The following is a 72,089-nucleotide window of genomic DNA, read 5'->3' on the forward strand; positions in this document are numbered from 1 at the left end:
AAGTGATCCAAGCAGAACCTGATGAGTCCATATAAAACTTGGAAAACATCCAATAAAATCCACCAAAACAAACTGATCAACTAACCCATGATAGAATTTATCTTAGGCTTAAGAAATTAAGCACGAACCACACTTAAACAAGTGCAAAATAAATTATCATGGAAAAGTGTCAAAGGTGTAACACACTTTGAACGCAAATTATAGCCATCAAAAGAAATTAAGGAACATGTCCAAAAAGAATGGCTAAACAATGGTAAAAAATCATGAAAACATCGTTCAGAATTAATCCAAACAAAAATATCTACTAATATGAGGTATAATCGTATTAATAATATGCGAATAACCCGCATCTATCGAATGTCAGTACGAGAAAACGTACTTCAACATTAAATAACCCTCGAAAATATTAAATTCTCGAGAAAAAGAATTATCATGATTTTTTTTCTAATTTTTTCTAATTCTATAGGGCCTCAAAATACAATAATTTTGAATTCCACCAAACCTATCTTATAGCATTCCAAACCTATGTTTTTTCAAAAAAAAATTAGCAATTAATTTGACCAAAATCCCATTGATATTTTAAAAATACCAATTTTTAAGATTTTTAAAAATAATTTCTAGAATATTTTCAATTTTTCCTTAGAATCCCATCATTCATGAAATTTTCGATTCCGCCCAACAATTCTCAAATCCAATGAAAAATTATAATTTTAATGGATTTTTTAAATTTTTAAGTAAAAAAAACATTTTTAAAGGAATTTGAATGGTCACGGGCGCTCGAATGGACACACCACATGCCAAACACCAACCCCACATTTTTTCAAAATTTAAAATAACCTTGTCTAATTTTCCACTAATTTTTAGAAAATTTTTAAAATTTTTAATTTACCCCAAACGTATTTAGAATACGAACGGTCAAAAAATTTCGGAATCCCAACGGTTTTCCCGGAATACGAAAAGCCAATAGTTTCGAGAAAATGAAAAGACCAAAAAAAAAAACGAAATGTGAAAGGTCAAAAGTTTCCGGAATCCTTAATCATAAATATGATTATTATTAATAAAAAATATAAATTTTTAAGAGGTGGTTTATACACGAGAGAGAAAAATAGAAGAAAATTCAGAATTGAGAGACAAAGAGGGTCCCACGTACACGGGAGAGCATTCAATGCATCAACATGCTGCCCCCTACTGCATTTTAGCAAATAATCGGCAGAAATTTGATCGCATACCCACGGAAAAATCCGTAAAAATGTATTAAAAATATATTTTTAATTATAAAAATACTCTAAAAAATTAGAAAAAATTTCCTAAAAATTCTAGAAATTTAGGGAATCTATTCTACCAAAAATATCCACAGTAAAATATGTAGTATTTTTGTGAAAATTCCCGTTAATGCTTATTTTAAACCACAAAAATAGGAAAAAATAGCATTAAACTCACGGAATTCTCTCGTAACGTCGATTCGTCCATTGAATAGTAGTAACACGCATTCCAATCGCCATATCGACAATCCATGTGCAAATCATCAACACAAATCAACAAAATAATATTTTTATTAGTAAATATTAAAATTTACTTAAAAAATACCAAAAATTATAATAAAAAAGAAAAATCAACAACAATTAACTAAAGATTGCTCTGATACCACTGTTAAAACCCTAAGATCTCTCTAGATAATTGTTATGCAAAAACATGCATAAATCAGGCATAAACTCATCCACCCGACCACCCCCGAGCCCAAGGGATGCACACGTGAATTATAATGAAATACATCATACCTCTACCTTGATGTCCCATACCATCAAGAGGTATAACTCCAATTCAATAGCATGTAGCTATAGTGTGAAATGGTAGGTGAATAGATATGATCCTCTACACAAGAGACCATAGCCTAAGCCTCCAAGCCCCCAAGCCTCCCTTGAGTGTGCCCCATGCCCCTATTATATAGGAGGGCCCTCAAGTGACTCGACTCTCCATTTCCCATGTGTGACCCTTGGATGCTTGACCCTAACCTTAACCCTTAAGGTTAGTCCTAACCCATGCTCCCATGCTCACAAGCTCACAAGCCTAATGTGGGTTAGCCTCCTAGTATATGCACACATAATGTGCATATAACAGGGTGGGAGACTGAAAGGGAGGGAGAGAGAGGGCAGCTCGTTCTCTCCTAGACTCTCTCCTAGACTGCACAATAACCAGCATGGCCATTTAACCCCATGACTGATATCACAAATGCCCTTTGATTGGGAGAAGGACAGTGGAGGATATAGAGATGGATATAGCCCACACCACACTCTCTCTCCTAGAGGGAGTGAGAGAGGGAAAGGGAGGGAAGAGGGTGGGAAAAGGAGAGAGAGGGTGGTGTGGGTTAGGCTAGGCTGGGCTGGACTAGTGGTGGCAATAGTTAGAGAGAGATTGTTCAAGCAGAGAGAGAGAAGACAGCCAAGAAAAGCTCCCTCCACCAAGCTCGCTCGGTGACCATCCCCGCTAGGCGGATGTCCATTCAATGAGGCTTGTGCAGGCGTCAAGGGTCATGATTTATGCCATGAGTCAAGGCTTGCGAGGCGGGTGTCAATGCTTGTGCATGCTTCAAGGGTCATGACACGAGTATGGGAAGGAAAGTGGGGAACACATTGTTAAGCTAATTGATCTGAAGTTATTGAAGTTGCAAGACAAGGGGAGAAGGCAAAAGTGGAAAGGATAACATTTTTAAAAACCTAATTCTTGTCAAATCTCTTGGAGTGCCTAATAGTAAACCACATGAATTGAATCCCATGCAATGTCTACCTAAGTGTTATACCAGTATCAGGTAAAATCCAATTGATTTCTTACTAAATCTTGAAACGTTGGCAATAATGTATGAAAGGTGGACTTTACCTATCCGAAACTGAATTAAAAGAACTCTCTCTCTCTCTCTCTCTCCCTCGTAGACCTTGCCACTATAATAAGGTTGAAATCTACAAGCTCACATCATGATGAGTTATGAGAAACTCGTAGTAATTTGACTTGCATCACGACTCACCGTGGTCTGGATGTGCATCCATTGTACCGGAAGCTTGTTGAAGTCCCAAGCTCATTTCAAGTGGCATTTGATCATGTTCTCCATAGAAGCTTTGTCACCTTTACTGTTGCAAACCACTCCTTTCACTTTTCTCCTTGTGTGGGCTGTTTCCAATCAACAACAGGCAGATTGATTGGACATACCCGAAAGCATACCTCACAAGCGATACAATTGTCGAATTCAAAATGGATTGTTGAAAGAGAGAGAACAGATAGCAAACCACTCCTTTCAGTTTTCTCCTTGGGTGGGCTCTTTCCCTTCTTTTTAGAGAAGAGGTATGGTTGAAAGAGAGAGAACAGATATGGTTGATCACTTGCAGTGCAACTCTTGTTTTGACAAAGCATGCTAATTTTTACTTGGAAACTTTTTATTATTTTAATTTTATTTATTTTTTTTGTTTGCAACGTTGGGCCCAGGCATTTTTTTTAATTGAAGTAAATAGGTCTTTCCTAACAAACAATTTGTAGGTTAAACCCTGCTGCGTTTCGTTGGTGCTAAACCATGGAGCTTAGACCCAGGAAGGGCCGCTTCACGCAACCACCGACCACTCCTAGCAGCGTGAAGCCTTCTCCCAGACCCCCTGCACCATTGTCCTCCCGCAAAAAGCCTGCTCTTCCTGCCGCTCCCACCCATGTCTCCTCTGACGATGAAGACGAAGAAGACCAGAAGGCGATCGACGATGGAACGGCCAAGACGCAAGGTAACCAGGGAATTGCAACAGAAAATCATGACTTTGATACCCCCCTTTCAAGCATCGCAAGGGAGAGCAGACTGCGAAGCTCAACTCTGAAGGTAGCGCCATCAGATGCCAAGAAGAAAGTTAAAGGAACACCATCTGTCAAGAAGAAAGTAGATGAGATCGAATCTACCGTTGCAGCACTGCAGAACTCTACATATGTTGCAGACAATGGTTTGGATGAAGTTTCTACTGGGAATGATACTATTGAGGAAGCTACCCCAGGCAACGTTGCTAGGATTAGGAATGGGGTTTCTTCTTCGGAAAAGTCTGTGTCGGCTGAAGTTTTCACAGAAAATGTTTCTAGGGATAGCATTGAGGTTGCTGCAGAGAAGACTGTGTCGGATGAAAATGCTACAGGAAATGTTTCCAGGGTTAGCTATGAGGTTTCTTCAGAGAGGATTATGGTGGCAGAGGTTCGTAGGGCTAGCATTAAGGGTAAGAAAGTGCAATCTAGCAAAAAGAAAAGTGCAAAGAAGAGAGAAGGAACTAATGGGAAGCTTTTTGAAGAGACTGAAAACAGTGCAGTGGTCTCTGAAGTCACAGACCCTAAGTTGGACCAAATTGGTGATGATCAAGAGCGTAATGCATCAGCTGGTGTATCTCCTGCACATATTAATGATCATAAGGGCACAGGATTTGCAAATCAAGTTCAAGCAAGCCAAAGCTTAGTGTCACCTATACAATCGGAGGATAAAACAGCTCAAGCTTTGAATGCCATGGAAGTGAATGGGGTTGAAGTTCTTACAGGGAATGTTTCTCGGGTTACCGATGAAGTGGCTTCAGGGAAACATGTGCAGGCTGTAGCTTCTAATGTGAGCACTAAGGGCAGGAAGGCTCAATCAAATAAGAAGGACAAGAAGAAGAGAGATGAAATTAATCGGAAGCTTTTTGAAGACACCTACCAAGATTATGAAGACACAGAGCTTGAGGATCAAGTTAGGCTCGCTAAGGTGGATGCCACTGAATGTAAAGATGCAAGCATTCCAAATGGAGTTCAAGAAAGTAAAAGCCTTATGTCGCAGTTGCAATTAGGCATGGCAGCAGCTCCAAGGGAGGGAGATGGGAGAGACCACGGAATTGCTCACCATGGAGAGTCTGAACAAAGGGTGAGCAGGAGTGAAGGACAGGGTGGTAGCTCACTTCGTGGAAGTCTTAAGGAAAGGGAGGCAGTTGAACTGGAAACACAAGAATGCGAAGAAGACAGATTTGATAGGTTCTATGCAGGTATTGGAGGGAAGGCTACTATAAACCAGACAGTTCAAGCTGAAGCATCAGGTGGAAAGGCAGCTTCTAGGCATGTAAAAGATGAAGACATCAGCAATGAGCAAGATGACACTAGAGAGGATAACCATGAAGCTGCAAAAGGCTATTTTGAAGAGAATGTTGTTTTTAGCAATGAGGAAGATAGTGGTGATGGTGGTAACGATGATGACGACGCCAGCAGTGACATCGATGATGACGATGAAGAAGAGATGGCAAAGCTTTTTGTCAGGTCCATGAAGACACATTTGCAGCAGACTTCTGAGTTGAGGTAAGAAATTTTGCTCTAGGGTTGCAGAAATTATTCTTAGATTATTGCAACAACACTGCTGACTTCTACTGAACGAAAACATTGGTCTAGAGCAAAAGAGTGCCTCTTATGTTATATTTTTTCGGGCAAGAAAGAGACTTCTGTTAAGTATGAAGTATCAATACAAAATCATGGCCAGACGCGGGAAATCCTTATGCAAAGTGTAACGTAATCGCAGTCAGTCGGGGACTCGGTGACGCCAAGAGAGTCCAATGGGAGTTGAAGAGACGAAGATTCCATGATCTCACTCCCTCATGATGAAAACACGCTTTGCTTGTGCTGATCTTGAAGGTCCCTAGACCACTTTGTTTCTTGCTGGGATGATTTCCGCAAGGCGGTCTTGAAGCGATTTGTTCCTATGGACTATTACCACAAGCTAAAGTGGAAATGGGAGCGCTTTGTCCGGAAGCAGGGTGAGCAGGTAATCAACTACTTGGCACATTTTTGGAAGCTTCTACTCATGCTTCCAAGTACTGAACAGTCGGAGCAAGTTGAGGGTTTTCTGGATGGTTTGAAACCGTCCCTGTATGTAGGGCAGATGTTCGTGCACATAGCTCCCATGAACTTTTGAATGTGGTTTGTCTTGCTATGATCCTGGAGATGTGGGAGAGTCTGACGCCTGGGATTGAGGAGAAAGTGTAACTTGGTTGAACACAATGCTAATCAATACACTTAAATACACTAAGATTTGAAGGACACTTGCTCAAATACAAGAAGTAAATTGCTGAATTGACAAGAGGCACACAATGAGCCGGAACGGCCGACCCCTCCCTTGAGTAAATTGTATTACTATTGGAGAAATTCAATACATAGCTTCACGGGCATCCATTGCCAAATCCTCCATGCCAATGCATATGAAATTCAGCATTTAGAAAACAATGGTATGTCGATGTAGATCACCAAGGAGCTGCCTTGATGCCCGGCCTGACTTCAGTGCCCATATTCTCTACCATTGGCTCTATGTTCTACCAAGCAAGGTAGCAACATCTTCAAGAGCACATAGGACAAGAGAAATACTACACAGGGCGGCTAAACAAGGAGTCCTGCCCTTCTACTGAGTAAGTAATGACAACACATTGTCCAATTAGCTTACCAGTCTTCATAGAAGTTGTTGCAAGCGGAAGCCTTCGCGTTGGAAGCTTTAGAAGTGTTGATATCTTCGATTTGCCGCAATCCTTCGCGACAAAAGTCTTCAAGAGGATGAAGGGAACCTTGGGAAAGCTTCCCCTATGGTTCAACTTGAGAAAGGAAGGCTGAAATTAGGGTTTTCAGCAAAAAGACCAGAAATTACAGCAAAACTGAGAGCTGTTTTGCTGAATTTCAGTCATTGGGAGTGAGTAGGAGAGTGATTAGCACTTGGAAACACTCTTGGAGGCTTGGAAAACACCCTAGCAAGTTGGGTATGGCTATGGAGAGCTTGGAAATGGAGAGAAATGGTGGAAAAACAGAGTTTTCAGCCTCCAAAAATCCTCATGAAGAGAAAACACGAATTTCTCTTAATAAGTAAGTGAATTGGGGTCCAATCAGGTGAAGGGACATGGGGAGATGCCCATTTATGAGTAAAAGGGGAGGATCAGGTCCTGAACATTGAGTCTTGTCCGCCTCGGGACTTCAGTGAGTGTGAACTTGGAAGAGGTCATAATTTATAAGTGACTTTTGGGCGCCCAAACTTTAATGAAATGGGAACGCACTCACTTATAAATATTGGCTAAGTCCTAAGGGCTATTTGAGCCTAGATCGGGAAATACTTACCACCTGTTCACATGCCACACAACCATGTCAGCAGACAGTTTCACACGCATGGTTCACGGGCGGGCGTCCCCTTACCCGAAACTACACATAGGTCATGCAGGCATGAAAACAGCATGCAATTTCATTTGCAGGCAAGCACATAAAGATGCTATGCAATGCAGCATTGGCATGAGCAATTTCCGTTCATGAAACCATATAAGACCAGGCGTTTCCAGGCAAGTATATGCAATACCAGACCCAGTGGAAAGCCAATCCTCCAGGCGTTTCCGGGCATGTACACAAAGGCACAAGTCCCAGCGGAAAGCCAAGTCCTCCAGGCGTTTCCGGGCATGTACACAAAGGCACAAGTCCCAGCGGAAAGCCAAGTTCTCCAGATATTCCGGGCATGATAACATCAAGTTCCAGCGGAATATCATATCCAACTATACAGCATGACACGTGTCAATCACCTGCATAGGCATATTCCATAAGCCATGGACACCAATCCAATATGTACATAGTGTGAAAGCAAGAGTGAACCATTTGGGTGGCCAAATGGTGACATTCCCCCCCGCTTCTAAACAGTTGTCCGCAACTGAAATGCATCCAAATATGTCTGAAGCACATGCGGGCAATCTTTGAAGAACTCTTCATCTACCCATTTAGCATCAATGGGAAGATAGTTCTTAAACTTCACAAGGTAACGCCTCACAACTTTGCCTGCAGCAAGCTTGCATTCCTTGTGATACACAATCTGCTCTGGTTGCAAGATCTCCTCAAGCTCATCCACTTGTGGTGGATCCTCAATGACCATTTCACTGGGCTCCGGCCCTACATACTTTCGAAGGAGACTCACATGAAAAGCATTGTGTATGTGCCAATGACTAGGTAATGCCAATCTGAAAGCCACTTCATTGATCTTCTCGATCACTCGAAAAGGTCCATAGTACCTGGTTGCAAGCTTAGGATATGCACCCTCTTTGCCAGGCCTCTTTGCAAGTCTTGCTTTCTCAAATTTCAGCAGTACCCAATCATTCTCTTTAACATCCAATTGCCTTCTATGCTTGTCGGCAGCCTTTTTATGCTTGTCTTGTGACCTTGCAATGGCTGTCCGCACCTGAGCAAAAGCAATATCCAAGTCTCTTACATACTCATCAGCTGCAAATATCTCATCCTTTGTGCGAAGGATGGGTGGCAAAACCACCTTACCATAAACAATCTCAAACGGGGCCTTTCCCGTAGATGCATGCACCGTGTTGTTGTATGCAAATTCCACAAGCGGTAAGTACTTCTCCCAAGAAGACTTCTGATCCGCCACATAACATTTCAAGAGATCCAACACGGCTGAATTTGCAGCCCTTGTGCAAGATATATTTTAACCATATGCTCAGCTTTGATGGTCTTTTTGACCGGCAAGAAATGAGCTTGCTTGCTAAACCTGTCCACAATTGTCCAAATTGCATCATTACCCTGTTGGGTACGTGGCAAGTCCATAATGAAATCCATTGTAATACTTTCCCATGGCTGCGTGGGAATAGGCAATGGCTGAAGCAAACCTGGTGCCTTTTGCCTATCAAATTTGACCTTTTGACAGGTGATACATGCACGTACATGTGCCTCTATGTCCTTCCGCATACCTGGCCAAAAGAAATACCGCTCAATCATGTGCGTAGTAGGCATTATGCCTCTATGACCAGCATATGGAGGAGCATGGCACTCATCCAAAACCTTTTGCCTCATGTCAGAGACCACACATAGGCAATTATCTTTCATGAGATAACCCTCTTTGATCACATATGAGGCATGTGCATGACCAGCCATCAAATCAGCCCAAATAGTGGCAAAGTCAGCATCCGTATGATACAAATCACGCATGGTAGACAAGTCCCCATGAGAGGCAACCGAGATAGCTGCTACATACGGCTTTCGTGACAATGCATCGGCCACTACATTCTTCTTTTCCGGGGTGTGCAAGATCTGAAAATGAAACATAGAGAGGAAATTGGCCATCCTCATATGCTTCTCTGACAATTTAGTTTGAGTAAGAAAATATCTCAAACTCTGGTGATCTGTCTTCACAGTGAAATCAGCCCCAAGAAGGTAATGTTTCCATATAGTAAGTGCATGAATTACAGCCAAGAGCTCTTTCTCATAAATGCCAAGAGATAGCTCTGCATCATGCAATCTACGACTCTTATAAGCCACGGCATGTCCCTCTTGATTAAGGACAGCCCCTATGCAATTTCCAGATGCATCACATTCCACACAAAAAGGCTTTTGCAAATCTGGAACGATCAACACTGGACCATGAGTAGTTGCATCTTTCAATTTGAGGAATGCATCTCTCTCTACATTAGTCCATTTGAACACGGCCTTCTTCTTTGTCAAATCATGTAAAGGAGAAGCAATCCATGCAAAGTGCCGAATGAACCTGCGGTAGTAAGAGCATAATCCAAGAAAACTGCGGATCTCATGCACCGAACTCAATTCGGGCCAATTCCGAATTGCATCAATCTTTGCAGGATCCATCCGCACTCCATTTTTGGACACAATATGCCCAAGATAATGTATCTCTGACAAGAAGAACTCACTCTTCTTTGCATTTATGAAGAGTTTATGCTTATGGAGCTCTTCAAAAACAATAGCCAAATGAGCTTTATGCTCTTCTTCGGTCTTCGAGAAGACTAGGATGTCATCAAAGAAGACACCTGTAAATTTCCTGTACCCACGGAATATGCGATCCATCATTCTATTGAATGTAGCCGGGGCATTTGTAAGACCAAAAGGCATAACAAGATACTCATAAAGCCCAAATGCTGTCCTGAAAGCAGTTTTGTGTACATCCTGAGGGACTACACGCACTTGATGATATCCACTCTTGAGATCAATTCGGCTAAAGCATGCCGATCCATCCAACTTGTCAAGGATGTCGTCTATGCATGGAATCGGAAACCGATTCTTGATGGTAAGCTTATTCAAAGCTCTATAATCCACACACATACGAAAGGATCCATCCTTCTTTTGAACCAAGAGGACGGGTGAACAGTATGGGGAAGAGCTTGGCTGAACCAAACCCTTCTCAAGAAGCTCATTCACTTGCTTCATGATCTCCTCTTTTTGGGATGCACTTACACGATAGGCTAGCCTATTAGGTGGTGAGCTATCCGGCACAAGATCAATGCGATGATCTTCCGGTCGTACAGGTGGTAACTCATTTGGTAACTCATCAGCAAAACAATCATTGTGCTCTTGCAAAAATTTCAGCCTATCATTACAAAGAGTGTTTACATGTACATTAGTTTTCTCAATATGATCTCGTACAAAAATCAAGTACGCAAAAACACTCTTTTTCATTACTTTCTTAATTTGTACATGAGATACAAGGGGAATGGTATCACCCTCTTCACCAGCATCAATTACATATTCTCGGCCTTTATGTATGAAGGTGATCCTGTTAGTCTTGTAAGCCTTGCACGGATCAATACGTGTATGCCAAGGCTTTCCAAGCAATACATCACAGCCATTCAAAGGCGCCACAAGAAAATCCTCATGATCCACATAGCCTTGAATGTGTATGCGCAACTTGCCAAAAATAGGCATGACCTGCACTTCTCTACCAACAAAGGCAGCCCCTGCTTCAATTTGAGGACCCATGTCCTCCACTTCAATACCCAAAGCAGTTGCCATCTGAGTGGATATGAAATTCTCTGATGCACAATCATCAAACATGAACAAAGCGGGCTGATCTTTGAGTTGTCCCCAAGCTTTGCATACAACCCTATCTTTGCTATCATGTGAAGTGTTGCCCTGCACATCCGGAACCATATGCACATTAGGCTTCGGTACATTAGCATTTTCAGCTTTGTTCTTCCTATTTGGGCATGCTCGTGCCATGTGCTCAGTGCTGCCACAAGTAAAGCATTTGCCTTCACGCATATATTGCTCCTTCTTCTCAGCACTAAGACCAAAGTTTGCCGGCTTATAAGGGCGCTTTTTAGCAAACTTATTTTCAGCTTTTGGACCTGATTTGGCTTGGTTTTGGTCCCTTTTAGGTGGCTGTCCATCATTTTGCAGGTTTTGGACAGCCCTCTCTTTGCCTTGAAATGAGGGTTTAGCCTTATTGGATTGACTCAATTTGAGTTCCAATTGCTTGGTGGCGGTGGCGGCTGCGATTAGTTGGTGTAAGGTATGACCAGGATACATTTGTAATCCCGCTTTGTACACGGGTTGCAATTTGAGCCTAGATCGGGAAATACTTACCACCTGTTCACATGCCCCACAACCATGTCAGCAGACAGTTTCACACGCATGGTTCACGGGCGGGCGTCCCCTTACCCGGAACTACACATAGGTCATGCAGGCATGAAAACAGCATGCAATTTCATTTGCAGGCAAGCACATAAAGATGCTATGCAATGCAGCATTGGCATGAGCAATTTCCGTTCATGAAACCATATAAGACCAGGCGTTTCCAGGCAAGTATATGCAATACCAAACCCAGTGGAAAGCCAATCCTCCAGGCGTTTCCGGGCATGTACACAAAGGCACAAGTCCCAGCGGAAAGCCAAGTCCTCCAGGCGTTTCCGGGCATGTACACAAAGGCACAAGTCCCAGCGGAAAGCCAAGTTCTCCAGATATTCCGGGCATGATAACATCAAGTCCCAGCGGAATATCATATCCAACTATACAGCATGACACGTGTCAATCACCTGCATAGGCATATTCCATAAGCCATGGACACCAATCCAATATGTACATAGTGTGAAAGCAAGAGTGAACCATTTGGGTGGCCAAATGGTGATAGAAAGTCTAGCAGCAAAAGTGCAAGGAGATTCCTAATGAGAGAGCTGTTAAGGCCATGAAGGATATTAACAGTTCTAGTGGGGGAGTGTTGTAGACACGACTCTCTGAGGAGTTGTTCCGAGTGAAGCGATTGGCTGGTCAATGTTTCTCAAGTGACTCCACCTAGAACATTACGAAGGATTGTCCGAGGACGTTGGAGGAGCTGTCCAAGGAGGCGGCTTCTTCAAAACTGCACGATGAGCCTGGAGGAGACGCTTATGTGCGTGTCACAACGTTTTTCATTTCTTGGGTTGAGCACACACCGGGTAAGGGCAGGAATCCAGCCTTTTCCAGCTCCTAGCATCCTTTTACACCCAGAAAATAGTATTAAGCAAGGAGGAACCTCAGTGCTGCTTTTTTAAGTGAAGGTACCTCCAAAAGTGGAACAGAAGGCAAGTTTACTGCTGAGTTCCTGGTCTGGACTGCACAGAGAGCATTTTGAGGTATTGTTAGCCAAAGCTTTATCGTTATGCCTCATTCTCATATGAGTAAAGCAATTAGTCCGTGATCGGGCAAGTGGGAAAGAGTAGTATTGGAAAGTGATATGCTGCACTGATCATTTGGCCTTTCCAAGACAGTGTCATCAAATGTCTCTAGAAATGATACCCATATTCAAAAACTTGCCTCACCAGCAAGTTGATATTACAAGGCTGTAGTAAATACTAAAAAATGGATCAAGTTAGTCCCAATAAAAGTTTGCAGTACAAGTGGCTGACTATATTTGTGCCATTTAGGGGTCGAACTTGCAGTGGTGTTACCTGACCGATGATGATGTAGAGACTTATATTTCACTAAATTTTGGTTGAGGTTTACGTCTACCATAAAGAATTTCTGTTACTAATGAAACTAACCATAATTGCATGAGAACTCCGTTTATATTGATAAAAACACATTTTTGTGTTTTTATGAAGTTTTCACGTTTTAATGATGTTTTTCCCATATTAAATCACAATGGCTACTAAATGCTTACAAATGCCCATTGGCAAGCCGTTTTCATACATTCATTATAAGGTTGAGCTCATTTGAGGTATGCATTTACTGACATGGCATGTTTTGATGGCATGGTGTGGTGTTTTTATCTGTTCACATCTTAAAAAAGTCAGTTTTTGTGTTGATGTGGCATTTTTTTACGTTTACATTTGCAAACAAAAAATCGTTTTCATGTGTTTGCATTGGCTGCCGTTGCATTCACGTCTTTATGTTTTGATTGATAACTCTGAAATTTACACCAAACTGCCTCGTTCGGTTTACAGTATTCCTAACATGCTTGCTGCTTCAAGTCAAGTGTGACTAATGGGCTTCACTTTTTCTCCCCCCTCCTATGGATGCAGTGTAGTAAGCATGCAAAAAGGAATGCAGGAAAAACCGGATGGGTTAGAAGAGGAAGAAAATCTCTCTAAAAAACCTGCAGTCAAGGGTTTTCAACTTGTCAGTGGCAGCAGCTCCAGGTCTCTCCTTCATCATGTGCTTTGTCTCTTGAACACTTGATTCTTTACATATCTAGGTTTATTCCTGATCACTTTTTGCAAATTATTATGTATACCATTCAAGGTTCAGGTGGCTTTTTTCCAGGTCAACCAGTTATGGACTCACGTGGTCTCCTGAGACGGGACTACCTATGTCTAAAACCTTTAGTGCACAAACAAGAAACCCTACTGGCATCATGAAGATCACAAAGGGGATGCCTGATACCATTTGGCGGAAAGATGGAAAACTTCAAGATGGACTATTTGTATCTCCCATGGACCCAGTCAAGCTTAATAAGTTGACCAGAAAGCAGAAAGATGATACAGCAGGGGCAAAATGGTATGTTTCACGTTATGTTTTGAAGTGCTTAGCTTTTTTGGTGGGCCCTTGCCAAAGTGGCTGCTGTACCACGCTGCTGTCAGAATACGCAGCGGAGATGATGACCAGATCTGGGAACACAAGAACAAAAACGCAGGCAGAAAAACAGCACAAGAGAGAGATGTAGGCGTGTAACTCTGCTCTGATATACACAAGAAGATCCCGAGAAATGATACAAATATGGTATGGGGCTGCGGGCCTATATATATGCCCCTGGGAGAGCAGTCGGCCAGCATAGGAAGTGCCCACGACTGCTGAAAAATGCCCACGACTGCATAAACGCAATCGGCCAGCAGAAAAGTGCCCACGACTGAACAAGTACAGTTGGCCAGCAGTCCAGTAGCCCACGACTGAGAAACATGCAGTCGGCCAGCACTGGAGTGCTCCTGGCATCCTCTGGCAACCCTCCCAACCACTGGAAAAATGGAAAAAAATAGGGGAAAAATACGGGGAGTGAGGAAAAATGATAAAACACCTGATAAGGGCGGGCACACCCACAACAAAGGCCCTGGTGTATACAAATAGACAGGAGATGACTTCTAACAATCCCTCTCAGCTCCTGGCTGTGAAACCAACCACTAGGAGCTGGGGTGCCGCTCGAGCAAATCCTGAGAGAGCGACTTCGTGAAGAGGTCCACCATACTGTCCTCCGTCGAACAGAACTCTAGCAAGATGTCATCAGCAATGATCTGTTCACGAACAAAGTGCCTCTGGATGACCATGGGTTCCTCCAGTGGAAGCCCAAACCTGCAATGTAACCTCCTGCTGCTCCGTAAAACTGCTCCTGGGCCATAAGTAGATCCCCTCGTGTCCGAATCTCCTCCCCAAACTGAGTCACTCCAGACGTGGTGTCACCAATTGGCCGACCATTTGGTCCATTCCCACATTTTTGCGTCTCGTTCACTTGAGGCCAGGCCAGTGTCTCGTGTGAAGAGGCCAGTATTTTTGCTGACATGGACGGGAGCCAGACTGGTGCCACCCGTGTGTTAGCAGGATGGTGTCGTATGGACGGGAGCCAGATCAGTGCCACCCGTGTATGACCTGGACTGTGTTCGATCCATGGGACTGTCACGCCATGGAAGAGCCAGTATTCGTGCCGTGTTTTACCTATGGGACTGTCACACCTAGGGAAACTCGTGCCTGGAACTGTGTCTTACCTATGGGACTGTCACTCCATAGGAAGACCAGGTTTTTATGTTTTATGTCGAGCCAGTTTTGTGCCGACAAATATTTTGTACATGTTCCATGAACGGGAGATATGTCCATGTTACTTTTGCACATGCACACATATTTTGCATGTTTGAAACTGTTTTCGCATGACATGTATTCGTGTGTTTGCCTGCCTGACGTGTTACTTACTGAGCGGGGACGCCTGCCAGTGAGTGGTGAAGTGTGCCCTGTATTCTGACAAGTTTCAGTGCATGTGAACAGGTGGTAAGTATGTCGCACATGTTTGTTTTAATGTTTTAAATTCTAACCCTTTATTTTTATAAGGTTAGGGGTTCACATTCATTTAAAAGTGGGCACCCCCTTTGGGCACCCACTTTGGGGCCAAGGTGGGGAGCCTCACTTTTAAGTGAGTGTGGGGGTGGGCATGGTCACCAACCCCCACTAGTCCCCTTCATGCATGCGTAGGTAGGACTAAGGTTAACTACACTTCAGTTTTTATTAAAAGAGAGGGCCCTCTTCAAGCGTGGCATGGATCGCTTCTCTCTTACGTGAAGAACCAGGCGGCTATCATCCATCGCTTCTCCTCTACACGGCTGAAGTTCACCTTGTTGCTGCTGTACGGCTGCTCCTCCATATAGGCGGCTGCCTTCCCTGCAGACTGGCTGCTACTGGCGACAGTCTCTCCCTCTCTCCAGTCGGCTGGCTGCTGCGAACCACCCTCTACAGGCTGGCTGCGCCTGACTCCCCAAGGCGGCTGAATTAACTACTGTGCCCGCCTTCCCTACAGGCTGGCTGCAGCCACTTCAACTGTGCGCTGGTGTTAACTGCCGGCTGCGCCTGACTCTCTACAGGCGACCCTCTGCTGTTGGCTGAAACTACTCTACAGGCAGCTGTTTACTCCACGTTGCACTCTTCCAGGTGACTGGCTGTACTATACACCTGGCGGCTGCTTCACCATCCATACAAGAGGCTGCCATCTCTTCCTTTTACCACTGCTGCGCATACACCCTTCAAGGCGGCTGCTGTGTACCTGCTTACAACGTACAACCTCTGGCGGCTCAAGTTGTACTTAACCACAGCAGGCAGCTGTGCCCTTTGTGGTGGAACTTGTTTGGAGGTTCACCACGTGGCTACTCTTTCTCCAACAAAGGTGGTTTCAAAGACTACACAAACACTACAAGTTTTGGTCTTCTATCAACCATCTACAAGTAAGTGATTTTCAGATTTGAGTAAAGCATTTAATGTTTAAATCTGGTAAGAGATTCGTCCCGCTCGGCCTACACCCGTTCGGTGCCGGGTTGTCCAAGCTATATGGGCGAACCTCGGTCCAAAGGTGCTGAGATCGGGAGAGCCAGGCGTTAGTACGAGAGCGCCTGTCTGTGCGTGGTCTCGGAACACCAGTGTGGTGCTCTCCGCGGAGTCCAGTGAAAGCACAGGACCGTAGTGATTGGACCACACTAGTGGTCGTTCTGCTCCAAGTTTTTCTACATCGAAATTCGAGTTATTTGTTTAATACTGTTTTCATATGTACATGGACATGATCTGGTTCTCAGAACCCGTGGAGCATTGTATTCTTTAAATACTCCCAATAAATATATCATATATTGAGGGGGGGGTCGGCCCGTTCCGGCCCCAGTGCTGGTGTCCATCTTTCCATTTCTGTCATTTAAATTTCAAGTTGTTTTAAGTTGTCCATTTCATATTTGTGGTTTTAAAGTTGTGCTATTAAACGTGTAGGTGTCCAATTGAGTCTTTCCCACTTGACGGGATCGGTTTCATTGGTATCAGAGCACGGTTGTTTCCCTCTTCCTAGTGGGGAAACGAATCTGTGTATTGGACATCCCGCTTTTAGCAAACTTTGAACACAATGGACAGCCAAGGCAACCCTTTGGAAGTACCAAATTCGAGGGGTCCCTCTAGTGCTTCTCGTGGGTCTGATGCCCTGCGAGGTAGACACAAGCCTCTTGAAAGGGTTCTGGATAGTGAATCCAAAGGTCAACTGTCTCCAGGAAAGCCCGGGGGGATGTCACCAATTGGCCGACCATTTGGTCCATTCCCACATTTTTGCGTCTCGTTCACTTGAGGCCAGGCCAGTGTCTCGTGTGAAGAGGCCAGTATTTTTGCTGACATGGACGGGAGCCAGACTGGTGCCACCCGTGTGTTAGCAGGATGGTGTCGTATGGACGGGAGCCAGATCAGTGCCACCCGTGTATGACCTGGACTGTGTTCGATCCATGGGACTGTCACGCCATGGAAGAGCCAGTATTCGTGCCGTGTTTTACCTATGGGACTGTCACACCTAGGGAAACTCGTGCCTGGAACTGTGTCTTACCTATGGGACTGTCACTCCATAGGAAGACCAGGTTTTTATGTTTTATGTCGAGCCAGTTTTGTGCCGACAAATATTTTGTACATGTTCCATGAACGGGAGATATGTCCATGTTACTTTTGCACATGCACACATATTTTGCATGTTTGAAACTGTTTTCGCATGACATGTATTCGTGTGTTTGCCTGCCTGACGTGTTACTTACTGAGCGGGGACGCCTGCCAGTGAGTCGTGAAGTGTGCCCTGTATTCTGACAAGTTTCAGTGCATGTGAACAGGTGGTAAGTATGTCGCACATGTTTGTTTTAATGTTTTAAATTCTAACCCTTTATTTTTATAAGGTTAGGGGTTCACATTCATTTAAAAGTGGGCACCCCCTTTGGGCACCCACTTTGGGGCCAAGGTGGGGAGCCTCACTTTTAAGTGAGTGTGGGGGTGGGCATGGTCACCAACCCCCACTAGTCCCCTTCATGCATGCGTAGGTAGGACTAAGGTTAACTACACTTCAGTTTTTATTAAAAGAGAGGGCCCTCTTCAAGCGTGGCATGGATCGCTTCTCTCTTACGTGAAGAACCAGGCGGCTATCATCCATCGCTTCTCCTCTACACGGCTGAAGTTCACCTTGTTGCTGCTGTACGGCTGCTCCTCCATATAGGCGGCTGCCTTCCCTGCAGACTGGCTGCTACTGGCGACAGTCTCTCCCTCTCTCCAGTCGGCTGGCTGCTGCGAACCACCCTCTACAGGCTGGCTGCGCCTGACTCCCCAAGGCGGCTGAATTAACTACTGTGCCCGCCTTCCCTACAGGCTGGCTGCAGCCACTTCAACTGTGCGCTGGTGTTAACTGCCGGCTGCGCCTGACTCTCTACAGGCGACCCTCTGCTGTTGGCTGAAACTACTCTACAGGCAGCTGTTTACTCCACGTTGCACTCTTCCAGGTGACTGGCTGTACTATACACCTGGCGGCTGCTTCACCATCCATACAAGAGGCTGCCATCTCTTCCTTTTACCACTGCTGCGCATACACCCTTCAAGGCGGCTGCTGTGTACCTGCTTACAACGTACAACCTCTGGCGGCTCAAGTTGTACTTAACCACAGCAGGCAGCTGTGCCCTTTGTGGTGGAACTTGTTTGGAGGTTCACCACGTGGCTACTCTTTCTCCAACAAAGGTGGTTTCAAAGACTACACAAACACTACAAGTTTTGGTCTTCTATCAACCATCTACAAGTAAGTGATTTTCAGATTTGAGTAAAGCATTTAATGTTTAAATCTGGTAAGAGATTCGTCCCGCTCGGCCTACACCCGTTCGGTGCCGGGTTGTCCAAGCTATATGGGCGAACCTCGGTCCAAAGGTGCTGAGATCGGGAGAGCCAGGCGTTAGTACGAGAGCGCCTGTCTGTGCGTGGTCTCGGAACACCAGTGTGGTGCTCTCCGCGGAGTCCAGTGAAAGCACAGGACCGTAGTGATTGGACCACACTAGTGGTCGTTCTGCTCCAAGTTTTTCTACATCGAAATTCGAGTTATTTGTTTAATACTGTTTTCATATGTACATGGACATGATCTGGTTCTCAGAACCCGTGGAGCATTGTATTCTTTAAATACTCCCAATAAATATATCATATATTGAGGGGGGGGTCGGCCCGTTCCGGCCCCAGTGCTGGTGTCCATCTTTCCATTTCTGTCATTTAAATTTCAAGTTGTTTTAAGTTGTCCATTTCATATTTGTGGTTTTAAAGTTGTGCTATTAAACGTGTAGGTGTCCAATTGAGTCTTTCCCACTTGACGGGATCGGTTTCATTGGTATCAGAGCACGGTTGTTTCCCTCTTCCTAGTGGGGAAACGAATCTGTGTATTGGACATCCCGCTTTTAGCAAACTTTGAACACAATGGACAGCCAAGGCAACCCTTTGGAAGTACCAAATTCGAGGGGTCCCTCTAGTGCTTCTCGTGGGTCTGATGCCCTGCGAGGTAGACACAAGCCTCTTGAAAGGGTTCTGGATAGTGAATCCAAAGGTCAACTGTCTCCAGGAAAGCCCGGGGGGATGTCACCAATTGGCCGACCATTTGGTCCATTCCCACATTTTTGCGTCTCGTTCACTTGAGGCCAGGCCAGTGTCTCGTGTGAAGAGGCCAGTATTTTTGCTGACATGGACGGGAGCCAGACTGGTGCCACCCGTGTGTTAGCAGGATGGTGTCGTATGGACGGGAGCCAGATCAGTGCCACCCGTGTATGACCTGGACTGTGTTCGATCCATGGGACTGTCACGCCATGGAAGAGCCAGTATTCGTGCCGTGTTTTACCTATGGGACTGTCACACCTAGGGAAACTCGTGCCTGGAACTGTGTCTTACCTATGGGACTGTCACTCCATAGGAAGACCAGGTTTTTATGTTTTATGTCGAGCCAGTTTTGTGCCGACAAATATTTTGTACATGTTCCATGAACGGGAGATATGTCCATGTTACTTTTGCACATGCACACATATTTTGCATGTTTGAAACTGTTTTCGCATGACATGTATTCGTGTGTTTGCCTGCCTGACGTGTTACTTACTGAGCGGGGACGCCTGCCAGTGAGTCGTGAAGTGTGCCCTGTATTCTGACAAGTTTCAGTGCATGTGAACAGGTGGTAAGTATGTCGCACATGTTTGTTTTAATGTTTTAAATTCTAACCCTTTATTTTTATAAGGTTAGGGGTTCACATTCATTTAAAAGTGGGCACCCCCTTTGGGCACCCACTTTGGGGCCAAGGTGGGGAGCCTCACTTTTAAGTGAGTGTGGGGGTGGGCATGGTCACCAACCCCCACTAGTCCCCTTCATGCATGCGTAGGTAGGACTAAGGTTAACTACACTTCAGTTTTTATTAAAAGAGAGGGCCCTCTTCAAGCGTGGCATGGATCGCTTCTCTCTTACGTGAAGAACCAGGCGGCTATCATCCATCGCTTCTCCTCTACACGGCTGAAGTTCACCTTGTTGCTGCTGTACGGCTGCTCCTCCATATAGGCGGCTGCCTTCCCTGCAGACTGGCTGCTACTGGCGACAGTCTCTCCCTCTCTCCAGTCGGCTGGCTGCTGCGAACCACCCTCTACAGGCTGGCTGCGCCTGACTCCCCAAGGCGGCTGAATTAACTACTGTGCCCGCCTTCCCTACAGGCTGGCTGCAGCCACTTCAACTGTGCGCTGGTGTTAACTGCCGGCTGCGCCTGACTCTCTACAGGCGACCCTCTGCTGTTGGCTGAAACTACTCTACAGGCAGCTGTTTACTCCACGTTGCACTCTTCCAGGTGACTGGCTGTACTATACACCTGGCGGCTGCTTCACCATCCATACAAGAGGCTGCCATCTCTTCCTTTTACCACTGCTGCGCATACACCCTTCAAGGCGGCTGCTGTGTACCTGCTTACAACGTACAACCTCTGGCGGCTCAAGTTGTACTTAACCACAGCAGGCAGCTGTGCCCTTTGTGGTGGAACTTGTTTGGAGGTTCACCACGTGGCTACTCTTTCTCCAACAAAGGTGGTTTCAAAGACTACACAAACACTACAAGTTTTGGTCTTCTATCAACCATCTACAAGTAAGTGATTTTCAGATTTGAGTAAAGCATTTAATGTTTAAATCTGGTAAGAGATTCGTCCCGCTCGGCCTACACCCGTTCGGTGCCGGGTTGTCCAAGCTATATGGGCGAACCTCGGTCCAAAGGTGCTGAGATCGGGAGAGCCAGGCGTTAGTACGAGAGCGCCTGTCTGTGCGTGGTCTCGGAACACCAGTGTGGTGCTCTCCGCGGAGTCCAGTGAAAGCACAGGACCGTAGTGATTGGACCACACTAGTGGTCGTTCTGCTCCAAGTTTTTCTACATCGAAATTCGAGTTATTTGTTTAATACTGTTTTCATATGTACATGGACATGATCTGGTTCTCAGAACCCGTGGAGCATTGTATTCTTTAAATACTCCCAATAAATATATCATATATTGAGGGGGGGGTCGGCCCGTTCCGGCCCCAGTGCTGGTGTCCATCTTTCCATTTCTGTCATTTAAATTTCAAGTTGTTTTAAGTTGTCCATTTCATATTTGTGGTTTTAAAGTTGTGCTATTAAACGTGTAGGTGTCCAATTGAGTCTTTCCCACTTGACGGGATCGGTTTCATTGGTATCAGAGCACGGTTGTTTCCCTCTTCCTAGTGGGGAAACGAATCTGTGTATTGGACATCCCGCTTTTAGCAAACTTTGAACACAATGGACAGCCAAGGCAACCCTTTGGAAGTACCAAATTCGAGGGGTCCCTCTAGTGCTTCTCGTGGGTCTGATGCCCTGCGAGGTAGACACAAGCCTCTTGAAAGGGTTCTGGATAGTGAATCCAAAGGTCAACTGTCTCCAGGAAAGCCCGGGGGGATGTCACCAATTGGCCGACCATTTGGTCCATTCCCACATTTTTGCGTCTCGTTCACTTGAGGCCAGGCCAGTGTCTCGTGTGAAGAGGCCAGTATTTTTGCTGACATGGACGGGAGCCAGACTGGTGCCACCCGTGTGTTAGCAGGATGGTGTCGTATGGACGGGAGCCAGATCAGTGCCACCCGTGTATGACCTGGACTGTGTTCGATCCATGGGACTGTCACGCCATGGAAGAGCCAGTATTCGTGCCGTGTTTTACCTATGGGACTGTCACACCTAGGGAAACTCGTGCCTGGAACTGTGTCTTACCTATGGGACTGTCACTCCATAGGAAGACCAGGTTTTTATGTTTTATGTCGAGCCAGTTTTGTGCCGACAAATATTTTGTACATGTTCCATGAACGGGAGATATGTCCATGTTACTTTTGCACATGCACACATATTTTGCATGTTTGAAACTGTTTTCGCATGACATGTATTCGTGTGTTTGCCTGCCTGACGTGTTACTTACTGAGCGGGGACGCCTGCCAGTGAGTCGTGAAGTGTGCCCTGTATTCTGACAAGTTTCAGTGCATGTGAACAGGTGGTAAGTATGTCGCACATGTTTGTTTTAATGTTTTAAATTCTAACCCTTTATTTTTATAAGGTTAGGGGTTCACATTCATTTAAAAGTGGGCACCCCCTTTGGGCACCCACTTTGGGGCCAAGGTGGGGAGCCTCACTTTTAAGTGAGTGTGGGGGTGGGCATGGTCACCAACCCCCACTAGTCCCCTTCATGCATGCGTAGGTAGGACTAAGGTTAACTACACTTCAGTTTTTATTAAAAGAGAGGGCCCTCTTCAAGCGTGGCATGGATCGCTTCTCTCTTACGTGAAGAACCAGGCGGCTATCATCCATCGCTTCTCCTCTACACGGCTGAAGTTCACCTTGTTGCTGCTGTACGGCTGCTCCTCCATATAGGCGGCTGCCTTCCCTGCAGACTGGCTGCTACTGGCGACAGTCTCTCCCTCTCTCCAGTCGGCTGGCTGCTGCGAACCACCCTCTACAGGCTGGCTGCGCCTGACTCCCCAAGGCGGCTGAATTAACTACTGTGCCCGCCTTCCCTACAGGCTGGCTGCAGCCACTTCAACTGTGCGCTGGTGTTAACTGCCGGCTGCGCCTGACTCTCTACAGGCGACCCTCTGCTGTTGGCTGAAACTACTCTACAGGCAGCTGTTTACTCCACGTTGCACTCTTCCAGGTGACTGGCTGTACTATACACCTGGCGGCTGCTTCACCATCCATACAAGAGGCTGCCATCTCTTCCTTTTACCACTGCTGCGCATACACCCTTCAAGGCGGCTGCTGTGTACCTGCTTACAACGTACAACCTCTGGCGGCTCAAGTTGTACTTAACCACAGCAGGCAGCTGTGCCCTTTGTGGTGGAACTTGTTTGGAGGTTCACCACGTGGCTACTCTTTCTCCAACAAAGGTGGTTTCAAAGACTACACAAACACTACAAGTTTTGGTCTTCTATCAACCATCTACAAGTAAGTGATTTTCAGATTTGAGTAAAGCATTTAATGTTTAAATCTGGTAAGAGATTCGTCCCGCTCGGCCTACACCCGTTCGGTGCCGGGTTGTCCAAGCTATATGGGCGAACCTCGGTCCAAAGGTGCTGAGATCGGGAGAGCCAGGCGTTAGTACGAGAGCGCCTGTCTGTGCGTGGTCTCGGAACACCAGTGTGGTGCTCTCCGCGGAGTCCAGTGAAAGCACAGGACCGTAGTGATTGGACCACACTAGTGGTCGTTCTGCTCCAAGTTTTTCTACATCGAAATTCGAGTTATTTGTTTAATACTGTTTTCATATGTACATGGACATGATCTGGTTCTCAGAACCCGTGGAGCATTGTATTCTTTAAATACTCCCAATAAATATATCATATATTGAGGGGGGGGTCGGCCCGTTCCGGCCCCAGTGCTGGTGTCCATCTTTCCATTTCTGTCATTTAAATTTCAAGTTGTTTTAAGTTGTCCATTTCATATTTGTGGTTTTAAAGTTGTGCTATTAAACGTGTAGGTGTCCAATTGAGTCTTTCCCACTTGACGGGATCGGTTTCATTGGTATCAGAGCACGGTTGTTTCCCTCTTCCTAGTGGGGAAACGAATCTGTGTATTGGACATCCCGCTTTTAGCAAACTTTGAACACAATGGACAGCCAAGGCAACCCTTTGGAAGTACCAAATTCGAGGGGTCCCTCTAGTGCTTCTCGTGGGTCTGATGCCCTGCGAGGTAGACACAAGCCTCTTGAAAGGGTTCTGGATAGTGAATCCAAAGGTCAACTGTCTCCAGGAAAGCCCGGGGGGATGTCACCAATTGGCCGACCATTTGGTCCATTCCCACATTTTTGCGTCTCGTTCACTTGAGGCCAGGCCAGTGTCTCGTGTGAAGAGGCCAGTATTTTTGCTGACATGGACGGGAGCCAGACTGGTGCCACCCGTGTGTTAGCAGGATGGTGTCGTATGGACGGGAGCCAGATCAGTGCCACCCGTGTATGACCTGGACTGTGTTCGATCCATGGGACTGTCACGCCATGGAAGAGCCAGTATTCGTGCCGTGTTTTACCTATGGGACTGTCACACCTAGGGAAACTCGTGCCTGGAACTGTGTCTTACCTATGGGACTGTCACTCCATAGGAAGACCAGGTTTTTATGTTTTATGTCGAGCCAGTTTTGTGCCGACAAATATTTTGTACATGTTCCATGAACGGGAGATATGTCCATGTTACTTTTGCACATGCACACATATTTTGCATGTTTGAAACTGTTTTCGCATGACATGTATTCGTGTGTTTGCCTGCCTGACGTGTTACTTACTGAGCGGGGACGCCTGCCAGTGAGTCGTGAAGTGTGCCCTGTATTCTGACAAGTTTCAGTGCATGTGAACAGGTGGTAAGTATGTCGCACATGTTTGTTTTAATGTTTTAAATTCTAACCCTTTATTTTTATAAGGTTAGGGGTTCACATTCATTTAAAAGTGGGCACCCCCTTTGGGCACCCACTTTGGGGCCAAGGTGGGGAGCCTCACTTTTAAGTGAGTGTGGGGGTGGGCATGGTCACCAACCCCCACTAGTCCCCTTCATGCATGCGTAGGTAGGACTAAGGTTAACTACACTTCAGTTTTTATTAAAAGAGAGGGCCCTCTTCAAGCGTGGCATGGATCGCTTCTCTCTTACGTGAAGAACCAGGCGGCTATCATCCATCGCTTCTCCTCTACACGGCTGAAGTTCACCTTGTTGCTGCTGTACGGCTGCTCCTCCATATAGGCGGCTGCCTTCCCTGCAGACTGGCTGCTACTGGCGACAGTCTCTCCCTCTCTCCAGTCGGCTGGCTGCTGCGAACCACCCTCTACAGGCTGGCTGCGCCTGACTCCCCAAGGCGGCTGAATTAACTACTGTGCCCGCCTTCCCTACAGGCTGGCTGCAGCCACTTCAACTGTGCGCTGGTGTTAACTGCCGGCTGCGCCTGACTCTCTACAGGCGACCCTCTGCTGTTGGCTGAAACTACTCTACAGGCAGCTGTTTACTCCACGTTGCACTCTTCCAGGTGACTGGCTGTACTATACACCTGGCGGCTGCTTCACCATCCATACAAGAGGCTGCCATCTCTTCCTTTTACCACTGCTGCGCATACACCCTTCAAGGCGGCTGCTGTGTACCTGCTTACAACGTACAACCTCTGGCGGCTCAAGTTGTACTTAACCACAGCAGGCAGCTGTGCCCTTTGTGGTGGAACTTGTTTGGAGGTTCACCACGTGGCTACTCTTTCTCCAACAAAGGTGGTTTCAAAGACTACACAAACACTACAAGTTTTGGTCTTCTATCAACCATCTACAAGTAAGTGATTTTCAGATTTGAGTAAAGCATTTAATGTTTAAATCTGGTAAGAGATTCGTCCCGCTCGGCCTACACCCGTTCGGTGCCGGGTTGTCCAAGCTATATGGGCGAACCTCGGTCCAAAGGTGCTGAGATCGGGAGAGCCAGGCGTTAGTACGAGAGCGCCTGTCTGTGCGTGGTCTCGGAACACCAGTGTGGTGCTCTCCGCGGAGTCCAGTGAAAGCACAGGACCGTAGTGATTGGACCACACTAGTGGTCGTTCTGCTCCAAGTTTTTCTACATCGAAATTCGAGTTATTTGTTTAATACTGTTTTCATATGTACATGGACATGATCTGGTTCTCAGAACCCGTGGAGCATTGTATTCTTTAAATACTCCCAATAAATATATCATATATTGAGGGGGGGGTCGGCCCGTTCCGGCCCCAGTGCTGGTGTCCATCTTTCCATTTCTGTCATTTAAATTTCAAGTTGTTTTAAGTTGTCCATTTCATATTTGTGGTTTTAAAGTTGTGCTATTAAACGTGTAGGTGTCCAATTGAGTCTTTCCCACTTGACGGGATCGGTTTCATTGGTATCAGAGCACGGTTGTTTCCCTCTTCCTAGTGGGGAAACGAATCTGTGTATTGGACATCCCGCTTTTAGCAAACTTTGAACACAATGGACAGCCAAGGCAACCCTTTGGAAGTACCAAATTCGAGGGGTCCCTCTAGTGCTTCTCGTGGGTCTGATGCCCTGCGAGGTAGACACAAGCCTCTTGAAAGGGTTCTGGATAGTGAATCCAAAGGTCAACTGTCTCCAGGAAAGCCCGGGGGGATGTCACCAATTGGCCGACCATTTGGTCCATTCCCACATTTTTGCGTCTCGTTCACTTGAGGCCAGGCCAGTGTCTCGTGTGAAGAGGCCAGTATTTTTGCTGACATGGACGGGAGCCAGACTGGTGCCACCCGTGTGTTAGCAGGATGGTGTCGTATGGACGGGAGCCAGATCAGTGCCACCCGTGTATGACCTGGACTGTGTTCGATCCATGGGACTGTCACGCCATGGAAGAGCCAGTATTCGTGCCGTGTTTTACCTATGGGACTGTCACACCTAGGGAAACTCGTGCCTGGAACTGTGTCTTACCTATGGGACTGTCACTCCATAGGAAGACCAGGTTTTTATGTTTTATGTCGAGCCAGTTTTGTGCCGACAAATATTTTGTACATGTTCCATGAACGGGAGATATGTCCATGTTACTTTTGCACATGCACACATATTTTGCATGTTTGAAACTGTTTTCGCATGACATGTATTCGTGTGTTTGCCTGCCTGACGTGTTACTTACTGAGCGGGGACGCCTGCCAGTGAGTCGTGAAGTGTGCCCTGTATTCTGACAAGTTTCAGTGCATGTGAACAGGTGGTAAGTATGTCGCACATGTTTGTTTTAATGTTTTAAATTCTAACCCTTTATTTTTATAAGGTTAGGGGTTCACATTCATTTAAAAGTGGGCACCCCCTTTGGGCACCCACTTTGGGGCCAAGGTGGGGAGCCTCACTTTTAAGTGAGTGTGGGGGTGGGCATGGTCACCAACCCCCACTAGTCCCCTTCATGCATGCGTAGGTAGGACTAAGGTTAACTACACTTCAGTTTTTATTAAAAGAGAGGGCCCTCTTCAAGCGTGGCATGGATCGCTTCTCTCTTACGTGAAGAACCAGGCGGCTATCATCCATCGCTTCTCCTCTACACGGCTGAAGTTCACCTTGTTGCTGCTGTACGGCTGCTCCTCCATATAGGCGGCTGCCTTCCCTGCAGACTGGCTGCTACTGGCGACAGTCTCTCCCTCTCTCCAGTCGGCTGGCTGCTGCGAACCACCCTCTACAGGCTGGCTGCGCCTGACTCCCCAAGGCGGCTGAATTAACTACTGTGCCCGCCTTCCCTACAGGCTGGCTGCAGCCACTTCAACTGTGCGCTGGTGTTAACTGCCGGCTGCGCCTGACTCTCTACAGGCGACCCTCTGCTGTTGGCTGAAACTACTCTACAGGCAGCTGTTTACTCCACGTTGCACTCTTCCAGGTGACTGGCTGTACTATACACCTGGCGGCTGCTTCACCATCCATACAAGAGGCTGCCATCTCTTCCTTTTACCACTGCTGCGCATACACCCTTCAAGGCGGCTGCTGTGTACCTGCTTACAACGTACAACCTCTGGCGGCTCAAGTTGTACTTAACCACAGCAGGCAGCTGTGCCCTTTGTGGTGGAACTTGTTTGGAGGTTCACCACGTGGCTACTCTTTCTCCAACAAAGGTGGTTTCAAAGACTACACAAACACTACAAGTTTTGGTCTTCTATCAACCATCTACAAGTAAGTGATTTTCAGATTTGAGTAAAGCATTTAATGTTTAAATCTGGTAAGAGATTCGTCCCGCTCGGCCTACACCCGTTCGGTGCCGGGTTGTCCAAGCTATATGGGCGAACCTCGGTCCAAAGGTGCTGAGATCGGGAGAGCCAGGCGTTAGTACGAGAGCGCCTGTCTGTGCGTGGTCTCGGAACACCAGTGTGGTGCTCTCCGCGGAGTCCAGTGAAAGCACAGGACCGTAGTGATTGGACCACACTAGTGGTCGTTCTGCTCCAAGTTTTTCTACATCGAAATTCGAGTTATTTGTTTAATACTGTTTTCATATGTACATGGACATGATCTGGTTCTCAGAACCCGTGGAGCATTGTATTCTTTAAATACTCCCAATAAATATATCATATATTGAGGGGGGGGTCGGCCCGTTCCGGCCCCAGTGCTGGTGTCCATCTTTCCATTTCTGTCATTTAAATTTCAAGTTGTTTTAAGTTGTCCATTTCATATTTGTGGTTTTAAAGTTGTGCTATTAAACGTGTAGGTGTCCAATTGAGTCTTTCCCACTTGACGGGATCGGTTTCATTGGTATCAGAGCACGGTTGTTTCCCTCTTCCTAGTGGGGAAACGAATCTGTGTATTGGACATCCCGCTTTTAGCAAACTTTGAACACAATGGACAGCCAAGGCAACCCTTTGGAAGTACCAAATTCGAGGGGTCCCTCTAGTGCTTCTCGTGGGTCTGATGCCCTGCGAGGTAGACACAAGCCTCTTGAAAGGGTTCTGGATAGTGAATCCAAAGGTCAACTGTCTCCAGGAAAGCCCGGGGGGATGTCACCAATTGGCCGACCATTTGGTCCATTCCCACATTTTTGCGTCTCGTTCACTTGAGGCCAGGCCAGTGTCTCGTGTGAAGAGGCCAGTATTTTTGCTGACATGGACGGGAGCCAGACTGGTGCCACCCGTGTGTTAGCAGGATGGTGTCGTATGGACGGGAGCCAGATCAGTGCCACCCGTGTATGACCTGGACTGTGTTCGATCCATGGGACTGTCACGCCATGGAAGAGCCAGTATTCGTGCCGTGTTTTACCTATGGGACTGTCACACCTAGGGAAACTCGTGCCTGGAACTGTGTCTTACCTATGGGACTGTCACTCCATAGGAAGACCAGGTTTTTATGTTTTATGTCGAGCCAGTTTTGTGCCGACAAATATTTTGTACATGTTCCATGAACGGGAGATATGTCCATGTTACTTTTGCACATGCACACATATTTTGCATGTTTGAAACTGTTTTCGCATGACATGTATTCGTGTGTTTGCCTGCCTGACGTGTTACTTACTGAGCGGGGACGCCTGCCAGTGAGTCGTGAAGTGTGCCCTGTATTCTGACAAGTTTCAGTGCATGTGAACAGGTGGTAAGTATGTCGCACATGTTTGTTTTAATGTTTTAAATTCTAACCCTTTATTTTTATAAGGTTAGGGGTTCACATTCATTTAAAAGTGGGCACCCCCTTTGGGCACCCACTTTGGGGCCAAGGTGGGGAGCCTCACTTTTAAGTGAGTGTGGGGGTGGGCATGGTCACCAACCCCCACTAGTCCCCTTCATGCATGCGTAGGTAGGACTAAGGTTAACTACACTTCAGTTTTTATTAAAAGAGAGGGCCCTCTTCAAGCGTGGCATGGATCGCTTCTCTCTTACGTGAAGAACCAGGCGGCTATCATCCATCGCTTCTCCTCTACACGGCTGAAGTTCACCTTGTTGCTGCTGTACGGCTGCTCCTCCATATAGGCGGCTGCCTTCCCTGCAGACTGGCTGCTACTGGCGACAGTCTCTCCCTCTCTCCAGTCGGCTGGCTGCTGCGAACCACCCTCTACAGGCTGGCTGCGCCTGACTCCCCAAGGCGGCTGAATTAACTACTGTGCCCGCCTTCCCTACAGGCTGGCTGCAGCCACTTCAACTGTGCGCTGGTGTTAACTGCCGGCTGCGCCTGACTCTCTACAGGCGACCCTCTGCTGTTGGCTGAAACTACTCTACAGGCAGCTGTTTACTCCACGTTGCACTCTTCCAGGTGACTGGCTGTACTATACACCTGGCGGCTGCTTCACCATCCATACAAGAGGCTGCCATCTCTTCCTTTTACCACTGCTGCGCATACACCCTTCAAGGCGGCTGCTGTGTACCTGCTTACAACGTACAACCTCTGGCGGCTCAAGTTGTACTTAACCACAGCAGGCAGCTGTGCCCTTTGTGGTGGAACTTGTTTGGAGGTTCACCACGTGGCTACTCTTTCTCCAACAAAGGTGGTTTCAAAGACTACACAAACACTACAAGTTTTGGTCTTCTATCAACCATCTACAAGTAAGTGATTTTCAGATTTGAGTAAAGCATTTAATGTTTAAATCTGGTAAGAGATTCGTCCCGCTCGGCCTACACCCGTTCGGTGCCGGGTTGTCCAAGCTATATGGGCGAACCTCGGTCCAAAGGTGCTGAGATCGGGAGAGCCAGGCGTTGGTACGAGAGCGCCTGTCTGTGCGTGGTCTCGGAACACCAGTGTGGTGCTCTCCGCGGAGTCCAGTGAAAGCACAGGACCGTAGTGATTGGACCACACTAGTGGTCGTTCTGCTCCAAGTTTTTCTACATCGAAATTCGAGTTATTTGTTTAATACTGTTTTCATATGTACATGGACATGATCTGGTTCTCAGAACCCGTGGAGCATTGTATTCTTTAAATACTCCCAATAAATATATCATATATTGAGGGGGGGGTCGGCCCGTTCCGGCCCCAGTGCTGGTGTCCATCTTTCCATTTCTGTCATTTAAATTTCAAGTTGTTTTAAGTTGTCCATTTCATATTTGTGGTTTTAAAGTTGTGCTATTAAACGTGTAGGTGTCCAATTGAGTCTTTCCCACTTGACGGGATCGGTTTCACGTGGAGTCGGACTCCATCCAACAATCCCCCTCCTGTGTACAAGAGTCCATGATCCTTCGCATGCCGCAGAAACCACAGGAAACGCAATCCTGCCTCCCAAAGAGTCATCCGCAACCATGAGCTCAACCGCCTCATCAAGAAGCTCCCGTCCAATCTGGTGTCCATCAACCAGATCAATGAACCATACAGCTTCTGAGTCAAAAGAGACATCAAACTGCTCACAAGGATCAACACCTGTTGCGGTGCACAAATAAGTCCTGGAAACCTGATGAAACCTGTTAACCACCCCCTCTGAATCCGGAACCACAAAGCCTGGAGAAACCACCTCCTTCTGCAAGTAAGCACCTGCCACCTGCCTGGCTTTCCGAAAGGTCCCTGTGGAAAGAACATCCTCAACTACTGGAAGTTCTATGTCCCGAACACTATGAGACATCAGAGCATAAGTGACCTGTTCAGCTTCCTCTGACTCACGAACACAAGAACTACCAACATCAGTACTGGAAAGTTCCTGCCAACTGCTGCCATCTACTGGCAAGCTATCCACCACCTGGTCTCGGAAAGCCCGCACCCGCACCTGCAGCGTATCCACACTTGAGTAGCCATTACCAGACTGCTACTCATCACAATCCTGAGGACCTGGGAGAGAGAGTGCTGAAAGCCTGTAAACTCCATTCTCCACTCCGTCTTCCCAAACCACTTGGCCTGTTGCTTTGTCCCGGAGAGCAATAAAATGCTCATCAAACTCCACCCGTACGCCAGTCTTGCAAACCTGATGCACTGACAACAGATGAAAACCAAGTGCCGGAACATACAACACCTGGGAGGAATGCTTCCCCCCTCTGCCATCGGGAACTATCTCCATCTTGCCCTCACTGTGAACTGGGATAGTGGACGTATCCCCAGTAAGAATATGACCAAAAAGCCTGCAGAGATCCTGTAAACCGAAACGGGAAGCAGTCATGTGCCTGGAAGCACCACTATCGAGAATCCACTCCCGAGTATCCGTTGCGGAGAGTCATCCAATCTCCTCCTTGCCTGAAGAAAATGAAGCATCGGTGTCCATCACCTCCAGGTGCACAAAAGCCGGAGTCTTCATGATTGCTGCTGAGGAATCTTCACCCTTCTCGGTCTTCCGCTTGGGACATTGCCTCCAATAGTGGCCTTTCTCGTCACAATCATTACAGGTCCTCTCTGCCTTCAGTTTCTCGCGGTTAGCGTCGGACTTCTTCTCAGAAGACTTCTCCGATGAAGCCTTCCCTTTGCCCGAGTTACGGCCTTTCGACCGTTGGCCAGTAAAGGCCTCCGAACCTCCACCTTGAGGAGGGTTCGTGAATCGTTCCTCTTGGTCCAGGACCATGGGCACAAGCTCCTCCCACGTGATGGTGCTGAGCTTGCCACTGGTAATCAAAGACGAGTAAAATGCTGAGTACGAAGAGGGCAAATGTGACAGCAACGTGATGGCCATGTCCTCTGACGATATCTCCTTCCCAGCCTGAAGAACTTCCTGCTGAAGAGCCTGCAGCTTGTTAATATGCTCCCGCATCGTCGACGACTTTGCAGGGCTCATAACCCGCATCTGTACTTCCAAGGAAATCCTCTTCATGGGCGATACCCTGTTGTAAAGTGAGGCCAAATGCTGCCATATTCCTCTGGCCAGCGTCATATGCTTTACATGGTTGATTACCTATGGTGTGCAGTTGAGAAAGATAAACGAACGGACCCTGGCGTTGACACGATCCCATATCTGTGTCTGTGCCTCCTGGTCCTTCCGGATCGACGGTAACTCCCCTTCCTCTACTTCCGGTCGTGGAACACCAACAACGACGAAATCGGCGAGGTCGTAAGACTCCAGAACGGATTCCATCATCACCTTCCATATGCCATAGTTGCTCCCGTCCAACTGACGGTCCACCGGGAACGTGGGGAGTGTCGGGATCTTCACATGTCTCTCGGCCATCTCAAACAGATCTGCCATAGCGGGGATGTACTCTGAAAAGGGTGGGTGGGTGGGAACAAAGAAGAACTAAAACGTGCAAGTGGCTGTCCAGCAAATCAGCCCGCCTTCCTCTTGCTTCTCCTCTTCCCGATCAGCCCAAAACAGTCCACCAATCAGCCACAAAACAGTCCCCCTCTTGCTCACACAAATCCCAAGACCTATCTAGAGCCTAGGGCTCTGATACCATGTCAGAATACGCAGCGGAGATGATGACCAGATCTGGGAACACAAGAACAAAAACGCAGGCAGAAAAACAGCACAAGAGAGAGAGAGATGTAGGCGTGTAACTCTGCTCTGATATACACAAGAAGATCCCGAGAAATGATACAAATATGGTATGGGGCTGGGGGCCTATATATATGCCCCTGGGAGAGCAGTCGGCCAGCATAGGAAGTGCCCACGACTGCTGAAAAATGTCCACGACTGCATAAATGCAGTCGGCCAGCAGAAAAGTGCCCACGACTAAACAAGTACAGTCGGCCAGCAGTCCAGTAGCCCACGACTGAGAAACATGCAGTCGGCCAGCACTGGAGTGCTCCTGGCATCCTCTGGCAACCCTCCCAACCACTGGAAAAATGGGAAAAAATAGGGGAAAAATACGGGGAGTGAGGAAAAATGATAAAACACCTGATAAGGGCGGGCACACCCACAACAAAGGCCTTGGTGTATACAAATAGACAGGAGATGACTTCTAACAGCTGCCCAGGAGGGAGCATGAGTTTGAACCCGAACGCCTAGCTACACGCATACGCACACGTGTATGTAAACACATGCATGCATGTACACTAATGTAAATATGTATACACACACATACATAACACACACACACACATGTATTTTTATATATGTGTGTGTGTGTCTATGTGTAGAAGGCTTAGCTCTGATAGATGGACAAAATGCAAAGATGTGGTGCTTATTTTGGGCATTTTAATCTTCTAAGATAGATGCTTATGTGCAGCATTTCAGTACCTGTTGGACTAACACTTCTTCACTAATGATAACAGGTTTAACCTATCTGCTCCAACAATTACTCCCGACATCAAGAAGGAGCTCCAGCTTTTGAAGGTGCTTTAGTGTTTGATACTTACCTTGAATGGAAACGACCAAGGTTTTATGAAGGGAATTTTTTGTTTGACTTGGGGACAACTCCTTTGTGCAGCTTCGTGGTGTTGTAGATCCAAAGAGGCATTATAAAGCTGAAGATTCCAAAGGACTGCCAAAGTATTTCCAAGTAAGGCATGATCATTTTGTTGACACTAAGGGTCACTGAGTGCTCTGGGTGATCATAAGTTCGGGAATGGTCTGTCTGGTGTTTATGAAGTCTGTGCATGTTGTGGTAATTAGTGGTGTGTGGATTGCTTCATAATCATGCCTCCTGCTGCTTCCTTGACCATGGATTCTGGCAATCTTAGAGTAATCAATCCTCACACTTCGCCGTGCATGTCCTTGGCCTCAAAGCTGTCTTGCCGCTTTCCTCCCAAACAAGGCTTTAAGTTTGGGCCTACCTTATTTATGACGGGACTTCTTTGAGGGTACCCCTAAATCATGCTATCATTGCCAACCCTTGCTTTGCTGTGCTCAGAAGATCTGATAGTCTTGTGGTTTTATAGGTGGGAACCGTGGTTGGAGGTCCAGCAGATTTTTATTCAGGAAGATTGACAAAGAAGGAACAAAAGGGTTCACTTGCTGACGAACTCCTGTCAGATTCTTCACTTTCTGCCTACAGGTTTGTGTTTTCAACCACAGACCCTGTTCATAGTGGCTGTGCCTTGGGTGTGGTTAGAAATTTAATCAATTGTGTGCCTTTGTATCATCAGGAAGCGAAAATACATAGAGATTCAAGATCAGAAGCAAGCAGGAGGAAAGGCCTTCTGGAAGAAAAAGAAAAGCAGACGAACACCATCATGGGCTAGGATATAATAAGCATCCTCAGTTAGCTTGTTCCTAACATTCTCATCCTCGTGGTTTTGTATTTTTTAAAGACCTAGTCATTGCCAGCGTGCCAATGACCGGCTTTGTAGATTGTTTAGAGGCTGAACCCCTTGATTAAAACTTGTGATTTAAGCCTGCATACAAGCTGGAAGAGGGTAAGCTCAGACAATAGCTTGGTGAGAATCAGCTGAGAGTCAAGCTCGTGGTTACCTGTAGCACAAGGTTTGCCTCTTGATTTTGATAAGCTATAGGCTGGACCTGCCCTTGTAGTAGGTATCAAGCATTGGTTTCAAGTATTAAATGCTTTGTATCAAAAACGCTGGTTTGTAGGCTGCAGGTTCCACACATTATTTTAAATGTACTTTTCGGGACTTCTCTTTAGCTAGGCAGCTTTTTACCTCTGTGGTAAAAGCTACAATTTGAGTTTTGTAGATTCTAGTCCTGAGTAACAATAGCAGTTAAACATCGGATTCAACATTTATGTTCTTAGCTAGGGAGCTTTTTACTTCTGTGGTAAAAGCTACAGTTTGTGTTCGATAGGTTCTTGTCCTTTAGAGTAACAATAGCAGTTAAACATCAGATTATCGTTGTCTTGAGTGTTTGCTCAACATGTAATCCTATGTGCAAGTAAGCTCATAAACTCACATGGAGGTTGTAGGCAGAGTGGACCATGAGTCTCCCCTTGGCTCTCAGCAGCAACACCATTGTCGACATTTGTTTCCCACCTGGTCACTTCTTCACAGTTGATAATGCAGTGCAGAGTCCATATGTTGCGAAAGCAATGACAGTAGCTTGAGAAGTATCTAGGGACAAAATGAGCAAGATTAGAGAAGCCTGCCCACACCGATCAACGTGCTCAACAGGTTGAGCAGCAAACTGAGATGTTAAACAACTACAGCATGGCTTTGGGAAGAAGCGTCAGAGTGTTGACACCACAACGTGCAACTAGAGGCGTTGACACCGCACAACTCAATGCTGAGAAGAGGATTACGATAGAGTCAATGCTAGATGTGATTGTAGAGTTGCAGCTGTTGTTGCCTGTGGAACTCTGTGCCCGGCTTACTTTAATGCACTTGGAAAGTTTCCTATGAGTAGATTACAAGAAAGATCTTCAGACCTCCAATGATGCCAACCATCACCACAGTTAGAACGGGGTGGTTCTGAAACACCAAACAGAACATGGCTACAAAAGAGAAGATGTCTTTAAAGACAATAGACACCTCAGCGGTCATTAAGGTCACAAATTTGGACACATGAAGGATAGTGTCAAGCAAAAGTGTGACGAGAAATACAAGGCAACACTAGTATTGTTATTGAAGAGTGTTATATAAGAACCAAAGATGAGGAGCATTGGATAAATATGAAGTGTTTGCGCTTGTCTCTTGTACAAGGTGCAGAGCCCTGCCAGTCCCATTCAGTTGGCTATTGAGGGTGCCAAAGTACCGGTTTCAGATCACCACCATGGCATGTGGTATGCTGGCTAGCTCGCTTGTGGTTATCACCACCTTCTGTGACATACATGCAAATACGCTAATGTGCCGATCACAGACATGCTTGCACACGCCAATGCACCAATACACAAATGATAAATATTTTTTTGCATAAATGTCGGAGCAGAGGCACTGGCTTTGTGGTGGTTTGAATGGGCTCTTGTGGTGCATCACAGGAGCTCAATAATTAACATGAGGTGCCATTAAGAAGAGCAGGTTTCTCATATCAACATATTGATATTGGAGAAAAGAAGTGTAAAGTCATTCTTTCAAGAAAAAAGAGCCATTTTGAGTTCCAAGCGATGTCACTTGGTTTAACAAGTGCACTGACATGCTTTAGAACCTTGAAGGGTGAATATATATTCATGTTTTTGGATGAAAGCTTGTAATTCATTTCAACACTTGAGGATTGTAATGTAGGTCCTCAACAGCCCATTGAGCGAATGCCTGGATGAAGAAGAGTAAGACCCAAGTGCACAATTGGAGAAGTTACATTATATACAGAAGTTAACTTATATACAAGACCTAATGTATTCACTCACACTTAAAAGTGTGGTCAATCGGGCGTCCATGGCTCATACATAGTCTATAGCTTATACAATACTTAATCTCATAATACGTTCATGAAGTGCATCATTAGGGAAATTAGGCTAGCTTGCTACTGGAGGGAGAATTGCCACAAATCCGTCGGATGGATGCTCCTTCAAGTTAAAAATATGTACATCCTTTTGGTCTAGCCGTCTTTGCTCTTTGATGTAGAATATTAGTTGCAATATATTTGATAATCCCAAAATGGACTCACATTCTCCTTCTTGATGTTGATATCATTCTTGTGTTTGTGTCGAAGACTTTGTTATGGGGAGGATAGAGAAGCAGTGTTGTTGCTCATGACAGTAAGTGAATGTTAAATGGCCATTGTTCCTTTGGATCTAATGGAGAAGGATGGTTAGTAATGCAAAAGTTAGTGATAGGTGGAAAATCCTAAATGGAGTGGGGTCCTTTGTAAGTGATTGCATTTTTTCATTCATTTTTGTAAGTTTCTTTGTGTGTATTTTTTCTCTTTTTTCTTTTTGGGTAATCACAAGTAAGGTTATAAGCTACAGGGATTTCAAGGCTTGTTACAATGGTAGTGGGGAGTTTGGAGGAATGTAGACACAATCATTAGAAAAAAAGTGATAGAATCACAAGCCGTCATTTGATACATTTAAGCAACACTCGAGTAATTTAGATATTAGCTTCTTGGTTGCCTGCCTTTCATGTGGTAGGATGAATGTCAAATGAGCTTAAGGAGGAGGACATGTCTTTGCATTAGCTATAACGATTTAGAGCTTTGTAGATTGTTGACTTTGATCTACTCTTATTTGGGAAGGTTCTTCTGACACTCTATCCTTTTTTCAGGTAGACGGTTCTTCTAGCTCCCTTGTTATTTTCACCTCCTTGTTGAGCACCAAGTTCTTATGTCTACCCTTCCTTTTTGTTAGGACAATGTCATGTTCTTATGTCTATGACTAAGCTTTCATAGATTTCAAGTTGTGCCATTATGCGTACGAATGACTTTGTTATAGAAGTGAACATTGAAGCTTTGAATGACCTTTTATATATTGAGGCTGCAAGCAAGGTTACCTATTGCTTGCCTTTGTCAATTTTACTGCAAGAAGGTTCTTGTAGCTTCTTTGTTTTTGGGAGAGGGTTCTTGTGGTGTACTTGTTGCTTCTTTGGTCTCTCCACACCATTGGTGAGTTTGGTGCACTCCTTGTAATTGAAGTTGTGTTCTTTTTTTTGATTTATTTATGTACCCATATGATGGAATTGGCATCATTATACTCTTGATCAAGGAGTAGGTGCATAGACACCTATCTTTTCTAAACTTTTGAGACACCTATCTTTTCTATAGTTTTCAGATTGGGGGTTGGTGTGGGTTAGTGTCATTGTTGTTGTTGATGTTTCTTTCTTTTTGCAGGCTTAGGAGGTGTTGTGGGTTTCCATGGAAGAGGAGGAATAGTATTCTTAAAAAAAAACTTCTAAGATTTGTGTTGTGGGCAGGTTGGGGAGGTAGTGCAATTGTATTGCTATCCTTATAATAGCCTTGAGCTACCAATAAGTGCTTTTTCATCCATCTTTTGATTCCCTAAAAGTATTTGGAAAATGTTTTTCGTGGTTGATTTATGTTCTTTGGGAGAGTTTAAGGTTTGGTGCCCTGCTCGGCATTATTTTATGAGATAGCAATGGGTTTTGTAGGGTTGGGTCTTCAACAAAGGAGTTACCGATGTCGAGGTAACTTTGATGGATTCAACTTTGTCAACTAAGATGACCTTCAATGTTTTTGTTGATGACTTAAAGATATTTTCAAGAACATGACAAGATTTTTGTGATGGAAGCCTTTGTCTCCTTTGGTGAGGTTAGTCAAAGAGGGGGGGGGGGTCTCTCAAAGTAGAGACTTTATCATGGGATATTGTTGACATGGGTCTTGATTACCACTAGCAGTTGTTGGAGAGGCTATACCCTTGGAAAGAGGGTCTATTAATGTTTAGGTTGGTGTGGGTTTAATCTTACCCTTGCCAGTGTAAGACTCGATCCTTTTGTATGGTGTCGACATGATTGGAGGGACATTTTTCTATACGAATGACTAATAATTGCAAGGTTGTGAAGTTGGAGATAGAAGCCTCTTCCTTTGATGGAGAGATGTAGTTGAAGGAATAGAGTCTATGATGTGTAGGTGAAGAAGTTTCCTTGTAGCTTAAGGTCACGCTCTTCTCTACATTCTTCTCATGGTATTAGAGCGCTAGTTCACGTAAACGCACTTGTCCGAAAACAGTTACAATTGATGGTGGTCCCCAACTCTGCTTTGATATGACAAGTGAATTGAATTTAAGATTGGAGAGGACATCTCTTTGAAATGTTGATCAACTCCTTTATCTCATCTCCTCTATTTCTTCTTTTAAAAAAATTGGGTCCTTTAGACAGCATATTATTCTACAGTAATGGGGGACATTCATTAGTTTTACCTTCACTCCTATCCAAAAAAATTTAATTAAAGATTAAAAACCAAGGGTTCTTAGTTCAATTGGTGAAAAAGGTTTGAACATATCTCAAAGGGTTCTAATGAAAGAATTAGCTTCTTTTCATGGCTTATTTATCATAAAGCAATGTGTATGGGTGACATAATGGCTTGGGTTGCTAAGTGTAATTCTTGTAATTAGTTGGTATCATTGAAGCACATTGTTTTCATGTGTCCTAATGCTTTTTTTCATGTGTCCTAAGGCTTTTCCCACATTTAAGTGATTCTCACATGCTTCCCACCAAAGCACTTAAATTTAAGTGCTTCCAACTCAAGTTAATGGACTTCAATGAAGTTTATCTTACAGTCTGAAGTTAGGTGGGAACTTGACTTAACCACCTAACTCTTGACTAGAGAAAGCAGAGTCATGAGGCCATGGAAAGTTTTCATAAAAATTTTCCCTACCTAGATAAGTTAGACACCAAGAAAACACCTTCAAAACGAAAGTGAAAAGTGAATTAGAAGGTCTAGCATGGAATCACTCATTGGTTGATGAGCATATGGATTGCACTCAGCTCTTATGACCCTTGCGAAATGGATGGCAGACACAAATTTGATATGGCTATTTTTCTTATAGACACCAATTTTGTTTATTATAGGTGTTCGTGATTGTGTATGAATCCACCTTTAGGCAAGGTACCATTTGCAAAAGGAAATTTGCAACTTGTGTATCTACTTTTTGGCCTTAACTCTCTCTAGTAAGGAGTTTAGTGTTCGATGGTTTAATCTAAATTAAAAGGACTAAATTTATGTGAAACTTCTAAGTTCTTTCCATCTAAAAGTCAATGGTCTAGTCTTAAATCAGGCTCAAATTGGGTGGGAATATTTTAAATGTGGAAATATTTAAGTGCTTCTAGCCTTCCATCTCAAGCACTTCACTACTCCCACTTTTAAGTGCTTCCAGCCTTCCACCCAAAGCACTTCCACCCAAAGCACTTCAATATTCCCACAATTCTCAATACTTTGAGCCTTCCACCCACAAAGCACTTCAATACTCCCACAATTCCCAGTATTTCCATCCTTCCATCCAAAGCGCTTTAATACTCCTAGATTTAAGTGCTTCCCTCCAAAGCACCTAAATTTGGGAGCATTTAAATTCTTCTCGCATGCTTTGGTGGCCTAATAAAGACTAAATGTGGTAACATTTAAGTGCATTGGTCCAATAAAAACTAAATGTGGGAACATTTAAGTGCTTTGGGAACATCTAATAGGGATTTACTTGACCAACTTCATTAAATGCAGCTTGGCCATCTCAATTTCAAATCAATTTTGACACATTGGGAAAGTTGAGTAAACCTTGAAAATAGTGCAAAGTTCCAAATTGACTTGTAAGTAAACAAAAGTACATGGGTGCATTTTGGGTGTAGGTGATTGAGATGTTTTGAAATATGCGAAACAAGATTGAATAAATTTTGGATAGGTTTAAGATATCTGGGCAAGAAATCTAAAAATTAGGATATGTTTGAGACATTTTGAAATTTGGGTAATAAATCTTGGAAAAAATCCAAGTTCCAAAACTTAAGCAAAGTTTTCACAATCAAGACATCAAATTTAAGGTGGCCTGGTGGGAATGATAAAACAATCCTTGCATTAATGGCAAGGATGCATGATAAAAGGCCATAAGTGCTTCAAAGGTCAATGAATATTTCCACATTTAAGTCCTTCCCACCCAATTTTAGACTATCCCATGATCCCATCATCATCCATGGAGACTTTTAGATGGAAAGCATTTGAATGTTCTCATCCAATATCCAATTTAATTCTCTAGTCATCAATAGACCTAAATGAACTTTATGCCGTGATCTAAAATTAGTGGGCAATTGATTTGGCTACCTAAACTCTTGACTAGAAACAGTTGAGTGACCACTCATGGTGACTACCTAAACTCCTGACTAGAAAAAGTTAAGTGACCACTCATGGTGAGTGGCACTGTGTGCTAGAGAAAGTTAAGTCATGGGTTCAAAAAGTAGGAAAACAAAACCATATGATCTCTATTCTCGAAATTAAACAAGATGAGGCATTAGGAGAAATGTGGACTCAATTTTGGGCCCTGTAAGAAGTGCCAACTCAGCTTAGAGAGAAAATAAAAAAGGTTTAAAACATATCCAAATTTGCAATTCGGCTCATTTTTTACTATTATAATAGGAGGTTTAAATATATTAAAATATACATATTCTTTCAATGAGGTTTCATCATGAGGCGACATTCTTTGTTGGATGCACGTAAAACTTGTCAGAACCAAGATTTCACATATTTGAGGTAGTTATGTTTTAATAAATTCAAGGAAAGCTTTAATCATCATCCTGACCATGGGGGTTTTCCTACTGAAACTTAAAAAAAAACGTCCTTACTAATCGAGTTAGTTATTGTTTCAATTCTTTAATATGTTTTATGATGACAAAAAATACTAGCTTTACAAATGAGAACATTAATCCAAATTTGGGGATTCCAATTAATCCACCTTCAACAACACATGGAGACACTCAAATTCTCAGTAACAATAGTAGAAATGGTGCATGTAAAAGAACATATGATACTTACCATCATCATGTGGACATACAATAATCTGAGAACTAGTCTTTGAAGAAACAAAATAAGAGTTTTTTTTTAATGTTATCAGCAAAAAGAGCAAAGGAGGAGTAATGGAGAGTGTCATTTAGACTTGTGGACCGATGGGTCAATGTATCCCAAGGATCCACTTACAAATTCACCACCTCCATTTTACAACATTACAAACCTACTACATTTCAATGGTGATGGTAGATAAGGTTTGCTGGGTTATGCCCAACACTTGGAAACAAAAGCGATGGTTGCAGAACAGTAGAGGGATTTTTTACAGATAGAGAACACTGAAATAAAAAACTAAATGGGTTGTATGCAGAGAAGCTTATGGCAAACAAAGAAACAATTCAAGACTTGGAGAAAAAGATTGATGCTTTAAGGAGAAAGGACACAGCACTAGGGCCACACAAAAGAAGAAGGCAACTTTGCAACATAGAGAAAATGAAAGTTGGAAGTGGAGGGATGAAGAAGCGAGTACAGGCTGTAAGGTAATGTTAACTCTTGTTTCATATATATTTCTCTTTTTAGATTAGGTTCTTTGTTTGAAAGTAGACATACGTAATCAGATTTGATGTTATTCTATTTTTAGATCTTTACTTCATCATCAAGAGTCCAAGGTACATTCCGAAGCTGGAGTGCATTCCAGTCATTTGGTACCAAAAGGAATAGTGGAAGAGATGCTGTATCAAAAGAAGTTTCAAAAAATCAATGAGAAGCATGTGTCTTCTTTTATAAACAAGAACCAGCTCGATGCAACTCAGGTGCAAGCAATGCTGGATGGGACTAGCATCTCTCAGAAAGCATATAGTATACTGTTTAAGGCACTAGCAGAGAAATATCAAAGTAAGAAGCATAAATGTTCGTTACTTCCAAAACCAATGCAAGTAAAGTCTGCACGTCAACATGTGAACTGAGAGGTGTTTAAGAAGCTTGGTTCAACGGTACATATTGAAGCAACATTCGTTGCTAAAGACAGAGAGGTACTCTTTAACCACAGCACAACAATATTTTCTTTGATCTTGAAGCTTTGCTTAGGTACGGAGTTCAGCTCTTTGAGATTAGTCAAGAAGAATGCGAAGGAGTTCTAAAATTTATTTTGAAACTAGATGAGTGTGAGATTTTAAAGAACAGAAAAATGGAGAGGGTTACTATCACTCTAATGAACAGGGCCTTAGACACATCAATTACAAAAGATGATGCAAGATATTTCAGTGTTCAATCGGAGAATAACATATTGCCGCTTGGATCTTTTGAGGTATCTTCTTTATCATTGAATATGACTATGTATTACATTGAAATAATTTAAACACGAAACTTGTATTAAACATGAGCTTCTTCCTAATGACAAGGTGGATAAAGAAGACTTTGAAATTTTATATTGGGTGTTTCATCAAACTACAATTCCATCACTGATTAGTGAGCAAAGAAATGGAAGGGCCCTTCATGTGCCTGGGTTCGGTGACTATAAAGTGGAATGGCACATGGCAGGTGATTTGAAGACTCTAAAATGCATGTATAACATAAGCAAAGGTGCAAATGCAAATTGTCCATGTCTATATTGTATGTCAAGTGCCAAAACTTTAGATCGTGTACTATGGAACAAAGCTCCTGATAGGCATTTAAAAGATAAAGATTTCAAAGCAGTGCTTGATATTCCTCTATCCAGAGTGCACATATGCACATTGCATGCACTATGTAGAATTGTAGAGAAGCTGTTGTATTTGTACATATGCTTTGCATGGATGTTAAAGCCTAAAAAAGAATCTCTAAAAGTAATCAAAGCAATAGAAAAAGTGCTATCAGACATTGGCTTGCATGGGGGGCATGTGAAAATTGAGGAGGACGATAAGCGGTCACAAAGGGGCAGCAAAGTACAAAAAAAACCATCAATAGGTGGTGTGAAAGCTAAAAGATTTTTGTCATACTGCCTCAAAGACTGTCGAGATAAAAACAAGCAAAAGATGTTTAATCAATGGAAAAATCTACATAATGTAGTCAAGGACATTGGAAACGAAGGTTCAATCCAAATCGGAAGGCAGATGTGTGGATTTCACTTGACAAGACCTTTGCATTCATAAGCTAGAGCAATAGTGAGATAAAATTATTTGAAAACATATTAGAGACTTGGAGGAAGGCATTCATTTTGTAGGATGGAGTGATCAACATGTAACTCATTACATGGTAAGAACTTTAAAAACTACTACAATCTCAATACTATGAGACCAACTAATACATACATATGATTTTTTTCTGTTTTGTCATTGATTGTTGGAGCATATACTATATAATCATACACCATATTTTGCAAAGACATATGGTTCATTATCAATATGGTCAACTCAAGGCATGGAGAAGTCACATCACATGGCAAGAACAGGTTACTTTAAGCACACTAGACATGGTGGAGGAGGCAAGAATCGAGCCAATAGTCTTTTAGAGTTACATCAATGGACTTACAGGAAATTGATTCACAAAGCAAAACAAAAAGACACATTCAAGTCCTCATCATTGACACGTGCAATACAATTAATAAAGAAAAGCAACAATGCGCTTGGAATCAGTCAACTGTGAGAGAGTGCCATCAGTTGTGGCATCGCTCAAGAGTCAGGGTTGGGAGAAGGTGGTCTAGATGAGGTGGGCTTGATCTTCTTCAATGGTCTTCCTTTTCCTCTTCTTCCTCTTCATTTGCCGAGAGATCTATTTTTTTTGGCGTCTGCATTGTTGGAGGCAACAATTCTTGACCGGCTTTTTCTTGTCCTTATCAGATATCTTTTTCCATATGGATGTAATGTGTCTGGGTCTGTAATTCCCACTACAATAGCATGCGCTGTATATGACAGGTAGTAGGGGCATCTTAGTGCTTGGCAACCATACCTCTGACCAAACACCCGCAGTGCAAACTGTTTCTTGACAAGAACCACCTTCTCAGCATTTAAAGGCACTTCATGTCCACCACAAAACCTGGATAGTACTTTGAATGCGAATAAAGGGAATTGTGCATTGTCTTTTGAGAACTCCTTGTGAAATATAATGATCTGCGTATTAAAATTGTAATCATCATGACTCATTTCACTGCTTGCTGTTGCAAGTGTCATAAATTGCACGTAACTTTTGATGATTCAAATGTCTTATATATTGAACGAGAGCAATATCCTTTCGATGACCTGTTGACTTTGAAGTGGAAGCTCCGGATGATCTTGAGCCTCCTGCTCTCTTCAGGAAATCATCATCATATACAAAAACCTCGTACCAATGTTATATGTTTAATTGACACAATCGACAAAGTCCACGTAAATCAAATTCTTATAGTTTGAAAAATCTTTGGCTCTATTACCTGTTGATTTTCATCACCCTCAAGCATGGATCTTGTCCACAAAGGGATCATGGACTTACTATCTTCATGCACAGTAGGTGCCAAAAATTTGTCCATATCTGCCAAACCAAGACGGTCAGTAATTGCTGCAGCCTCCTCCTTGGAAGGCAATTGGGTTTCATATGTCCTAAGCTTCATCGAACATCTTCTTTAATATCTCCTTGCCAAGCAAGTACTCGGAGTCCTGGACTGCAGAATCAGCTAGTAGATAATTGTCAACTCCTTCCTCTATCCAGCCCATGTCTGCTTCACCAAAATTTGCTAAGGCAGCCAAGCAATAGTCTTCCCACGAATATTGAAATGTTGCATAATGTCTGTTAATAATACATAATCAGCTTGGGCTGCCATAGTAAAGCTGGGCGCAAGGAAGGTAGTGACAGCTCCCCCTCTTCGTTCTAATTAGAAGGTGTTGCATGAAAGGGGATAAGGGATGCATTAGCCTTAAAGGTTTCCTTTTCGGTCTCTGCCCTCTCCTTTGCTGGCTCTATAGCCACCTCTTCCTCAACCCCATCATCCTCAATTGGCACTTGAGTGCTTGCCAAAGTCACTGTCTCGGGGGGCTCTGAGTCCTCAGTAAGAAGATGCAAAAACAAAGAAAACCATAACTAAATTGGAGCAGGCGACACTTCTTTGAGTGTATTGGGCATTTCTCCTCTACTCTATTGCTATAGCTGGGAATCTTTTCAAGACAACGGCTAAGCCTCCTCTTCATGACTTTGTCTATTGCAAAATCAGATTGATGAACATATCGTTCACCATCGAACATAACGATATTGGCAGAAACAGTGTCTTCATACTCCTGCTCACGGTCCGGAACAATCCTACAAGAATTAATGACGTTCTCAAGAGAAAGTTCCTTGTTGAACATTGAAGACAACTCCTGCAAATGCTCGTGGGCTTGTGCATTGTACAAGAACATAAACAGCTTTTTTGCACAAGACTCTTCTGCCTCGTCATCCGATTCGTAGACAATGTCCAACTCTTTCGAAGACATGCCTAAAAAAAACATTTCAGTCAATTAGAACATGCACGCTTATTATACATGGGGTCAGTATTTGGTGAGCGATAAGGAGATTTGGATACACATGCAAGCCCCCTGTCGCTTGGGCTTTGACTTGAAGGCCTATAAACTTACTTGGCCTTCATGTTTACACATTTGCAACCCACTACTACTCTAGAAAATTTGATTTCAATTGAAACCTTAGTTTCCATGATGGTGGTGGAGGGAGGGAGGGAGGGAGGGAGGGAGGGAGAGATGGGCATACCTGCAGAAAAAATTGAAAGATTTGGCGATGGCGTTGGCAATGCAGAGGGACGGCGATGGCGATGCAAAGGGACGGCAGTGTAGGTAACTCAACGCAAATGGGTGTCTCAGCTTATCACACAGAGCCGGTTAGCTTTGAGGATTTCCTATTAGACTTAAACCTAGAAGGATTTTAGCATGCAAATATAATTTATGAAATAGTGTAAATTTCTAAAAATGTATGTCCCAAATTTCTTGATTTGCTGATTTGAGAGGAGTCCAATGGGAATTTGGGTACATTTCTAAAAAATATCCTCCCCGAACACTGCTTCCAAGGGAGATTTGGGACTTAAAAAACTCGTACCACATGAGGAGCTTTGGGACACACGAAGAGTTTTGGGACACACGAAGAGTTTTGGGACGTTATCGGCTCATACCAATCGGCGGACATTTAAAAGGTCGAACACATTAACGACGCGTGAATATGGTATGTGCTCACTCCTCGACTTTCTTGCATGCTTATTTTTTTCACCTCTGAGTCTATGACAAAATAGCAAGAGACAAATGCCATCACTGCTACATCCATCTTCCAACTACATCAGCCTCCTCAATGCCCCCCAAATTGAGCCAAACGCCATCGGCCTCTACATCCATTATAGGTATTTTAGAGTTCTTTCAGACCCTCTATTAACGTTTTGCTGTCTGAATGTTGATAATAGTGTCTGTACAAAGCGCTTAGGGTTTCATTGGGGTCCTTTTGGTCCCATATCACTTAATATTGACCCCCTTGGCTCACGTCATCCACGGGTCTAGTACCAAGCAATATTGGTACCTATGGACTCCTGTTTGTTTTATATCACTTGGTACCGACCCCACTGTGATAACGTTGGTCATGGGGTTAGTACCAAGCGATTCAAAGGCCTCCAAAATCTTGTTTGCTTTATATCTCTTGGTAACCGACTCCACTGTGAGTCATGGGGTCAGTACCAAGTGACAAAAAGGCCTCCAGAATCCTGTCTACTTTATATCGCTTGGTACTGATCCCAATGTGATAATGTTGGTCATGGGGTCAGTACCAAGCGATTCAAAGGCCTCCGAAATCCTGTTTTCTTTATATGGCTTGGTACCGACCCCACTGTGATAACGTTGGTCATGGGGTCAGTGTACCAAGCGATTCAAGGTCTCCGGAATCCTGTTTGCTTTATTTCGCTTGGTACCGACCCCACTGTGATAACGTTGGTCATGGTGTCACTACCAAGTGATTCAAAGGCCTCCGAAATCCTGTCTGCTTTATATTGCTTGGTACTGACCCCACTGTGTGATAACGTTGGTCATGGGGTCAATACCAAGCGATACAAAGGCCTCCGGAATTCTGTCTCCTTTATATCGCTTGTTGGTACGGAACAACGAGAAATGGAGGAAGTGAATACATTGGACCACATGGCAAAGAACTAGAAACATCTAGAAATGCCACTAATAGCATGTGGATGGGAATAACAGATGGAGTGATACCAAAACCCATCAATGAGGAACCAAGGGCATTGTAGGTGGTGAGAATTGTCTCTATACAAGAGAGGATATACAAGAAATGATAAATGATCCCACTTTCTTGCACACAATGGAACTGCTGTGATCGAACAAAGGCGGGCCGAGACTGCCAAAAATGAGCCCGTCAATGAGGAATTACCCGGACCCAACCTTAGACCCAAACTGAATAGAAGAAGCTATCCACGAAGAGGACATGGTCTAGGCAGGGGGGAGTAGCTCCTCAAAGGCCAATTGTAGATCCCAACGCAAATCCAAATGCAGTCACAAGGGCGGATCTGCTAAACATGGCCATGGAAGAAATTGGCTCTGAGGAATGGTTAGGGAACTAGGCACTACCCTGGAATCTAGACCATCCCAAATAAAGCCACATATTATGTCAAAGCTTGTGCAAAAATTCTTAGGAGATGGAGACCCGATCCAGCATGTAGAAATCTTTGAGTCTACTTGTGAGACATGTGGGCCATTGAGCAATGTAACCAAGATACATGCTTTTTCCTTGACCCTAGAAGGGAAGGCTCACCAATGGTATTGAACACTAAAACCTGAGGATAAAGACAACTAGTAAAAGAAGATGGTTTTTCTTCCTCTCCAAGTTTAGAGAATCGTAGCCCTTCTTCCATGGATTCCTCACAACTTGTTTCTATGGTGGTCAGATTCCTCCAAGCTAAAACACCCAATTGAGTGCTCACCAACAAGTGGCCTGAGCCAATACTCCTTTGGTGGAAAGAACCTGGGTGATTTAATGCACTATCGTTCAGGGGTAAGATCTCTTCCAATAAGTTTACCAGGCCTCAAGTGTATGAATATGTTTCGACATGTGAAATCACTATTCCAACCTTTTCACCTGTTTTTTACCGAAGTGTCTGTCCTGGTCGTAAAATAGTAGATATTGAGAATGGTGCACGTCGTGAAGTAGCAGGTAGCAGTTCACGCCGTGAAAAAACAGAATGTTGTTGATGTCGTGACCTATTTTTCACGCTTTGGAAAACTGATGTTTCACGTTTTGAATTGTCAGCTTAGAATTACTTCAATTTGAGTCGAATAAACTCCAATGGTGTAATTAGGATTCTACTCTTATCGTTGGTTTAACAACCCTTAATTTGTGAACTAGCAGTCCGTGAAAGCTTAACTCGTGAACTGCTAACACGTGAAGCTCTAATGTATGAAGGGTTAACTTTTGAAGTATTAACCCGTGAAGTAGCAGGTTATGGTTTACATCGTGAAGTATCAAATGCTTTACGCCGTGAAACAGAGTGTGGATCACGTCGTGAAATAAAGTGTGGTTCACATCGTGAAGCGCTTCACTACTATTTCACGTCATAAAATTTTTCGGTTTCGTTGTGTTAGACGTGTCAGGATAAGGCGACCGTTCAAATGGTGGTCTTCATCATGCGCATGATTCTTCTTTATAATAATAATAATAATAATAAAAAACCAACTTTCCCATTTTAAATTTTCCAACTAACCTTTCCCCTCTATCATTTTCCAAATTAACTTTTTTCCTCTTTTTTTCCATCTCCCTATTTTCCTTTCCCCACTAAATTTTTTAAATTGTGTATATTCTCCTCCTTCTCACTAAACCCCCCTCGCATCTCTTATATTATATTTTCCAAAATATAGCAAAAAACATTTTTTAAAAAAAGAAGAAATTTATAAAATCTAAAAATTCAAAATCTTATTATCTTAAAATAGAAAAATAGGAAAATGAAAAAAATCCAAAAAAAGAAGTAAAGCAAAATTGATTTTTTCACCTGCGCCTGCACCTAATGTTCTAACATGTATTTGTGCCTTCATTAGTTCCACTGCATCTTTTCGAATCATGGCACATCCATTAGCACATGTTCTTGACACCATCCCGCTACCTTGTGAGCATTCCCACGCCATGATTTTCATGCATATACTTAGGTGGTATGAGGATTGGTGAGGTGTTTTTCCATTTCTTGAGGACACATGAGAGGATTTAGCTCATGTGTTATAACAGTTTGACACCTCATTACGAGATGATATCAACTCAAGAAGGAGCGCAAATGCTTTAGGTTCTAGCAACTAGGCCACATGATAAGTGATTGTCGAAACACACATGTTATTGCCCAACTCCAACTGCCCCAGGATCCCGATACACCAAAGGCTTGTAACTTGAGGTAGAGCAATCAAAATTGGAGAAATTAGAGGAGGCAGATGTCTAATGACTAGAAGGAAGAAGAAAGAGGTAGAATTCATACCACCATTGAGCCTTAGGGTTAGAATAATCATCAATTTTTGGTAATTTAGATCCCATCCAATTACCAAGGTAAAAGTTTTAAGCTTTTGGTTTACTCAAGAAGTAATCATTCATTCATTTCACCTAGATGCTTGTGAAAATTAGTAAAACTAGGGTAAACCAATTCTAGTGGAATTTCACATGCCATGAGATGGACGTGACTCATTATTCCTTAGATGGAAATTTAATCGAATGTAAGTTCAAATTTTTGCTCTTAGGCATGCATATATGAATGAATTCTCGGGAGGGATTGTCTTACTACTCGAAATCAGGCTGACATCCACTATCACAAGGGGACTATTTCTTTCATTGATATTCACATGAGAAAAAGATGCAAAGAATTAGAGTAACTGGAGTTCCTGCCTTACAACTTGTAAAAGCATCTAATCTATTGAAGGGACTTAGTTTAACTTTGGTGGAAATAATCCATTCACATCCCAAAAATAAATCTATGTTCAACACATACTTAAGCATAAAACTTATAGTTATTCAAGGGGTTAGTTTGCATATAGAGTGTGTTCAAAGTACCCAAACATGGCATATTCATGTCCTTTTGTGGAAGGAATGAGCTTATAGTGAAGGTTGGCCTAACACATCCCACAGTTCAAATGTCATGAGATTGTGTTTAGGCCATGGATAGATTTGAGCCTGTATTATTTTGATTTCTCTCGCCACTTCAAATCCAACTTTGAGTCTTGAAAGCTTTAGGTCACTTGGGTTTTCAATTATGACAAAGGTTTTTCTTTTGCAAAAAACATATTGTGAAAGTTTTCTTAAAAGTCTCTTAGGTGATAACTTGTTTGGATTGATCAATTGAATAGCACAAGTCTCCCATATAGTTGTAACCAAAGATGATTTCATCCTCAAGTACATCAAGAGTTTTCCACTATTTCACCTATTTTGAGAAATTTGATGGAAATAGCCCAAGACCTTCAATGTACTCCCCAATAACATCTATCACAACAATGTGTTGAGGGGTGATTATTGGTTGACTCAAAGATCTTTAAGTTTTTGTAGACATGATATTACAGCTAACATGAGGGCTAACTAATGCTTTTTTCCTCTTAACATTCCTTCTTACACTGGAAGGTCTAGCCATACCTTGAGAGGTATTCCAAGAGGAGACATTGAATTTGTAGTGTCCTATTCATTTTCAAGGAGTTGATCCGTTGTGTAAAGACTCTCATCAAGTTTACAACGGTATTGTAGGTATAATGACCATCCTTACTAAGACTTCGATGGAGGTTTACTAAGACTCTTATCAAGTTTGCAATGGTATTGTAGGTATAATGACCATCCTTACTAAGACTTGAAGGAGGTTTATGAATCCATCCAAGCTAGCTACCACAAATGGCACCACTCCATGGTGCACTGCAGGAGGATGAAGAAGAAGAGTTCATCCCATAACAACTCAGCTTGGTCTCATGCTACCCTTGAGAGCTAGCGACAAATCAAGGACAGCATTCCATCATAATGCTTGCCTCCTCGGGTGTTGGAATGCATGATTCTCCTCTCATTGACATACCTTGCAACAATATATTAGCTACTGCTGGCAAAAAGATTAAGAAGACGAAGAGTTATTTCTTCTTGACGCCCCATGGAAGCATTAGATTAGCTTTTCCTTGGGTTGTGATTCTCATTAGGAGAAATGTGGACTCAATTTTGGGCCTTTTAGTTCTAGAGAGAGAGTGGTGCTCAACCAATGAGGAAGAGGCTTCTGTAAATAACGGAGAAATTCGGCATTTTAAAGCAAGAATTCAAGTAAATAGAGTAAAATTATGCTCAAAATGCATCTTAAAATAACATTTACTCAACTTAAAATAATAATAAAATAATACTACCGAATCTTTGCACGTATGCTAAAAGATAGTGGTAGTTAATGATAGAGAATCTCTAAGTTTCCCCCCACAAAACTAGCTCTGATCTTCTTCGTCTCAAACATAGTCGTTCTTTCTTTTTCTAAGTCTCCTCCAAATTAAGCTCTCATCTTCTTCTTCCGCGCGTGTCTTTTGCTACACAAAATGGCAACCTATTAGAAAGCCTTGTACTAGCATTTCAACTAGTACTAGCATTTTAGCTATTACTATATTCAATAGTTATAATACGGATGATGGGACATGGATACCATCTATAATTACAATTGAGAGCTAGGTACTTTTATAGAGAAGGAAGAGGAAGAGGAGAAATGCTAACGAATTTGTGGAGCCATTCAAGGGATAAGTTAAAGAGTTCAAGGTATGTGAATCTAGCAAGCGTGTGACAGAGGTACTAATTCATGTTTTCTAGCATGTAGACTTGAGAGTGAAAAAATTTCCTCCTGGTCTTCCACGATATCGTCCCAACTGTGAGTAGTATCTTAGTCAAAGCTTCTTTTATTTTAAAAGTGTTTAATTATTGTTATTATGCAGTTTTTTATCCATTCAATCCTGTCTCCTTATTGTTTTAAAAGTGTCTAATTGTTGTTTTAAAAATGTCTAATCTTTTGCTTTTATGTAGATATTTATCCAATAGGATAGACTGGCAAACCAATGGAGAGTATAAGTGGGATTTTGGACGCTTTCCATGCATATGTAGGAGAACAAATTTACAAAGGAAGAACTCATAGAGATCTTGCAGACCACGGCATATTTTTCTATGATATGCAGTACTTTGAACCAAACACGTCTTCTGGATGGGATCGTTTGTCTCCATTATCCCTCCCATTATTTGGAAACAAAGATTGGCCATTGCCAACTTCACAAACTAGTGAAAGTTATAGGATCAGGTTGTATCACGACATACAAAAGTCTCTTAAGGCATCTGTTGAGCAACAAAGAATGTCAAGCTTACTATTTTTATGCCTATCGAAGTATTTGTTGACTTTTTCTGTGATGAAGAAATAAGAAATACTTCAACAATGTTTATTTGCAAGTCAAGTAAGGCACTGGACTTTTTGGACAATGGTTGGGATAGGAGAAAAATAGAAGGCATCAATTCTATTTTGGAGAAGAAGGCAATAGTTTGCAAGTACATTATTGGCTCTCAAAACTTCATTGCAACTTTTCACTACACCAGATATCATTATGTTAATGGCAACCTTGTTCCATTAGATCAAGATTTGGAGTCAGATCCCGAGAATACGCCTCTAGTAATGGAGATATATGTGGAAGGGCAATTGCTTACAATGCTGATTGAACACACTATCTAAAACATCTCTTTCAAATTAGAGAAGACCTTACATACGATACGAGGAGATTGAACAATAATGCTGATTGAACACACTATCTAAAACATCTCTTTCTCAAATTAGAGGAGACCTTACATACAAGGAGATTGAACAATAATGCTGATTGAACACACTATCTAAAACATCTCTTTCTCAAATTAGAGAAGACCTTACATACGAGGAGACCTTACATACGAGGAGATTGAACAATTGCCAAAAGATTATACATTTACAATGAAGGTAAACCATTTATATTTACATTCACCATTTAGTATGTTATGCATAATATTATGTAAGATACCACTAACAAAACCCCTTTTTTACAGGTGCCAAGGCAAAAAGAGAAAATGACTTTCTGCAAAGAATCATCTCTCATACTATTCACTTGATTAATCGTTGAATGATGATAGTATTGAGACATTGTAACTCCAAAAGCAATTGTATATATGAAAGATTTTTTTATTTCAAAACAATGTCAGGTCTCTTACAAAATTAATGTTTATGTTACAAATGTAAATATAAGTCTAATGATGCTGACACCGATTAGAAGACTCTAGGGCACGGAAGTGACATCGTGAGACTAAGAACTCGACACCGTTCAGCCTTCGATTTTGCTCCTCTTGCAGTCTTTCCATTTCTTCCCATAGTGTTTCTTCTCTTTCCCTCTCTGTGCCTGCATCTCGACCTACCTCCTGGATTCCACCCATTCATCCACCTGAGCTCGCAGCCTGTCATATTCATTGAGGGCAGCCACATGTTCTTCGAATTGTCTTTTCCGCTCCTCGTCTCGCTGACGTATTCTCTCTGCAGCTTCCCTTGAAAATTTGTCTGCCCTCCTTATCTCTTCTTCTGCAAGATCATGGAGGACAACCAAAATAATTCTTTGTACAGCTTTGGTCTTGAAATGTTTTACGTGCAAGGGAGCATATTTGTTCAGAATTATTTCTTATACATAGAGAAAAGTTTTGTTAGGGACTACGTTTGGTTATGCAAGTCTATATTACAAACATCACTTACATCAGGAATATCAAAAATTTTCTTTATTAAAAGGTAGACATTTAGGGCCGTCCTCCATCCACAGAGCTGACATCATTTGGCTGGACTGGCACCCTTATTCTCCTACGATATGTCATGTGTTGTACAAGGTTCGGCTCCATTAGGAGATGTTCCAATGCATATACAAATTTTTGAGCACATCTGAGAGGTTGAAAAACAAGCATCAGCTTATCCTGCTTAAATAAATCTACATGCTTGTGGAAGAGGGAAATGTCAATAGGGACTTACTCTCTAACGCGGCCATGATATTGCTGAACAGAGTTTGCAAAACAACATGTGTTTTGCTCAATGTCGTATACAAAAGCAAACTCCAGTGTCGGCTAAAAAAAACAAAGAGGACATAGGTGTTATTAAAGAAAACATATATAGATGACCAAATATTTGATGTCAATTTTAAACTTAACATGAGACTCACTCTTCATGGTAAGCCGTGAAAATAAGTCTTGCCAAATTGAGGTTCACGGGTTCAAACCAGGATATAAGGTTCAAAAATGATGAGCTATCATTTTGTAATGCCGCAGAAATGAGAGGATCCACAGTAAATGTATAGTTTTGGACCTCTTCTGGTAGCAGTAATATACAATACCTAAAGGCAACAAGGAAAAGAACAAAGAATTAGTCCACTAGTACTTACAGGTCAGCCATGCATCATACTATATACATCATGCATTATATATACTATACATACCACCATAGTAAAATATTGATAATGTTATCTGTGATTTCCATTACGTCATTCCTCAAAACATTTAAATCGTATATCCATCCAGACGCTTGACAACTCTTTGGCCTTGAAGCGAAAATGTTGCTCTAACCAATGTAGTAGCCTCCAAAACTCTCAATTCTCTGATATTGTCTGCTTCAATCAGACTTAATTTCCTCTCTATCATGTCTGCATCTTCTTCTTCTGCAACAATTTTAACTTCAGCGGGCGGCGGGCGGAGGACTGTGGCTATGCTACAGTAGCCTCCGGTTGTGGTTGTGCCTCCGGTTCTAGTTGTTTGTGAGGTTTTGCTTGAGGGGCATTATCACTAGGGTGTTCAAGTCTTAACCTACTCTACGAATGGGTGTCCCTGTCGTGGGGAGCACGGGAGCTCTCAAATGGCCTTGTAAAAGGATGGAGGGGGAAAACTGTAAGGATATTCCACATTCAAGGATCGCTTTTACAGAAAGAGGAACAAGCATCTAGTCGTAATAGACCGCAATCGATGAAGGGTATCAAAATCCCTCGGCATTATTGTCAGCCTATGGGCATGAGCGGCAAGAAAGTAAGCATCTTCAAAAAACTCGATGATCCAGTCCTCAGTGATTTCTTGAAGACACAATAATGCAAATAATTGCCACCGCATGCCAATACTCCATTGCTCACAAATTTCACGCACAATCCCCTAGAAAGGGAGCCTGGATATCGTAGGCTGCATTTGTCGCTCAATGCGATGAAGCTCCTGCAAAACTACCCTGTGAGCTTGATGCCTCCTTGTTCTGCCTTACGCTTGCAGTGACTGGATAGGTCTTTCAAGCCTCTGAGCAGTTTTGTCTTGGTATGAGCCATCTAAACAAATAAACAAAGCGTGATGAGAAACGCATTTAAAAAAGTCAGTACCAAGTAATATAACATAAATAGGATTCTAGAGTACATTGTATCGCTTGGTACTGACCCCATGACCAATGTTATCACAGTGGGGTCGGTACTAAGTGTTCATACCGAGTTTTTCTCGAAGTGGTGACAGATGGAGTCTTGTGGCTTAGCTCCACAATATCAAGCAAAAGGAAAATGAGTCTATGTGAGATTATGTTTCTTGGCTCAAACACTTGAATTCAAGATTCAAGTTGAGGGAAAGGCTAACTGATGAATGATGATCAATTACTGCCTTGCTTCCAAACGAGGAATCCAAGATCATAAGATGCATGATTATCTAGTGTTAGCCCGACCAACTAATCTAGATATTTGCTATAAGCTAGACATTGAATATGAGGATAATATGATTAAGTTGCTGCAACAAACCGAAAGATGCCAAGGCAGCTTCAGTAGTGGCAACATCATGTCTCCAGTCATAGGACACATGAACCAAGAACAAGTAAGTTGGCAATATGACAGTGGAAGAACTCAGCAATGCCATCTTAGAGAAATTAAAGGTCAGGGATGGGAGAAAAACATTAGAAAATGCTCATCTCTATCCCCGGGATGGGGCACACTCAAGGGATGTTCTCTTGTGTAGAGGATTGTATCTACATTCTTGCCATTTCACTATAGAGCTGAGTGCTTTTGTATTGGAGTCATACCTCTTGGTGGTATGGGACACCAAGGTTAAGGTATGTGGTACTCCATTATATTTCATGTGTGCTGTGAGATCCCACTGTCCCCTCCGCACATCGTTTCCCACTCGGGGCCTCACCCTCGAATGTCCGGGCATGAGACTAAGCTGGTGGTCATTCCTAAAACCAAAACCGGGAAAATTTTCTATGCCCGAAAAACGGGGACGATTCCACCATTTTTATTTTCTTAACGATTTTTTCTAACGAGGTCAAGATACTGAACTAACCTTCTATCTGATTAAATCAGATAAAAGGGAAACTATTACAGACTTAACTTGAAGGAATCAATACATTTTTCCTAATTGAATCAGGCATAGCCGTTGATCTATTCATTAGAGAAGTCTTCAGGCTTTTATTTAACTACTCGAGTTCTAAGCATATTCATATTAATCAATTTTATAATTAAAACTCTATTGATTCTAGCCTAACCCCATCCGGCCCCCATGGGTTAGCCACCGCCCAACCACTGGAATTAGTAGAACCAGGCAAGTACTCACCCACCCATAATTGAATGCCTTTCTTAATTTTTGCTTTAGAATACAGATACGCACACACTTCTCTAAACTTTAACTTATAAAACAATCCATTGACAACAATTATTGGTTACAGATATCATAACTCAAAATTTTCATCCAGTTTCTTGTTTCTCAAAAACATGTATCACTCAGGACTCTCCGTCCTCGAGAGACCAGCTGGTCAGTAAACGAGATCCAGTAATATAGATTACAATAATTTTTTGTCATCATACATATATATCTTCCACGACATACGCATGGGTGTCCTAAGCACCGCGAGACCATGCATCGCTTGGTCAAAACCCTCCAGGATCCTCCTGGTCATGCATCGCAGAACCCTCCAGGATCCTAGAGGGTTCTGACCATGCATCGCCTGGTCAGAACCCTCCAGGATCCTCCTTAGGTGTCCTGGCACTTCACTCAGGGACCGCTTTGTCGGCCCTCGTCCATCGTACCCGGAAGCACACCATTTTTCACCATACCAAGGCTGGTCAAGACCTGGTAGGTTTTTGCCACGTGAGCCGTCCTTTGAACACTCCCCGGCTAGCTATTGCAACAACCGAACTTCCCTTAGAAAAACACATATACCAAATGCTCCCTCCAACATTCTGGCATAAGACAGTCCTTTAAGAAAACAAGGTTTCTATGCAAGTTTTCAGTTTTGATTTAATGGGTATATCTTAAACCCTTATGTCAGCTTAACTTTGACAATAGATTTATGATTATTTAATTTTTGAGATTTATCTTTAAATAGATAATTATTTCATCATACTTCTTGAACAAGATTAACCATATTCACAATCATGAAAGCAAGTTTTTGATATATACATAGAGCATCACGGCTCCAAAGTCACTGCCTCATTCGCGTACGCATAAAGAAGCGAAATTGCGAAGGAGACATGCCATGGTACTACACACGATTCATTACAGAAAGAGGTGCTGTAATTCTACTTCTAGGGATAAAGCGGCTAAGAAGCCTAAAAACTCGGCATGAAATTCTGAAGTTCCTGGGTAAATGATCAAAGAGTTGTACATGCTGAACAAGCCCTAGCCTTATCAGAATCATGGCTAAGGAAATATTTTGCCTGAGCCTTTGACGCTGACTGGTACTGACATTAATACATTGTCCTCCAAAGAACCATATATCCATGCCCAAAAAACGGGGACGATTCCACCATTTTTATTTTCTTAACAAATTTTTCTAACGAGGTAAAGATACTAAACTAACCTTCATCTAATTAAATCAAATAGGAGGGAAACTATTACAGACTTAACTTGAAGGAATCAACGCTTTTTTTCTAATTGAATCAAGCACAGCCGTTGATCTATTCATTAGAGAAGTCTTCAGGCTTTTATTTAACTACTCGAGTTCTCAGCGTATTCCTATTAATCAATTTTATTATTAAAACTCTATTGATTCCAGCCATCCGGCCCATGGGTTAGCCACCGCTCAACCACTGGAATTAGTAGAACCAGACAAGTACTCACCCACCCATAATTGAATGCCTTTCTTAACTTTTGCTTTTTAGAATACAGATACGCACACACTCCTCTTTAAACTTTAACTTATAAAACAATCCATTGACAAATAATTATTGGTTACACATATCATAACTCAAAATTTCCATCCAGTTCCTTATTTCTCAAAAACAGGTATCACTCTGGACTCTCCGTCGAGACCAGCTGGTCAGCAATGAGATCCAGTAACAGATTACAATAATTTTTCGTCATCATTATACATATATATCTTCCACGACATACACATGGGTGTCCTAAGCACCGCGAGCCCGTGCATCGTCTGGTCAGAACCCTCCAGGATCCTCCTTAGGTGTCTTGGCACTTCACTCAGGGACCGCTTCGTCGGCCCTCGCCCATCGTACCAGAAGCACACCATTTTTCACCATACCAAGGCTGGTCAAGACTTGGGTAGGTTTTTGCCACGTGTGAGAGCCGTCCTTTGAACACTCCCCACTAGCTGTTGCAACCAAACTTCCCTTAGAAAAACACATATACCAAATGCTCCCTCCAGCATTCTGGCATAAGACAATCCTTTAAGAAAACAGGGTTTCTATGCAAGCTTTCAGTTTTGATTTTCTTTTGAATACAATGGGTATATCTTAAATCCGTATCCCAATACTTCTAGATCGCAGGTCTAAAATTCCAACAGAATTTCCTGAATTCTGTAACCTTGATCCTCATATCAGAATCAAGGGTCTTAACTTGATTTCAGATTCGATGGGTGATTTGAGTGAATTTTTCATGGACTGGTCACATCATCTTTTCTTGAAACTGACAAAAGGAGATTAAGTCTTGGTCATAGTCTGATGCAGGGTTTGAGTTTAGAAAGGTTCTCCCTGAACTAACTTTCTTGAAGGGTAATATTTCAATTACTACTTTACTAAATTTCATTCATTGAGTATTTTGCTTAACTGAATTTAAAACTAATCGTGAATTCCTATGAGGAATAAATTAATCATTTATCTAAAATTTCGACTTCGATAGTTTTTCTGAATTTTCTCATTATCATCCTAGAGAATATGAAACGGTAGAATGTTCTCTCACAGAGTATTTACTTATTCATTTACCAATATTCATGGGATTTAAACATAGGATTAAAGAGAACTCTTATTTTGATATAAAAATTCTGTATGCATCTATCTATGCATAAAATCCATTTCTATGGAAATAACACTTTTATATAAAAGAAAATTCTTTTATGCATCTATTTATGCATAAAAAATCAATTTTGATGAAAGTAACACTTTTATAATAAAAAAAATCTTTTATGCATCTATTTATGCATAAAAATCAATATTAGTGAAAGTAACACTTTCATAATAAAAAAATTCTTTTATGCATCATTTTATGCATAAGAATCAATATTGGTGAAAGTAACACTTTTATAATTAAAAAAATTCTTTTATGCATCATTTGATGCATAAGAATCAATATTGGTGAAAGTAACACTTTTATAATAAAAAAATTCTTTTATGCATCATTTTATGCATAAAAATCAATATTGGTGAAAGTAACACTTTTGTAATAAAAAATTTCTTTTATGCATCATTTTATGCATAAAAATCAATATTGGTGAAAGTAACACTTTTGTAATAAAAAATTCTTTTATGCATCATCTTATGCATAAAAATCAATATTGGTGAAAGTTACACTTTTATAATAATAAAAATTCTTTTATGCATCATTTTATGCATAAGAATCAATATTAGTGAATGTAACACTTTTTTAATAAAAAATTTATTTCCAATATGCATCTTTCTATGCATAGAATTTAAATTTTAATAGAAATAACACTTTTATAATAAAAATATTTCTACTATGTATTTTTCTATGCCTAGAATGAAAATAACACTTTTAGAATACACAAATGGTGGGGATTACTCTTTTTGAATAATAAAAGATAAAACTTATTTCACAAAATTTAAGAAAATTTTGCCATAACCTCCTTTGTATGACTGACCATTTTTAATGTTTTACTAGTTCTCTTGGCTTGTCTATTTACTTATGGGGGTATTAAGTAAGGTGAAGGTTTTTGGTTGCACAATCAAAAATTCATGTAGTAAATGAGTGAGACCATCTATTTTCAAAAAAACAAAATCCTCTATTAATGGGGATTATTAAATTTTGAAATGATGTTTTCATATAACAATTTTGTAGTTGTCTTGGCATTAACTTTGTGTGTAGATCTAACTTTTTCCCATTTAATGAAATAATATGTCGCTATGGTGATATAGTGAGCTTGTGTATTCCTTATAGTAGAACTCCTCATTAAATGTGGTGAACTATGATAGGTGAATTACTTATAGTAGAACTAAGGGGTCCAACCAAATCAACTCACCATTTCTTGAATGGCGAACTATGATAGGTGTTAATGGCATCCTATCCCTTTATCAAGGTACTTTGAATTATTGGCATTTATCATAGCATTTAACAAATTTAATGACATCCCCAAACAACATCGTAAAATAGGGTTGGTCACCATAAGCAAGTGCTTATAGCACCTTTTGTGCAGTTGTTTCGATAGTGTAGTCCTCCTGATACCCCAGCATATGCCTTGTTCCAAGACATGTGCCTTGATACCCTAACATGTTTCTTCTTCCAAGACATCAACAAATTCATCTTTTCCCATATTATATAATTGACCTTTTAATGGTATGCTTGCTAGCTTAATTATCTCATGTGATCTCTATCAATGCTTGCTAGATTAACAATCTCATGTGATCTTTATAAATGCTCTCTATCTATTAGAAATCCATGAGCTAGGTGGTGCAAGATCTCCTCGCTCCATCTAGGAATTAAATCCACTTTAAAAAGAGGAGTGTCACAAAATCATGATCAAGTCTAGAAGGCTAGTTCACCATTGGGATTCTAGACATATGGCCAATAAGTACATGTTATGAGCCTTTCCTATTTATGACATATGGTCAGTAGTACATGTTATAACTCTTTCCTAATTATGATAGTAAAGTCAAATTCTAATAGTAAAAGCAACCATCTTGTAATACATCTCGTTATGCATGGTACCTAAACAAACCACCATTGTGCATGGTTTGTTTAGGTATAACAAAGCTTGATGATCCATAAAGAAAACACAAACTTGTTTACCAAAAGATAATGTCGATACAACCATGACCAATCCTTCTCTTCCATGGTTGTGTAGTTCATTCATCTCTACATCACTCAATTGTTGAATAGAAAAGCATAATGTGTAATCCAACTATATTATAAGATCCCTCCCTAAAAGATTCCCCTACAGGTAAGTCAAAATCTTATCACTTCAAGTAAGAACCTAGAGAGAGAGAGAAATAACTTAAAGAAAGAAATGGATTTTGAAAAATTGTTTGAATGCAAATTTTTTTCATTGTTCCCAAGGACATAGAGGCGCATACAAATGGCAAACTGAATAATGGTTGAGTCAGAATTTTAGAGTTTTAGCTTATAATTGGGATTGCCTACTAGTCGGTACAGGTATCTTAATCATCCTTGCTATATCATTTTGAGGTTGTGTAATCTATTAAGATAATTATTCTACAAATTTTGGAAGAACTTGATGTGCATAATCCTTCATTTGCATAGTAAGAAGAAGATAAAGAAGAAAATTCTGGAAATTTCTATTTAATCTCAAGAACTTGTATGTAACTTTTCTTGGACCTCAAACGAGAGATATTTTTAAGGTACAAGTTGGACAAGAGCCCTTAAGTGAGACATTGATAGCAATATTCAAAAATATTCATTTAGAGCACCTGAATACAATCATATAACATCTCAAAATTTATCACCCAAATATTTTAAGAACCTCTATAAGGGTAGAATGTGAAGAAAACCCCTAAGTGACCCAAGTGAAAGAAGGTTCATATGTGAGCTTTTAAAAAAAACCTAGACCCCATACATCATACCCAGGTAAAGTAAACCATAGGCAAGCCAAAAAAATAAAATCAAAGCTAAGAGTGAGAACCATAAATTTAAATGATTTGAAAGGGTTGTAGACCTTAGTGCAAAAATATAAGTTAACCTTGGAGTCTAGTTTGGGAGTCATTTGAAAACCTTATTATATATGAACTATGACTTAGAGGATTCTAGAATAAACCCACATGCTCGAAAAAAAATATTAGTACTTAAGTCCCCCTCATGTGAATTAGTAAGTAATTAAATCTCCCTCATGTGAAATATTAAGGAACCCATGTGAAATATTAAGGAACCCATGTGAATGAGTAAAGGAGTGGTGACGCCTAGACATTTAATGTTTTTTCTTATAAAAAGGTATTAGCCTAAAGCAAATGCATAACCTTCCTCTCCCAAATTAATTGCTTTTTGAGGCAGTATACACTTTATCTTGTACTCTTGCCGATTTACCGTGGTTAGAGCTTTCCATCTTATGAGACAAAATCTCAACAAATGTGAGGTTGTCTCAAAAATATGGACTTATATAAAAAATATTCAATGTTGTATTAATATGGATTTCTTATTGGTTATATTGTGCTTGGTATGATAACATGGCTTGCGTATTGGTTATAATGTGTCTGGTATGATAGCATGGATTTACCCATTGGTTACAATATGTTAAATGCCGTTGGTGTGATAATGTAGTTTACCCATTGGTTACAATATGTTAAATGCCGTTGGTGTGATAATGTAGTTTACCCATTGGGATACAATGTGTTGAGAGTCAATGGTATGATAACATGGTTTACATACTAGATGCAATGTGTTGAGAGCCATTAGTGTGGAAACATGGTTTACCTATTGGATACAACCTGTTAAGAGCCGTTGGTGTGGTAGCATTGTTTATTGGATACGATGTGTTGAAACCCCATTGGTGTGATCACATGGCTTACCCATTTACCAATGGATGTAATGTGTTGTGAGTCATTGGTTATTGGAGCTCACCTTCAATATTTATGCCTATGAAGCATTGGGGCAAAGGAACAAATTATCTAAGGTTACTTCCCATGTTTATCTTCTTATAATTTCACTTTTATGACTAGTTGGTGAGGTGGAATGCACATGAGTAGAAGAAACATCTTCTAGCATTTACCCATAAAGTTGACTTTTTGCTAGAATCATGGAGAGTATCAAGGGCGAGAATGTAGGAGCATCTCTAGACTCATTCACATCATCTATGATATCACAGATCTTGTACTTAGATCCTATAAAAGAGGCATCATTTCACTAATTCGGAATCATGTGAGATTAGCCCCACTTATGCTCTAGCTTGGTCTTAATTAAGTGTTAAATACATTCACATCATCTATGATGTCACATCTCTTGTACTTGGAGCCTATAAAAGAGGCATCATTACTTTATCATCATAATAATGAGTTTTGTGTTCTTTGATCCACCCTAGCTATTAGGATTTTCTCCACCATTGTAACTTCAACAATTGGTATCAGAGCATCATTCATATACCTAGCCTCCCTAATCACTTAATCAATGACCCATTGCATTCTCTATTTTTCCCCCTTTTTTAATTTTAGCTCAGTTAAACTCCATTTTTTGTTCCTTCTCAAATCCAAGACATTGGAGGTCTTCTTAACACTCCAACCAACAACATTAGGCACCACATCTAGCTTAAATCATGTGGAGAACAACAAAGCCGGCAGATTTACAGGTGACGATGTTTTTCCAATAGGGATTCAATCAAGTTTGATAAAATTGAATACTTAATTCTTCAATTCATACTTCGTACTTGATGTGGTTCAAATCTAACACATCCAAAGCTCCAAAACCATATGCAAATAAGGGTTTTTCCCTTTTAAAATATGCAAATAGAATGGCCTAATGCAAACAAGCTTTAAAATAACAAATCTAGCCCAGAACCATATGTTTTTGGGAGTGTGACCTCCTAATTCACACCGGAAAATATTGGGTGATCTCAATAGCTTGGATGGGATGGAAAAATGTCGCTAAGCCACCCTAGGCCACTGCCCGTTGTTTAGCAACGATGCCAAATATGTTCAAAATAAGAGTTTACCTTAGCCTTTACTGAAACAAGTATCGTTTGGTACTTTATCATAGCTTCCCTTGTGGGTACACTAGCCTGTCCATCATGTCCTCACACTCTGTTGTCTCAATGCTTCTATGGCTAGGGAATGAAGTAAGACATCTCTTTGCCTACATGGAGGTAAGAAGAGAAGAGCCTTCATAGTGTGATCCTATTGGTTCTATCTCATAAGAGGTGAGTAGAGAAGAAGCTCATGAGAGGGAGAAACCTACACTCAAGCCTATTCAAGCTTGAAAACCATTGTCATTGCTTAATTAAACGTGCTTAATTAAACGAGAGATGTAGAGGACAACAAAAAACTTTAAATGGTCCATGGTCATTTCCATGACTCTCTCTCTCTCTCTCTCTCTCTCTCTCTCTCAGGTAGCCAGGCAATGCTACTAGACCAACACTGACTGACCATTGTCGATGCATAAGGTACTACTACATGAGTGACTTAGGGAGGATCTAGTGTTGCTAAAACTAGTGCATGTAGATTTTCTCACCATTGTCGATGCATGAGGTACTACTATGTGAGTGACTTAGGGAGTATCTAGTGTTGCTAAAACCAATGCATGTAGATTTTCTTACAACACAACTGGCATGAACCACATGCCAAAACACTTGATTTTTTTCCCATTTGTTATCAATGATTGAATATTATGAATAAATCAAATATATATTATGTATATTTGTTTCTTTATTATAGTTGACATACTTGCATGCCATATTCTAGATTCCTAATGAAACTACTTAAACCTAAATATCTGCTTTATTGTTGCCATGAAAATACAATTTCAAGAGTAGTAATGCAATAGTTTTTGTTTTTCTTTTCTTTTCTTTAGGTTATAACAAAACTGGCCTCTACGTTTATTTCGGTTGTCTAAGGGCTAGAGTTCTTTTAGCTCTTAAAAAGATGACATAAAGAATTGTCAAATAGGTAATTTAGGAAACTTTTGTTACAAACTATTGCAAAAAGATGTCAATTTTAGCTTCAAATGTTCAATTATGAAATCTCGAGGAAGAAAGGGGAGGGGGCTCACTCTATAAAACCTATATAACATCACCTATATGTGCAAGAGTATGCAATTAAAAAACCCCTATTTTTTAAATTTTACATTTTTCTACATAATTGTTCACTCCCCTTTGTTTGAATTTTGAATTAAAAACCCCCTTCTATAAATTTATATAGGAAAGAACAATGGCATGTAAGTCCCCTCATTAAATCAAATCCCCTATGTAAAGTTAGGTGTGCTACATACTTATAAAGTGACCACCTTGAGCATGAAATAAAGGCTCATTCCTTTTTCAAAGAATAATTGGTGCCTTTGTAGTGTTGAAGTTATTTATTTATAATAAGTGCCTAAAGTTTTGTAGTGTTCAAGTTATGAAAACTCTCATGACTATTTATATCATTTTAACTTCAATCCAAAGAGATTTGATTTTCTGTTACTTAAAAATGGAATCTAATGATAAAATGGAGTGTATAGCCCATATGTGTCAAAGGATAAAAACATCCCATAAGATTTGACTACATTGAATGACCTTTAAAAAATCTACAATTTTCTTTCAAAATCAATTCCTAATGTTGATATTATACTTAAATTTATTTTTTAAAAATCATTAGAACTATACTTATATCAAGCACACTTGCTATCGTACATAGTATACAGCCCTTCTTTTATGCACACTCTAAACAGAGTAGGAGAAAAATGTCAAAGTATGCTAAATTAATCTTGCTTCATATGCTTTTTTTCCCTCAATGATGAGATTTGGAGTAGTTATCAAATCACTACATGTATAATTAGTTAAAAGTTGGGGGTATAAAGAAAGTTTTTACAGAATATAGCACTTTATAATGCCATAATCTGGGCTATTAAACAAAACAACACTTAAAACTAGGTTATTGAAGATTTCATCATATAAAATTAGTTTGAGTGGATGGTGTAAAAGGTTTTAAACAAAAATGTCCACTCCCCTAAACCTTTGATGTCTTCATTTTTATTTGGGAAGCCCAACGCATGTGTCCTTCCACAAAAGTAGCTCATAGAAGGACTATTTACAATGAGCTATTCTCATGGACCTTTAATGTAGCAGCTCATAGAATGAGTATTTACAATGAGCTATTCATGGACCTTTAATGTACTCAATTTTCTTTGGGAAGTATCCTTCCACAAATATAGCTCATAGAAGGAGTATTTTTAATGAGCTATGTAAACTATTTATTACATTGAGTGTAACGTATTTGATTTATATAATATATGTATTCAATGTATATAACGCATTTGATGTATATAAGGCATATAACGTATTTGATGTATATAAGTATATAACATATTTGATGTATATGTAAGGCGTGTTGTTAGGGACATATTTAGAAATGAGACTTTGGTTGTGTTTATGCTAAGGTTACTGATGTAATGCATGTTGTTAGGGACATATCTAGAAATGAGACTTTGGTTGTGTCTATGCTAAGGTTACTGATGTATATATGGTATATAACGTATTTGATGTATATAGGTACATAACATATTTGATGTATATGTAAGGCATGTTGTTAGGGAAACCTTTAGGAATGAGACTTTGGTTGTGTTTATGCTAAGGTTATGGTGTGTCTTCTCTAGATGTGAAAAGAATATTAAAATAGCTATATGATAGTTGCTTACAATGTGTGGGAATAACATAACCTTGATAGTATTACATTTTTAAGTCTTCTTTTGCAGCATGGTTATTCAGGTGCCTCTTCATGATTTTGTGTTGAAAAATTCCATGATAGTATCATTACCTTTTTTAAGTTTTCTTTTTGTAGCATGGTTATTCAGGTGCTTCTTCATCATTTTGTGGTGAAAAAAATCTTGATAGTATCATTACCCTTCTAAGTCTTCTTTTTGTAGCATGGTTATTCACATGCTTCTCCATCATTTTGTGGTGAAAAGATCCTTCTACACAATGGACATGAGGTGCTGCATCCATTAAAAAGCATCAAGATTATGATGGCAATCTTGAAAAACACACTGATATCTAATTGATATCTTTGCAAAGCTTGTGTCTTATATACTTTAATACATACCTTTGTTTGAAATTATATCTATGTACTTAAGTGAGCATACATCAAAACAATTGCACATGTGCTTATGTCAATGGATCCTTCCCTCATCATTAGCACTAACTGCATGTGCTTGTGTTTACTATACTATTTTTAGGAATAGGTGCTCATTAGTACCACATGTGCTTATGTTAACAAGAAGGTTTTTAGGAATAGGTGCTCATTAGTACCACATGTGCTTATGTTAACAAGAAGGTTTTTAGGAATAGGTGCTCATGTAACCCATCTTTTGTTTTTGAAAGTGTTATTATTAACCTCTCCCATTGATTTCAAGAGATAAAATTCAAAACTAACCACTTATGGTCACTTTTAAGAAGTTCTTCAAAGCACTCTTTGTGGAAAAAGTGTTCGCAAGGTAACTTTAGACATTGCTCTCCATTAGAATACTCACTAAAGCATATCATACACCTGCAAAGTCAAAGCCTTGGACTTGGTGTGCTTCGGGTTGCAAAAGTCGCTCTACCATATCAAGACTAGGTTCTTATGATGAGTTGACTTACATATGAGGCTCCACATCAGAAGAAGGCTTAACATAATTCTCAACTGGTATATTCCTTAGCTTGACTTCTATGCTTGGTGAAGTTGATCCATGAACAACTACATCTTCATGCATTTTTTCATATGTTTGAATGACCTATACACACAAACAGATAAGAGAAAAATAATTTATGAAAAATAAGTGAGAAATCACAATAACTTGCCCTTACATACTATACATACATACATACATATGTGTGTGTGTGTGTGTGTGTGTACACACACACGTGTCTGTGTGTATGTGTACGTTTGCATGCACATACATACATACATACACACACACACATATATATATATATATATATATATATATATATATATATATATATACATACATACATACATACATATATATATATGTATGTATGTAAGAGGAAAGGTAAAACACAAGCATGAGATAAATAATAAGGGAGGGAAAGGGGACCACTTTTAAGATGTTGCTAGCCTTCTAGAGAGGGGAACACTTTTAAGATGTTGCTAACATTCTAGGTATCACCTATTCGGTAGGGAAGAAATAGGGATAATGGGGATTTCAATGATTGGCATAGACTACTACACTACAGTAGTGCAGCCCAAAAAAAAATATCACACAAAAAAGGGGCATTGTTTAAGGTTCAATATTAGAGGAATGAAGATGTAAATTTAAGGTTCAATAATATATTAATGTAAATGAATTGAATTAACAAAGAAATTACGCACCTTTTCTATGGCCTCGTGCATGCACTCCCGTCTGAGCGGGCCGGCAGTTTCGAGTTCCTGCTGGATGCGCTCGAAGGCGTCGGTGAGGTACGACACATAGTTTGCCACGTTGGTAGGCAGGTCAAATATACGGAATGACGCCGACGTGGACGCATGGTTCTGGTCCACTGGGGCTGACGTGGAGCCTGGTGGCACATAGCTGGACAAATTTGCTTGAGCCGACGGCGGTCGGGCTGACGAAGCGGGCTGTTGAGGTTGCGCGACCACAGCCTCTCGGCCTGGAGGGACGTAGCTGGACTGCCTCGCTTGAACCCACGCCGGTAGGACTGACGAAGAGGCCGCGCGCTGTCGAATTCCCGCCATCAGAGCCTCTACGTAGCTGGACAAACTTGTCTGCCTCGCTTGAACCGACGGCGGTAGGGCTGACGAAGAGGGCTGTTGAGGTTGCGCGGCCAGAGCCTCTCGGGCTGGAGGGACGTAGTTGGACAGCCTCGCTTGAACCCACGGCGGTAGGACTGACGAAGAGGGCGGCTGTCGAATTTCCGCCATCAGAGCCTCTACGTAGCTGGACAAATTTGTCTGCCGCGCTTGAAACGACGGCGGTAGGGCGGACGAAGAGGGCTGTAATTGAGGTTGCGCGGCCAGAGCCTCTAGGGCTGGAGGGACGTAGCTGGACGAGTTTGCCTGCCTCGCTTGAACCGACGGCGGTAGGGGTGGCGAAGAGGGCTGTTGAGGTTGCGCGACAAGAGGCTCTAGGGCTGGAGGGACGTAGCTGGACGAATCTGCCTGCCTCGCTTGAACAGATGGCGGTAGGGCTGACGAAGAGGGCTGTTCAAGTTGCGCGATCAGAGCCAGGATGGCTGGCGGGAGCTGGGGGCGTGATGTGGGCGGGCTGTAGGAGGGTGACGGGGCGGAGTAGCGGCGTGGGGATGGGGGGGAAGGCGGCAGGCTGGCAGCTGAGGCACGGGGCGGTGTCGGATCAACAGGGACGGGGGCCATGGTACGCCGCCAGAATTCACGCTGCACGTTAATCGGGGCGGCCTGCAACTCCCTCACACGGAGCGGCAAGCATTGGTCGCAAACACAGTCGGGCTCACACCCCGTCGACGACGACGCCATTAATCAATCTGCTCTCTCTACGTGAACTTCTTCGTCACTCTTGTATCCTGCGTGTTCGACGAAACCACCACCCTGCTTCCAAGCGTTGCGTCCTTCCACTGCCCTCAGTGTTCTAACCTTGCCGTAGTATAATTCTCCCCTCATAATCATGTTGTGCATGTGTCTCCCCTCCACGCCCTCCATTATCATGTCATGTTGCCGTGCATGTGTCCACTCATGCATCATCTGAGCATGCATACAAACATGGTAATGTGCATGCCATTGTATGCATCCATGTATTGCATCTGCATGTGTGTGCACACCTACACATCACTCCACATGCATGTACACTTGAGTCCATGCATGTACACTTGAGTCGCATGCATGTGGCAATTATGTCCACCTTAGAACATTACAAAAATGCATTTTTGGCTACCCAAAACATGACAAAGTAGAACATCGAGCTTGATACAAAAGATCCTTACATAGGAATACTCGAGTGTATTACAACAGATACATAAAGATGACAATTCACCAAAAAAATTTGTACGGCATTCATAGTGACATACATTATATGGTGAGCTAAGATCTTGATCGGAGCCATCTTGCAATAAATCCATACATCTTGATTGGTCTACCTCCACGCCTGGCATATCAATTTTTCTTATGTCATTGAAATGTCATATTCCACTACTTGATGATATGTCATCATCATCTCATTATGGCATGGGTCGTTAATTTCATTTGATGAAATCTTCATTTGGGTTTGAAATTCATTCCTCATACTTTGTGATCAGGTTTTTGCCATCACTTGGATAACATGGTTCTCACTTTGATTGGCCATTGAATTTGTTTGTGAATTTTTGGTATGTGTGAGAGCTAGAATATGCATGTGGATCATGGAGCAACTTGTATTACGTACCACCAAGTGCATCTCATTCATTGAGATGGAACACAACCTATGCATAAAGTTTTCATAATTACATGTATACAAGACCTTTACCATTATAGTGTTTTTCTTGTATTTTGACATAGAACGTAGGTGACAATGGCATCTTGCCATAATTTGGTTGAGTCAATCGTTAAAAAAACTCGCTTGGATGCTTCTTGAATGTTGTTTGAGTACCTCTACATATCACCTTAAACCATTTAGCATCTAAGACGAACACTTTGAATGCAGCTCTAAATCCAATCTCCAAGATCTCTTGAATAGTATATAGTCCACAGAATAATCAAGCTATTTCCCAACAATGTTAATATCCCTTTTACTAGCTCATTGACGATCATGCTCAAAACTTGCCATTACACCACAATCATGTGTAATTGATTCTCTTAGATTTTATACCCTTGATGTAAAAGTGTTAGCCTTTTGACCTTATTTATTGCATTATAAAACATCATCTTGTCAAAATACCAAACATGTCAATTAAAGAAAAGAGGTTAACTTACATGGTAACCGCATTCCCTTCCATACTCCCATTCTTCTCTCTTGACCTCCTCTCCCTTCTTTTCTAAGCCATTTAATGTTAAGTTAGGTCAGTAAAGCCATCCACCTATGTGTTCTCTTAAAGGATCTTTTCTCTTCTATCCTTCTCTTCCATGCATCCTCAAATTTCTCAATGCACCTTTTGTTTAGGAGATAAAATGTAATCACCTTATTGTGCATGGAATCATTCATCATCAAAATTTATCCCTTCCATGTGATACATATAATAGCATTTGTTCATCCTCTTAATTATGCATTAATCATGGCATGGAAGGATTAGACATTTTGAGATGTACACAATGAATTA

At 42.1% G+C, this 72,089-nt stretch overlaps 2 protein-coding genes across 2 annotated transcripts; one reads left to right on the forward strand and one right to left on the reverse strand.

Moving 5' to 3' along the window:
* Positions 1-3,515: 3,515 nt before the first annotated feature.
* On the forward strand, positions 3,516-35,105 carry LOC147635356 (uncharacterized). The gene is made up of 7 exons (XM_086802600.1): positions 3,516-5,328; positions 13,272-13,388; positions 13,513-13,746; positions 33,805-33,865; positions 33,960-34,031; positions 34,411-34,526; positions 34,618-35,105. Exons 1-7 carry the CDS (start codon positions 3,560-3,562, stop codon positions 34,718-34,720), a joined length of 2,472 nt encoding a protein of 823 aa, XP_086658726.1. The 5' UTR covers positions 3,516-3,559; the 3' UTR covers positions 34,721-35,105.
* Positions 35,106-66,683: 31,578 nt separating this feature from the next.
* On the reverse strand, positions 66,684-70,317 carry LOC147635357 (uncharacterized). The gene is made up of 4 exons (XM_086802257.1): positions 69,199-70,317; positions 68,463-68,596; positions 68,257-68,370; positions 66,684-67,819 (listed from the first exon to the last, which is right to left on the reverse strand). Exons 1-4 carry the CDS (start codon positions 70,315-70,317, stop codon positions 67,756-67,758), a joined length of 1,431 nt encoding a protein of 476 aa, XP_086658383.1. The 3' UTR covers positions 66,684-67,755.
* Between the last annotated feature and the right edge of the window lie 1,772 nt (positions 70,318-72,089).

This window comes from Cibotium barometz, chromosome 9, assembly GCF_041138505.1.
Source record: "Cibotium barometz isolate CiBa-2024 chromosome 9, ASM4113850v1, whole genome shotgun sequence".
Lineage (NCBI taxonomy): Eukaryota > Viridiplantae > Streptophyta > Polypodiopsida > Cyatheales > Cibotiaceae > Cibotium > Cibotium barometz.

Excerpts from the sequence above, each read along its gene's own strand:
- LOC147635356 (XM_086802600.1), top strand. The coding sequence starts at position 3,560 with ATGGAGCTTAGACCCAGGAAGGGCCGCTTCACGCAACCACCGACCACT. Across the intron at positions 5,329-13,271 it reads CAGCAGACTTCTGAGTTGAG|TGTAGTAAGCATGCAAAAAG; the intron begins GTAAGAAATTTT and ends CTATGGATGCAG. Across the intron at positions 13,747-33,804 it reads GATACAGCAGGGGCAAAATG|GTTTAACCTATCTGCTCCAA; the intron begins GTATGTTTCACG and ends TAATGATAACAG.
- LOC147635357 (XM_086802257.1), bottom strand. The coding sequence starts at position 70,317 with ATGGCGTCGTCGTCGACGGGGTGTGAGCCCGACTGTGTTTGCGACCAA. Across the intron at positions 68,597-69,198 it reads TGCACGAGGCCATAGAAAAG|GTCATTCAAACATATGAAAA; the intron begins GTGCGTAATTTC and ends TTGTGTGTATAG. Across the intron at positions 68,371-68,462 it reads TCTGATGTGGAGCCTCATAT|GTGTATGATATGCTTTAGTG; the intron begins GTAAGTCAACTC and ends TTGACTTTGCAG.